The sequence below is a fragment of the Nicotiana sylvestris genome, chromosome 3, assembly GCF_000393655.2.
Source record: "Nicotiana sylvestris chromosome 3, ASM39365v2, whole genome shotgun sequence".
Taxonomy (NCBI): Eukaryota; Viridiplantae; Streptophyta; class Magnoliopsida; order Solanales; family Solanaceae; genus Nicotiana; species Nicotiana sylvestris.
Window position 1 is genome coordinate 157826748 of NC_091059.1, and position 72089 is coordinate 157898836.

Genomic DNA, 72089 nt, shown 5'->3' on the forward strand with positions numbered 1-72089 from the left:
GGACGAACATATGTTTAAGTGAGAGAGAATGTAACGACCCGACCGATTGTTTTGAGCTTTGGCCCGTTCTTCGGCGGTTTGAGGCCATGAACAGCTTCACTTCAAGTATTATGACTTGTAGGCATCGTCGGAATTGGACTTCGGGAAGTTCAGAGTTGATTTAAAAAAAATTCTCATTTTAGAAGCCTTAAATTGAAAGAATTAGCTAAGATCTGATTTGTGAGTAAACGACCTCAAAATCAGGATTCGAAGGTTCCAGTAGGTTCGTATGATGATTTCGGACTTGGGCGTATGTCCGGGTCGGGTTTTGGTTAACCCGAGAACGTTTTGGCGCCTATTGTGGAAGTTAGCATTTTGGAAGAAATTTCATAAGTTTGGGTCGAAGGGCATTTCAGTGTTATCGATGTCCGTTTCGGATTCCGAGTCTGGAAATAGCTCGGTATGGTGATTCTGGAGTTGGGAGCATGATCGGAAGTGAATTGGAGGTCCGTAGGTCATTTTGAAGTCATTTGGCTAAAGACAGAAATTTGAAGGATTTTGAGAAGTTTGACCGGAAGTGGACTTTTTTGATATCGGGGTCGGATTCCGATTCCGGAAGTTGGAGTAGGTCCGTAGTATCAAATATGTCTTGTGTGCAAAATTTGGGGTCTATCGGACGTGATTTGATAGGTTTAAACATCGAAAGTTGAAGTTTGAAATTCTAAAGTTCATAAAGCTTGGATTGGAGGTCGATTCACGATTTTAGCGTTGTTTGATATGATTTGAGGCCTCGAGCAAGTCCGTAATGTGTTTTGGGACTGGTTGGTATGATTGTTTGGGGTCTCGAGGGCCTCGGTCAGATTTCGGGTGGTTAACGGATCGAAAATGGAATTTTTGAAAGGCTGAACTTGCTGGTTGCTGTCATAACCGCACCTGCAAGAATTGGGCCGCAGAAGCGGCCAGAAGAGCCGCAAATGCAGTTTTGAACTAGAAGTGAAGGGACCGCAGATGCGGTCGTTTTTCTGCAGCTGCGGGACCGCACCTGCAGTGGAGAAGACGCAGAAGCAGAAAAGGGGCAGCCTGGGAAGGACCGCAGATGTGGTAGTGGGGCCGCACCTGCGGAACCGCAGAAGCGGTCGAGGGACCGCAGGTGCAGAAAGTGCTGGAGGCAGAGAGGTGTTTTAAAAATCGGGATTTAGCCAATTTCTCTCATATTTTCTTGGCTTAGGAGATTTTTGGGAGAGCTTCAAGCAGGATTTTTCATCATCAACGATAAGGTAAGCTAATCACATTCATCTTGAGTTAAATACATCGATTATGTATGGATTTTGGCATGTAAATTGGTAGAAATTTGGGGTTTTGGTAGAAAGACCTAAAAATTTATATTCTTGAAATTTTACGACGATTTTGGGTATGGAATTTAGAGTAAATTATATATTTGAGTTCGTGGAATTATGGGTAAGCTTAATCTTCGAAAATTTTCGGAATCCGAGCACGTGGGCCTGAGGGCAATTTTGTTAACTTGTCTATCGTGGTTAGGAATTGTTATAAATTGGATTGTAATGATTAATTGAGCGTATATTAATGAATTTGCATAATTATTGACTAGTTTTAGAGCATTGTGCATCAATTTGAGACTTCGGAAGAGTATGGAATGCCGGTTATGGATCTTCGGAGCGAGGTGAGTCTCCTTTCTAACCTTGTAAGAGGGAATTATCCCCATAGGTGACTTAATTGGTTTTGTGCTCCTATTTGTGGGGGCTACGTACACACGAGGTGACAAGAGTCCGTGCGTAGCTACTATTATACTATTGTCCGGGTAGTTTAGGACCCAAGAGCATGTTATACTTAGATTATTTGTGAACTTATTGACAGCTTGAATTGCTTAAATCGCATTGAATTAGTAAATGAATTTCTAAACTGATTAAACTTCATTTTTCTTAAATGGTTAAAAGAGGATTGACTTTCTTTGAAATATTTCTCCGTGTGGACTTCTTGGTTGTCAGTCTGTATGTGTTTATTTTGGAGCTGGTCGAACGCCTCGGTAGATTAAATAGATGCATCTATGGTTCGCGCCGTTCGACCCTCGGCAGTGCAATGTTTAAATATTGTTGGATCGGGCCGTTCGACCTCGGCATGATTTGTGCATGCTTATATTGCTTGCCTTGAAACTCATTGAAGTCGTTGTTGCCTTCTCCCGGCTTATGAAATTATGTTTAAATGATGAAGAGAAATTTGGAAATTTTCTATAAAAGAAAGAATTGCTTACTTGCTTCATTCCATTGAATTATAATCATGTTTATAAAATCCCAGATTTACTATATTATCTGTGAGCACGTGATTTTTTCCCTATATGAATTACTCCCATAAATTCAAAACAAAATAATTTTTCCATTTGTTTGCAATTTCATAAATTTTTGTTTGTTATTGTTTGCATTTGTCTGTGCATGTTTATTTTACTAAATAAAAAATACAAAAATATGTTGCATTTGCATTTGGGATTTAATTTTACATTTTAGGATTAATTGACAAATTAGTTATTTTATAAAAATGAGAAACAATCACAAAAAATAGTTTATTTGCACTTTTAATTTTAATTTTGAATTTTGGTAGTTTTTTCCCTATAATTTGGTTTTTAATTATTTGTAGTAACAATTATTAGGGTTAATTAATTTAATGTGATAGGATAATTGGGTTTAGGATTTAATTTAGGTTTTAATTTTAAATTTTGGGAAAAGAAAAAGAATTTTTAAAGAAAAATGTATTGCAAAAAAGGGAAGAAAGAGAAGGAAATAATGAAAAAGAAAATTTAGGCCAAATCGGGCCATGTCCCCAGGCCCAGACTAATTTCCCCTTAGACCGTCCAAATTACCCCTTTACCCGGCCCAAAACCCGTCCCTAATACCCGGTCCAGCCTTCATAATCAAAACGATGCCGTTTCGTCCTCTTTGATCTGGACCGTTGATCTCAGTTGATCAAATGGTCCGTAACTGACCCTATCTCAAATATAAGTGTCTGAATCTCGCACCCCCCTCATTTCCCCGACTTCATCGTCCCCAAACCAAACCCTGGAGAGTCACCCTAATTCCCACCACCTCAGGCCGGCGGTGCCACCTCCGACGACCACCATATTCACACCTTAAACTCCTCATCCCTTCCACAATACCAATCCATAACCAACTTCATTCGAACACACTCAGAATCCCATAAATCTGAGGTTGAAGTCACAAACTCTAGCGCCGCCCTCATTTCCTCCGGTGGCGGCACCGCCTATGTTTACCACCAAATTGACGCCATAGAACCGCCATGACCCCCTTGTACCAAATCCACGCTCCATTCCCCTCGAATATGTCTGGAATGTGTCGAATATTGAATCTAAGGTAGAGCCCTAGAAGCCCAAACTTGACCAGTGCATGCAAGGTTATTGAGGGCCGATTTTATCCCGAAATAACATCATTTGCTTGTTCTTAACCAAGCACAAGCGATTGGCGTTATTTGGAGATCTAATCGGAGGTTCAGTCAAGTTCAAGGCTTGAATCAGTGAGTCTCCTTAGCTTTTCCGTCCAATTTTTCTTATCTCGTCCCCGTCCCTCATCGTTTGTGTTGTAAATCCGTGATTGTCCCCCCTACTCTTTCTTCTAACTCATTTTCCTTTACCCCACAGTATTTCCTGTCACTGCTGTTCTAATTACATTTATTTTATTTTCTTTGTTTGATTGTTGATTTACAGTAGGAGTTCAATGCTGAGTTGGGTAATTAAAATAATTCAAGCTTAAAATCAGAAAGTAATTGTGTCTTCCCTGAATTTTTGATTTATTAGTTTCTTTGGTTCATTTGGTCACTTCTGAGTGTTTCGAGCCCTAACGAGTAACTATGATCATCTTTGACCTGGTTAAAGGGTCTGGTTAATTAGGCCATGGGTTAATTTGAATCAATGGGTAGTCTAAGGTAAATAACAGGGGCGTGGGGGTTAGTTTGGATAGTCTTGGTGAGGGAATCTATTTGTAACTATTTGGGAAGCTTCTAGGAAGCTGAGGGGACTACTTTGCAAAAACTAAATTTGAACTAGGGGTGTTTAAGCTAAAATAAAAATTGCAAAAGGGTATAGGTGCAAATCTGATCCTCATCTAGCTACCCTAATAACTTGCCTATAAAGGCAGCTTCTCTTTCCTTTCAAGGCAGACCCAAGACCTAAGGAGAAAGAACTAAAAATAGAGAAATAAGGACGGCTACATTGGGACTGCTCCATTGGTTCTAATTTTGGAATTTCAACTTGTTAAGGCAATCTGTGGTTCATTCAAGTGTAATAAATGGCCTGAGTCTGTCTCTTGTCGAAAAATATGGGGCAAATTTTGTGTTTTAACCACTGTTTCACTGAATTTGAGTCAATTGCATTGAAAGTTGGTTGAATCTGGGTTGTTGTTCAACTAAAACTGATTTCTGGGCTGCTGTATATCATTTCCTAAGTTTGAAATTGGGTTGTTGATCACCTCTCGTTGCTGAATTCTGCTTTACTACTTCTGCTGATCCCTCACTATTCCTTTTCCTGTTTCAATTTCCAGGTACATATTCTTGATTTCTAAAGCATGTAAGCCATGGTTCAAAGAGTGTGTTTTTTGAAGAAAAGTGAAGAGGGTGTTATCAGATGTTATGGCTTTTGTTTTCTTTTTCTCTTTCAATGTGTCTTGGGTTTATGTTAATACTATATTAGGACTCTTATGTAGTGTGTGTTGATTTTTCTTTTGTTTAACTCCTGGATTCTGCTGCTATTAGAACTGGCCATCAACTTTAAGATCCGTGAACATTGTTTTTTTTAGAATTGCATATATGTTAGAATGTTATGCTAATGTTATCGTAGTTAAGATTGAGCATGTGTTAAAAGTTGAAGTCATCTTTGTTCTCCGGATTTAAATGTGCTTTGTTTTGCTTTGTTTGTCTATGGATACTCGTTAGTAAGTTAGAACTTGGAAATTAAATGGGTGTATTTCTCCTTTCATATATTGTCGCAAGTCTGCAATAACTGCTGAATCTTAATTTAATTATGGGATTTTAGTTGGTAAGATTTTAAATTGGATTAAGGCATAGTTCCTTCTTTGCTTTCGAAATTAACAGGGTGTGCGAGTTTGAATCGTTTTGAATTGGTAAGGTTCTTATTTTAAATTGTTTAACGTGTGTAAATATATTTGGTTCAAAGCCAGAGTTGTATGGGAAGTGTAAGATGACCTCAAGTGCAGTAACACTGAGTCGGCTATCAACCTGGATCCTTTTTGCGCCCAGTTCCCTTTCGTATTAAGCTCTTGATTTGGGATTCATGTCTAGCCCAATCAGGTTTCCATGTTCGCCGTGGTTATTAGCTATTGGACCTCGGGTCAGGCTCATGCTTTGAAATGAAAATAAATTAGGCCTCATCCAGTACTAGCCCTTAAATCAACAATTCGAATTTAACCGTAGTTTAGGAGTAGTTGCAATTCGTTCCAGCCTTACTCAATTAGTGGATCATTGTAGTTAATTCGTAGCGTGTCTTGCTAGCCGGATGTATAATTTAGGGCCTTCACTTAATTAATTTCAATCCTTTAGAAATCGAGGTATGCCATTTAGCGAACTTTCCATGGCCCTCGCGAAGCTAAAAACACGTAGTTGCTCTAGGCGCGTTGTTTTAATAAAAGTACTTTTCCTGTATTCGGGTGCGCATTTATGTGACCCAAATTCAAATCTCGACAATGTTAAAATATGTCGAACGCTGCGGGTGCATTTATGTGACGTGGTTCAAGACATGTTTTAACAGCGTTGCAATGTTTCTAAAAATGAATAAAAAACGACTAAGATTGAAAATGCACATATGTTTGAACTTGTACAAAAATCAGATAATTAAGCTAAATATAGCAGTTGAGCGACCGTGCTAGAACCACAGAACCCTGGAATGCCTAACACCTTCTCCCGGGTTAACAAAATTCCTTACTCGGATTTCTAGTTCGCGGACTGTTAATTAGAGTCAAACTTTTCCTCGATTCGGGATTAAACCGGTGACTTGGGACACCATAAATCTCCCAAATGGCGACTCTGAATCTTTAAATAAATAAATCCCATTTCAATTGTCACTTAAAGTGAGAAAACTCCTTTATACCCTCTTTCCGGGGGTGTAGTAGGAAAAGGAGGTATGATAGCTCTGGCGACTCTGCTGGGGATCGAACCCAAAATCTCTGGTTCAGGGTTCAGAATTCGAGCTTAGATGAATTGTTATATTTTGCTTTATCTGATTTTGTTACATGTTTGGGCCTAATGTGCTAAATGTTGTTTTTTACCGCTTTAATATTATCTGAACTGTATATATAAACTGCTATGAAACCCCTCTCTTCTCTCTCCTGAGGAGGGCATGCTAGTTGTGACTTATTTCTGTTAGTGTCATATCCCAAATAGGACGAGGCTCGGACAAGTTGCAAAGCCGGATGATCCTTTGGTTACCGGTACGCAGCCCCCCCCTCGGCTCGAGTTGTCCGCTCGGGTAAGTTAGGTCTAGAACAAATAAACCCAGGGGTTTAAACATAGTATAACAATACCTCATGCTGGATCCCTAGTAGGAGCGTTGTTTGCATCATGTGCATATTTGACTTTGAAGACTCAACACAGGGGTTGAGTCTGTCTAGGACAGGTGCACCCGAAATAAAAAGACCATCCTGATGCATCTTACTTGCTACTTATGCATTTATTTGCTTCGGGTTTGCATGCTGACCGACTTTTGAATAAAAGGATAGAATTTGGAAAAGAAATGGCAGTATGAGGGCTAAAGAGAGTTAATCGCCTGTTTTGAAAAAACAAAACAATGTCCAAATAGTGTCGAAACTTTTGCCGATTTTTTGAGAAAATAGTTAGAAAAAAAGAAGGAAAAATAGTTTGTTTTATTTATGAAATGAAAAAAAAGAGAGAAAGAGTTTTTGTTTTCAAAATAAAAAAAAATAGTTCGTTTTGTTTGCCAATGAAAAAAAAAGAGTCTTATTTTAAAAAAAAAGTTTATTTTATCTGCACGAACTACGCCAGTTTGATTCTCACAGGGTGTGAGATACGTAGGCAACCCCCATCGGGTCAAACTTCCTTTTGCGAAAATAGCCAAAAGAAAAAAATTTACTTTTATTTGAAAATAATTAGGGTGATGCCATTCTTGTCAGAAATAGCCGAATGTCCCTAAAAGGGCGTCGGAAGGCTGCTTTTACAAGAACAACCGCCTGTGGTTATTTTTCGAGGTTTTCACCGGTTAGCCAACACAACCTTAAAATCTTCGTCTCCGAGGTGCTGAAAGGCCGTATTTGCAAAACCGGGTTCTATTTTTTGAAAAATGAATGAAAAGTGCCAGTTTTGTCTTTGAGTCAAATGAGTCTTGATTTTGCTTAATCACCCTAATATATGTGCAGAATGAGTACGAGTCCAAGTTTGTCGATAACAGTCATGAACAAAATCCCTTTGGAGTTGCATATGTAGTGGGAAGATCTGGGAAAATCGGAGCAAGATAAGGTCAATATACATTTGGGAGGTCTCACCGGGTTGTTAAAAATCAGGCCCAAAGGAGATGTCATAAAGGCTTTGGTTACGTTTTGGGACCCGGCCCATAACGTATTTCACTTTTCGGATTTTGAACTCACCCTAACCTTGGAAGAGATAGCAGGTTATATGGGAAGTACTAAAGGGCTGAGGCATAAGTATCTGATCGCTCCAAGAGCCGTTAACGCTCACAAGTTCATGGATGTGCTAAAGATAAGTAAGGGAGTCCCATATTCCGAGTTAGAGGATGGTTTTGCTACTCTACATTTTATATACCGAAGGTACGGGCATGTATGAGGGTTCAATGATCCGACAAGTGGGGTTTGTAGCAAAGGAAACCGAACAAAATGGGATGAGCATAGGCATTTTACCTTCATGGTAGCTTTTTTAGGTGTTTTGGTATTTCCCCGAAAAGACGGGAATATCGATTTGCGGGTGGCCGGAGTTGTCAAGGTCCTGATTACCAATGCCAAAAGCATTCTCGCCCCTATGATAGTGTCTGAGATATACCAAGCTCTCACAGCCTGTAAAGCTGGGGCAGATTTCTTCGAGGGGTGCAATTTGCTATTACAGATATGGATGATCGAGCACCTGTGCCATCGCCCTCAGTATATGAGTTACGGATCCACAGAGAAAATTTGTATTGAAGAGTTTGACACAAGAATTGCAGGGTTTAAGCTGCCAGAGGGGTTTGAAGAGTGGGTATCCTGCCTTTGCTCCATTACTGCAGGGCAAATAGAGTGGACATTGGGTTGGCTTCCTGTTGAAGAAATTGTGTACATGCCTGCCACTGGTCCTTACTTCCTCCTGATGGGTCTGCGAGGTATTCAGCCTTATGCTCCTTACCGGGCGATGAGAGAGTTGGGAAGGTGTCAGGTGATGCACCCAAATGAAGATCTTAGTGTGCATGCGGTCGAGGTTAGTGCTGACGGTCAATTTTATGAAGAGACAGTCCATTCTATTTGGAATGAATGCCAGTACTTGACAGTAAACACTCGAGTGCGTGATTTATCTAGAGGCGAAGTCTCACCCGCCTATCTTTTTTGGTATAGAAAGAATAACACTACAAGGGCTGAACCAGAAAAACCAGCCAAAAGCAAGTCAGAGAGCTTCAATTCGAGAGTTGCTTGCAGGTTGCGGTGGATGAAGGGGAAAAGAAAAGGCTAGCCAAAGAAAATGTAGCCCTTCGAGCTCAAATTCAGAAGATGAAAGTAGCGGCAGAAAATCCAGCCCAAAGCGACAGGGATGAAAGAATCATAGCTAACCTAAGGTAGAAAGTGAGTGACTATAGTTTCGATTTGAACAAAGCAGAAAGTGAACTAGCCAAGGCTCAAAAACAATTTGCTAAAAATGCAGATGAATGGGCACGCTTGGTTAAGCAGTTGAGAGAAAGGTACGACGATGAGGTCGCAGGGTTAAAGAAAAGAGTCATCGCCACGAAAAACAAAATGATCAAGCAGGCAAAAGACTTCAAAGTTGAAAGGGAACATTGTTATACGGCATTGGCGCGATTAGAAATAGATTTGTAACAACTTCAGAAGCAAAATCATGCGGCTGAGCAAACTTTGGAGGTCAGGGCCCAGCAGATTGGGCGTTTGTTAAAAGAAAAGGGCGTCATAATAGAGAGTATTAGAAACATCGCTAACTACATCGTTATGAAGTGCCACATCTGTGAGGACATGACTCGTGCTACATTCCTTGCAGCAGTGATGCCCTTTGTTAAACAAATAATGAATGACTTGGACCGACTTCAAAGGGATCTTGCACATAGGCCCACAGCGAGATCGAATGATGTCCCGCGGGCACCAGGAGCATTGATGTACTCGCGATTTTTCGTTTGAGTCTGTATTTTCTTTTTGTCAGAGTCGGAAAGTCATGTTGGGTTTGTATTTTCTTTTTGTTTTTGAGTTTGTATTTCTTGGGAGTATGATAGCCTATTTTCAGAGTCTGTATTTCGTCTTTGCATCAGAGTCTGTTAGTCTTTTGGAATTTGTTAGTATTGAGTCTTTGTAATCGAAGCATCTGTTTTTATAAAAACTGAAAATCCCAAAAAAAAATGTTTTATTTATTTTCACACTTATCTCCCAGAACTACACTCGGTCTGATTCATGCATGGTCATGATACGTAGGCAATCTCCATATGATTCGACCATAACCAGAAGAGAGAAAAAAGGAAAAAAAAGAAAAAGAGAGGAAAACAAAGAAAAAGAAAAGAAAAGAGAAGAAATAAATAGAAAGAAACGATGGTGACGAGAGGATAAAGGAAAGAAAAGAAAGACAAAGAAAAGCAAAGAAAAGAAAAAGAAAGAAAGTTGCAAAATGGCCAAGCCGGGATGACGCAAGCAGCCGAATAAATGCATGATAAAAACAGTTAACTTCTTAGGTGCATTCATTCCCCAAATGTGCGATTACCAAATTGTTAAAAACCTAACCACTAACAATGTTGTTGTTGATGAATTGAGTTCAAGCAGGTGGTTAGTTGGTTGGCATTCTGGCAACTCACTCATACAACACCTGATCGAAAGACAGGCTGAATATGGCCAATCAGGAAATGGAAACAAGTATTGTCGACCCATCGAAAGAAGTGGAAGAAATGGACGTTAATGCAATGAGGGAAGAAATGAATAAGCTGAAGCAACAGATGGCTGAAATGTATCAAGCCTGGCGAAGGGCCATCCACCACCAGTCTATCCCGCTAACCCCGCTTATATCCCACCATTGGCTCAACCTCAGGAACATCCAACTGTGAACTCATCTCCAGCTTTTTGCCTCTACCAACAATGTCAAGGCGCCACTTCTCATACATCGCAAGCTCCTCCACCCAAACAAGTCCCTTACCCTCCTCCGCCAGTCACTCATGTTTTTGTGGCACCTCCACCCCCTCTTACACCGATCTTCTAGTGAAGCTCTGTTCCAGACCCACGACAACCAATATTATCCCCCTGAACCTACCTTCAAAGTTCCAGAAATCTATCTTTACACCCCTCATATTGATCTCACGGCGGAAACTGAGAAGCCACCCAAAATTCCTGAGCATGAGGAGATGATCAGAAAGGTCAAAAGTTTAGAACAATCATTCCGAGACATGAGGGGATTAGGGGGCAAAGTAAGTGTGGCCTACAAAGATTTATGTCTGTTCCAAGATGTTCAGTTACCAGCTGGATTCAAGATGCCTAAGTTTGACCTGTACGACGGGCACGGTGACCCAGTAGCATATTTAAGGGGATTTTATTGCAAGATGAGAGGAGTAGGCGGAAGAGATGAATTGATGATGGCGTATTTCAGCCAAAGTTTGAGTGGTTTGGCGCTAGAATGGTACACCAGACAAGATCATAGCTAGTGGTACACATAGAACGATTTGGCCCAAGCCTTCGCCTGTCATTTTCAGTATAATCTCGAAATCATCCTAGACCGTCTATCATTGACGAAGATCGAGAAAAATCCTGGTGAAAGTTTTCGAGAATATGGGTTACGTTGGAGAGAGCAAGCAGCGAGGGTTGACCCCCCGATGAAAGAGAGTGAGATGGTTGATTATTTCTTGTAGGCTTTGGAGCCCACTTATTTTGGTCATTTGGTGTCAGCAGTAGGCAAGTCCTTTAATGAAGTTGTGAAAATGGGAGGCATGGTTGAGGAAGGACTCAAGTCCAATAAGATAATGAGTTATTCAGCAATCAAAGCAACCACCCAGGCCATTCAAAACGGTACTGGGGGTGTACTCGGAAAGAAGAAGAAAGAGGATGTTGCAACGATCGAGTCGACAGCTTGGGGTGGATCCAGGAACCTTCCACAGTTCTACAACCAGCCTCGACCCTATCCCCAAACCTACCCCCACACTCCATATAGCCCGCCACAACACTACTACCCACCGCCAGATCCCTATTTTTCTGTCCATCACACACAAACCTATACCCAACCTCCCGCTCACGCACAATGGCGTGCGCCAGCTCAACAAAATCCATACCAAGCTCTACAAAATAACTATCCACCCCCAAAAGCCTACAAAAATCCTCCTGGAATAGGTTTTCGACCCAATCAAGCCTTTAAGAATGAGAGGCTGCAGAAGCAGAAGACTTTTACTCCATTGGGAGAATCCTTTACTAGTCTATTCCACAGGCTGAGACAGTTGGGCATTTTGAATCCGATCGAAGCCAAACTGCCGAATCCCCTTTCCAGAAATCTTGATCGCTCGGTGAGTTGTGAGTATTGTTCAGGTGCCCCGGGCCATGACACAGAGAAATGCTGGAAACTGAAAATAGCTGTACAAGAGCTTATTGATACTCATCAGATCGAGGTTCAGGCCCCAGAAGCACCAAATATCAACCAGAATCCACTGTCAGCTCACCATGAGACCCATATGATTGAGTTGATACACAAGGGAGGGGAGGCTAAGAAACCCTCGTAGACGGTGATGATGATCCGCTCCAGTGAAACCAGTCCAAAGGAAAAGGTAACCAGTGGGAAATCAGTGGTCCAGTTGAAAGGGGTAGATAATAAGCCAGTTGTGGTAGCCAGGAAAGGGTCGTCAAGCGCTGTCACAGTGAAACCAGAGAAAGCTAAAGTGGTGGTACTAGGGGTTACAAGTAAACCTGTTGTGGTCGTGAAGGGTGCTCGCACAGAGCCTGTTAGTATAAAACCAGTAACTCAGCTTCCAGTGATCAACAACAAGGTGGTCCCGTGGAATTATGAACGAGTGACAGTAACTTACTAGGGGAAAGAGGTTAAAGAAGAAGTGTGTGAGACCCTTGGTTTAACTCGATCGGGGAGATGCTTTGCCCCCGAAGAGTTGAGGAAAGCTAAGACTTCAAAGATAACCCAGTGTTGGTGAAGAAAGCCGTGACCGAGGAAGAAGAAGAGGAGTTCTTGAGAAAGATGAAAGTGCCGGATTATTCCATTGTGGAGCAGTTGAGGAAAACACCGGCTCAGATTTCATTATTGTCATTATTGATCCATTGCGACGAGCACCGTCGGGCCTTGATGAAGATCTTGAACGAGGCTCATGTCCATGACAAAATCTCAGTAAACCACTTGGAAAAGATAGCTAACAAGATATTTGAGGTGAACAGAGTCACGTTTTCTGATGATGAGCTACCCACGGAGGGCACTGAGCACAATAGAGCCCTCTATCTGACGGTGAAATGCGAAGATTCCGTGGTTACTCGGGTACTGATTGACAATGGGTCTAGTGCGAACATTTGTCCTCTCTCCACGTTGAACAAGCTGAAAGTGGAAGATGAAAGAATTCACAAGAATAGTATTTGCGTTCGGGGATTCGATGGTGGAGGGAAAGATACAGTTGGGGACCTAGTGCTTGAGCTCACCATAGAGCCAGTTGAATTTACTATGGAGTTCCAAGTGCTCGATGTGGCTGTTTCATACAATCTGCTATTGGAACGACCTTGGATTCATGCTGCCAAGGTAGTCCCGTCTACTCTGCATCAAATGGTCAAATTTGAATGGGATCGACAGGAAATTGTTGTACATGACGAAGATAATTTGTGTGTGCCCAATGATGCCATTGTTCCATTCATAGAGGTCGACGACGACAAGGGACCCTGGGTTTATCAGGTTTGCGACATAGTATCGGTAGAGAAACTTCCAGAAGGAAAGAGCGTTCCAACTCCAAAGATGGTTGCGACATCAGTCATGGTAGCCGTTGAAATGTTAAAAAATGGTTTTGTACCGGGCAAGGGTTTGGGTGCATCTTTGCAAGGTATTATGCAACTAGTTTCTCTTCCAAAGAATATGGATAATTTTGGTCTGGGGTTCAAGCGTACAGTTGCCGACGTGAGACGAGCCAGGAAAATGAAACAGAAAGCATGGGCATTGCCAAAGCCAATCCCGTGTCTGTCCAGATCATTTGTCAGGCCGGGTATCAGAAAGTAATTATTTTCAAAGGATCCTGGATCATTGATTGGTGTTGATGGAGACTTGGAGAAGGGGTTAGAAAGGTTATTCACCGAGGTTAACATGGTTGAGGCTAGGGAAGGGTCAAGCAAGGCAGATGTGCAATTCGTGGGACCACGTGCAAAAGTCAACAACTTGGAAGCTACTCCTCTTCCTATCCGGAGGGAGTCTTGATAGTGGGTTTTGATTTTCTTTTAGTTGTCTGGATTATTCCAGGGTCTGTAATTCAGATATTATGTTCCGTCCAGTTGGATGTGTCAAAACCCTGTTATCTTTAAATTCAATGAGCAATTGTCCCTTTTCCTTCACTCCTTCTAATTCTATTTTGTTTTCTTCTTTTGTGTAGTTCTTTTTATGCTGATATCAATGACATGACATGCATGAGGAATCTTTGGCCCAGTTTTAAAAGTCAATCTAACTCTGAAATAATAATACAAGAAATTGAGTGTGATGACGAGTTGGAATTTGATGATGATGAGGCCTATGAAGAAATTAATACAGAATTAAGTCATTTTGAGGAAAAGCCCAAACCTAATTTGAATGATACAGAAGCAGTTAATATAGGGGAAAGATAATGTCCATGAAACTAAAGTAAGGGTCCATCTGGAACCACAACTCAGGGAGGAGATAGTCAAAGCACTGTTCGAATTCAAAGATATTTTTGCATGGTCCTATGACAAATGCCGGGTCTAAGCACTGATTTAGTGGTTCACAAGTTGCCCACTGACCCGACATTTCCTCCTGTCAAACAGAAGATGAGAAAGTTCAAAACGGATATGAGTGTAAAGATCAAAGAAAAAGTCACCAAGCAGTTCGATGCGAAAGTTATTCGGGTCACGCGGTATCCCTCCTGGTTAGCCAATGTTGTGCCTGTGCCAAAGAAGGATGGCAAGACCAGGGTGTGCGTTGATTATCGGGATCTCAACAAAGCAAGTCCGAAGGATAATTTTCCCCTGCCAAACATCCATATATTGATTGACAATTGTGCCAAACATGAGATTGGTTCTTTTGTGGATTGTTACGCGGGTTATCATCAGATCTTGATGGACAAGGAAGATGTAGAAAAGACAATATTCATCACGCCGTGGGGAACGTACTGCTATCGGGTCATTCCATTCGGTTTGAAAAATGCTGGGGCGACCTACATGAGGGCAATGTCAACAATATTCCATGATATGATACACCGGGAAATCGAGGTGTACATAGATGATGTGATCGTAAAGTCTAGAAAGCAGTCTGATCATGTCAAGGATCTGAGGAATTTCTTCCAAAGGCTTCACAGGTACAATCTTAAGCTCAACCCGGCAAAGTGCGCTTTTGGGGTGCCGTCTGGAAAGTTGTTGGGGTTCGTAGTCAGCCACCGGGGTATTGAATTGGACCCATCAAAAATCAAGGACATCCAGGAATTGCCACATCCGAAGAACAAGACCGAGGTGATGAGTTTGTTGGGGAGATTGAATTATATCAGCAGGTTCATCGCTAAGCTCACGACAACTTGTGAGCCTATCTTCAAGCTGTTAAAGAAAGACGATGTGGTCAAGTGGATAGATGAATGTCAGGAGGCGTTTGATAAGATAAAGGGGTATTTGTCAAATCCACCCATGTTGGTCCCGCCAGAACCAGAGCGACCTTTGATTCTATATTTGACGGTATTGGACAATTCATTCAGCTGTGTATTGGGTCAACATGATATCACTGGCAGGAAGGAGCAAGCCATCTATTATCTCAGCAAGAAATTCACGTCCTACGAGGTTAAGTATACTCACCTTGAAAGAACATGTTGCGCCCTAACTTGGGTGGCACAGAAGTTGAAACATTATTTGTCATCTTACACTACCTATCTCATATCTCGCTTGGATCCATTGAAGTATATCTTTAAGAAGCCTATGCCCACAGGGATGCTTGCAAAGTGGTAGATCCTGCTCACAGAGTTTGACATTGTCTACGTGACTCGAACTACAATGAAAGCGCAGGCTTTGGCGGACCATTTGGCCGGGAATTCGGTTGATGAAGATTATGAACCTTTGAAAACTTATTTCCCTGATGAAGAGGTGATGCACATTGATGAGTTGGAACAAGCCGAGAAGCCTGGATGGAAACTTTTCTTTGATGGGGCTGTAAACATGAAGGGCGTTGGGATAGGAGCAGTACTTATTTCTGAAAAAGGGCAACACTGCCTTGTTACGGCTCAGCTTCGTTTTTACTGTACCAACAACATAGCTGAGTATAAGGCATGCATTCTGGTTTGAGGTTAGCTGTGGATATGGGTGTCCAGGAAGTCTTGGTCTTGGGTGACTCAGACCTTCTGGTGCACCATATTCGAGGAGCATGGGAAACATGGGATTTGAAACTCATACCGTACAAACAATGTTTGCATGATCTTTGTCAGCGGTTTCAGTCGATAGAATTCAAGCATATCCCAAGGATCCATAATGAAGTCGCTGATGCTTTGGCTATTTTGGCGTCAATATTACATCATCCAGATAAGGCTTATGTGGACCCTTTGTAGATTCAGGTCCGTGATCAACATGTTTACTGTAATATGGTGGAAGAAGAATAGGATGGGGAGCCATGGTTCCATGATATTAAAGAATACATCAGGATGGGGGTATATCCGGTACAGGCCACAGGTGATCATAAAAGAACAACTCGATGATTGGCGAGTGGATTTTTCTTCAGTGGAGGGGTATTGTACAAAAGAACTCCCGACCTGGGATTGCTAAGATGCATACATTCTAGACAGGCCACAACTATCATGACCGAGGTACACTCCGGGGTCTGTGGACCGTATATGAGTGGGTACGTTCTAGTAAATAAGATTCTCTGAGCAGGTTATTATTGGCTCACTATGGAGCAGGATTGCATCAGTTTTGTGCGCAAGTGTCATCAGTGTCAGGTGCACGCGGATTTGATTCATTCCCCACCATCTGAATTGCATACAGTGTCGGCACCATGGCCCTTTGTCGCTTGGGGCATGGATGTCATTGGGCCAATCGAGCCAGCAGCATCAAACGGACACAGATTTATTCTGGTAGCCATTGGTTATTTCACCAAGTGGTTTGAAGCGAAAAATTTCAAATCTGTGACCAAGAAAGCAATGGTCGATTTTGTGCATTCAAAAATCATCTGTCGGTTTGGGATTCCAAAGGTAATCATCACGGACAATGGCGCTAATCTCAATAGTCATCTGATGACGGAGACATGTCAACAGTTTAAGATTATACATCGCAATTCCATCCCATATCACTCTAAGGCGAATGGAGTAGCCGAGGCAGCCAACAAGAATATAAAGAAAATACTTCGAGAAATGGTGGAAGGTTCTATGCAGTGGCATGAAAAGCTACCGTTTGCATTGCTGGGTTATCGCACTACTGTCCGTATTTCAGTAGGAGCCACTCCTTATTTGTTGGTGTATGGCACGGAGGCAGTAATACCCACAGAAATTGAAATCTCATCCCTTCGAATTGTTGATGAGGCAGAAATTGATGACATTGAATGGGTCAAAACTCGCTTGGATCAATTAATTCTGATTGATGAAAAGAGATTAGCAGCAGTGTGTCACGACCAATTGTACCAACAGAGAATGGTGAGAGCATATAACAAGAAGGTACGTCCACAGAAGTTCGAAGTGGGTCAGTTAGTGTTGAGATATATCTTGCCTCATCAGGTTGAAGCAAAAGGGAAGTTCGCCCCAAACTGGTAGTGGCCATTTGTTGTAACTAGAGTGTTGTCCAATGGCGCATTATATTTGACAGATGTAGAAGGGAAATGTGTAGAAATGCCTTTCAATTCCGATGCAGTCAAAAGATACTATGTATGATTTCTTCCTTTGATTGTACTTGTTTGTCTTTGGCATATTTTGAAGATTGAAATTGCGAAGGCGTTTTGTTCTGCTATCTAAACACTTTATCCTTTGTTACCCCCTTTTGAGCCTTATTTATTTTCTTTCATACCCCTCTTTCGGGATCAACGGCACTGCTTAAACCGTGAAAACGGGGTTGTGGGAGAGCAATACAAGCGTCGTGCAGCTAGGCGAAGTAGCCTGAATGCTGCACCCTAGATGGGTCAGAATCGCAAGTGCGGAGGATAAGTAAGTGAAAAGAAAAAGAAAGAATGAACAAGAAAGGAAAATGGAAAAGAAAAATGAAAAGAGAGAAGAAAGAGAAAGAAAAGAAAAGAGAAAAGCAAAAAGAAAAAAAAGGAAAAAAAAAGAAGAAAAAAGAGAGAGAAGAACAACAGAAGAAAAAGAGAGAAAGAAAAGAAAGAGAGAAAATAAATCACAACAACAAAGTGATTTCTAAGACATGAACTACGTTCGACCTGATTCCTTTTAAGGATACGTAGGCAGCCTCACGGTTCGGTCTCATCGAAACAAAAATCCAAAAGTCCCCAAGCAAGAAACTGGGGTAAAAATCGTGGTTGTTGTGGGAAACCTGATTCTGAAAGTTGTACTTCTAACCCATTTGAATTATTTTGAGCCTTTTAACCCTTTCTTCCTAGCCCTGTCCAAAAGACCACATTACGGTCCAAAGAAAGACCTTCTGATCAGTCTTTGAGAAATGCCAAGTTAAGCAAGTAAAAGGTAATTCATGTCGGGGGCAACACTCTGGTTCAAGCAAGGAGGGAAATAAAATGAGAGAGTCTTATTGGTGAAAACCCTCACGGGCACCGTAAGGCGATGGGAGTTGAGAGAAATTAAAATGAGAGAGTCTTATTGGTGAAAACCTTCACGGGCACCGTAAGGCGATGAGAGTTGAGAGAAATTAAAATGAGAGAGTCTTATTGGTGAAAACCCTCACGACCGTAAGGCGAAAGTGAGTTGAGAGATGAAAGAATGAAAGAGGTCTGCTGGTGAAAACCTTTCAAGGCGCCGCAGGATGAACAAGGTCAAGGTTTGGGTAAAGTAATCAGGTCATGGAAATTCTGGGGCAACGAAGTACGGCAACTGAAAGTTGATTGGCTGGACAGATAGGGCATATTAATCCGAAATACATGTCATGATCATTGGTACCAGCTGTTCCACTCAGATAAGTTTCTTTTTCTTTTTCCTTTTGTAGGAGTCACCTGGTTTTAGATTCTTCTTATCCTTAACTCACAAAGTCATTGCATTTCATTTTCTTTTGGGTATTTATCTAAAGATGTTTCAATGCCAGTCTTGTTCAAATCAAGTGAAAAGGATTTCAAAGCTCACTACCAACTTCCAAAATTGCAAAGCACGGAGTGGTCAAAGCATACTAAGGATAACATGATGTAAGAGAGGGGTACAAGGAATCACCGAAAGTTTTATCGGTGGAATGAATTGGTAATGTCATGGGAGATGCAAATGTTCAGATAAAAAGGTCAGAGGTAAAACAACATCATGGGTATAGAACACTCGGTTCGTCAAAGGTCATGGGGTGTGAAAGTCAATCAGAAAGTCAAAGCGGTTCAGGGCCAGTTCGGGAAGCCAGTCAGAACAAAACAATGCAGCGGAAAGATCTTCAGCAAGAATGCCATCAACTAACCACCATTTTTAAACTGAATTTTTTTTCTTTCAAAACAGGTTTGATTTTTGATTTTCAGGATCTTCCTGGAAAATGGGACCTAGTTTAAAGTTTAGAAATAGCATGATCTAGAATAAATGTATCCTAAAAGAATATAAGTTGGTGTAGAAGTTTGCATGCTCGAGATAGGATTCAATTAGGAGTTGCCAAGACCCTCTTGAATAACAGGACTTAGTTTAAGATTTCAATTAGATAACAACATTTAGCGTAAGTTCTGCTGTAGGGTAGTATAATTCAGCCATGAAAGTTGTCACCCTTAAGATAAAATTTGACCTTTGATTTTCAGGACCCTCCTGGATAATGGGGAGTAGTTTAAAGATCCTCTTAGATAGCAAGATTTAGCAGAAGTCACACCTGTAGAAGATATAACTTAGATCTAAAATTGTCGTTTAGTTAAGAGTTGTCAGGACCCCCTTGAATAGTGGGACCTAGCTTTCAAATTCTTAGTGATACTTGGTAATATGATTTAGTTTTACACTCACATCTGTGCCCAGCCACCAAACCGGGGCAGAAAATTTTCTTTGTTTTGTCTATCTTCAAGTCAGGATCCCGCCTGGAGAGCAGGGAATACATTTCAAGTCAGCAGTCAGGAGCCCGCCTGGAGAACAAGGGAGTACCATTTAAGTTTAGCTTTCAAATTCTTTGTTTCATCTAAGTTGAAATCAGGAGCCTGCCTGGAGAGCAGGGAATACTTCCAAATGTAGCAGTCAGGAGCCCGCCTGGAGAGCAGAGAATACTTTCAAATGCAGCAGTCAGGAGCCCGCCCAGAGAACAAGGGAGTACCATTTAAGTTTTGGATTTCAAATTCTTTGCTTTGTTTATTTTGAAGTCAGGAGCCCGCCTGTAGAGCAGGGAATACGTTTCAAGTCAGCAGTCAGGAGCCCGCCTGGAGAGCAGGGAATACTTTGAAATGCAGCAGTCAGGAGCCCGCCTGGAGAACAAGGGAGTACCATTTAAGTTTTAGCTTTCAAATTCTTTGCTTTGTTTATTTTGAAGTCAGAAGCTCGCCTGAAGAGCAGAGAATACGTTTCAAGTCAGCAGTCAGGAGCCCGCCTGGATAGCATGGGAATGCATTCACGTTTTGCAGTCAAGAGCCTGCCTGGATAGCATAGGAATACATATCAAGTTCAGCAGTCAGTCACCCACCTGAAAAAGGGGAAAACATCTCAGTTTACAATCCAAGGTGGCAACAAATGGATGTTTCCGAGAGAACGGAGGACAACAAGGCAACAAGAAACACAAGAGCAAGTTTGAAGATATAGATAGGACTTTTGTAATCCATAGATCATAGTCTAGTCTAGCTTTTTGTTTTATTTTGACATGGTGTAATAAGGGGGTTCAACAAGCAGCGGCAGCAGCAGCAACAGTGAAATCACAGCTCCATGGTAGTCCCAACTACCAGACATTCCTGAACTACATTGACCTGATTCCTTTTTAGCCAAGGATATGTAGGCAACCTCGGAAGCAGGGTACGATTAAATCTTTCAAAGATGCTTCCCACGGAGTATTCAGACGGGCAAAAATCACTCGTATCCGCTCACTTTATCTTTGCACGAAAACTCTTCATGTTTTCGCGCAAAGAGGGGCAGCTGTGAGCACGTGATTTTTGCCCTATATGAATTACTCCCATAAATTCAAAACAAAATAATTTTTCCATTTGTTTGCAATTTCGTAGATTTTTGTTTGTTATTGTTTGCATTTGTCTGTGCATGTTTAGTTTACTAAATGAAAAATACAAAAATATGTTACATTTGCATTTGGAATTTAATTTTACATTTTAGGATTAATTGACAAATTAGTTATTTTATAAAAATGGGAAAAAATCACAAAAAATAGCTTATTTGCACTTTTAATTTTAATTTTGAATTTTAGTAGTTTTTCCCTTTAATTTGGTTTTTAATTATTTGTAGTAACAATTATTAGGGTTAATTAATTTAATGTGGTAGGATAATTGGGTTTAGGATTTAATTTAGGTTTTAATTTTAAATTTTGGGAAAAGAAAAAGAATTTTTAAAGAAAAATGAATTGAAAAAAGGGAAGAAATAGAAGGAAATAATGAAAAAGGAAAATTTAGGCCAAATCGGGCCATGTCCCCAGGCCCAGACTAATTTCCCCTTAGACCCGTCCAAATTACCCCTTTACCTGGCCCAAAACCCATCCCTAATACCTGGTCCAGCTTTCATAATCAAAACGACGCCATTTCATCCTCTTTGATCTGGACCGTTGATCTCAGTTGATCAAACGGTCCGTAACTGACCCTGTCTCAAATATAAGTGTCCGAATCTCGCACCCCCCTCATTTCCTAGACTTCATCGTCCCCAAGCCAAACCCTGGAGAGCTGCCCTAATTCCCACCACCTCAGGCCGGCAGCGCCACCTACGATGACCACCATATTCACACCTTAAACTCCTCATCCCTTCCACAATCCCAATCCATAACCAACTTCGTTCGAACACACTCAGAATCCCTTGAATCTGAGGTTGAAGTCACAAACCCTAGCGCCGCCCTTATTTCCTACGGTGGCAGCGCCGCCTCTGTTCACCACCAAATTGATGCCATAGAACCGCCATGACACCCTTATACCAAATCCACGCTCTATTCCCCTCGAATATGTCTGGAATGTGTCGAATATTGAATCTAAGGTTGAGCCCTAGAAGCCCAAACTTGACCAGTGCATGCAAGGTTATTGAGGGCCGATGTTATCCCTAAATAACATCATTTGCTTGTTCTTAACCAAGCAAAAGCGATTGGCGTTATTTGGATATCTAATCGGAGGTTCAGTCAAGTTCAAGGCTTGAATCAGTGAGTCTCCTTAGCTTTTCCATCCAATTTTTCTTATCTCGTCCTCGTCCCTCATCGTTTGTGTTGTAAATCTGTGATTGTCCCCCCTTCTCTTTTTTATTACTCATTTTCCTTTACCCTATAAGATTTCCTGTCACTGCTGTTCTAATTACATTTATTTTGTTTTCTTTGTTTGATTGTTGATTTACAGTAGGAGTTCAATGCTGAGTTGGGTAATTAAAATAATTCAAGCCTAAAATCAGAAAGTAATTGTGTCTTCCCTGAATTTTTGATTTATTAGTTTCTTTGGTTCATTTGGTCACTTCTGAGTATTTCGAGCCCTAACGAGTAACTATGGTCATCTTTGGCCTGGTTAAAGGGTCTGGTTAATTAGACCATGGGTTAATTTGAATCAATGGGTAGGCTAAGGTAAATAACAGGGGTATGGGGTTAGTTTGGGTAGTCTTAGTGGGGGAATCTATTTGTAACTGTTTGGGAAGCTTCTAGGAAGCTGGGGGGACTATTTTGCAAAAACTAAATTTGAACTAGGGGTGTTTAAGCTAAAATAAAAATTGCAAAAGGGTATAGGTGCAAATCTGATCCTCATCTAGCTACCCTAATAACTTGCCTATAAAGGCAGCTTCTCTTTCCTTTCAAGGCAGACCCAAGACCTAAGGAGAAAGAACTAAAAATAGAGAAATAGGGAAGGCTACATTGGGACTGCTCCATTGGTTCCAATTTTGGAATTTCAACTTGTTAAGGCAATCTGTGGTTCATTCAAGTGTGATAAATGGCCTGAGTCTGTCTCTTGTCGAAAAGTCTGGGGCAGATTTTGTGTTTTAACCATTGTTTCACTGAATTTGAGTCAATTGCATTGAAAGTTGGTTGAATCTGGGTTGTTGTTCAACTAAAACTGATTTCTGGGCTGCTGTATATCATTTCCTAAGTTTGAAATTGGGTTGTTGATCACCTCTCGTTGCTGAATTCTGCTTTACTACTTCTGCTGATCCCTCACTATTCCTTTTCCTGTTTCAATTTCCAGGTACATATTCTTGATTTCTAAAGCATGTAAGCCATGGTTCAAAGAGTGTGTTTTTTGAAGAAAAGTGAAGAGGGTGTTATCAGATGTTATGGCTTTTGTTTTCTTTTTCTCTTTCAATGTGTCTTGGGTTTATGTTAATACTATAGTAGGACTCTTACGTAGTGTGTGTTGATTTTTCTTTTGTTTAACTCCTGGATTCTGCTGCTATTAGAACTGGCCATCAACTTTAAGATCCGTGAACATTGTTTTTTTTAGAATTGCATATATGTTAGAATGTTATGCTAATGTTATCGTAGTTAAGATTGAGCATGTGTTAAAAGTTGAAGTCATCGGTGTTCTCCGGATTTAAATGTGCTCTATTTTGCTTTGTTTGTCTATGGATACTCGTTAGTAAGTTAGAACTTGGAAATTAAATGGGTGTATTTCTCCTTTCATATATTGTCGCAAGTCTGCAATAACTGCTGAATCTTAATTTAATTATGGGATTTTAGTTGGTAAGATTTTAAATTGGATTAAGGCATAGTTCCTTCTTTGCTTTCGAAATTAACAGGGTGTGCGAGTTTGAATCGTTTTGAATTAGTAAGGTTCTTATTTTAAATTGTTTAACGTGTGTAAATATATTTGGTTCAAAGCCAGAGTTGTAGGGGCAGTGTAAGATGACCTCAAGTGCAGTAACACTGAGTCGGCTATCAACCTGGATCCTTTTTGCGCCCAGTTCCCTTTCGTATAAAGCTTTTGATTTGGGCTTCATGTCTAGCCCAATAAGGTTTCCATGTTCGCCGTGGTTATTAGCTATTGGACCTCGGGTCAGGCTCATGCTCTGAAATGAAAATAGATTAGGCCTCATCCAGTACTAGCCCTTAAATCAACAATTCGAATTTAACCGTAGTCTAGGAGTAGCTGCAATTCGTTCCAGCCTTACTCAATTAGTGGATCATTGTAGTTAATTCGAAGCGTGTCTTGCTAGCTGGATGTATAATTTAGGGCCTTCACTTAATTAATTTCAATCCTTTAGAAATCGAGGTATGCCATTTAGCGAACTTTCCATGGCCCTCGCGAAGCTAAAAACACGTAGTTGCTCTAGGCGCGTTGTTTTAATAAAAGTACTTTTCCTGAATTCGGGTGCGCATTTATGTGACCCAAATCCAAATCTCGACAATGTTAAAATATGTCGAACGCCACGGGTGCATTTATGTGACGTGGTTCAAGACATGTTTTAACAGCGTTGCAATGTTTCTAAAAATGAATAAAAAGCGGCTAAGATTGAAAATGGACATATGTTTGAACGTGTACTAAAATCAGATAATTAAGCTAAATATAGAAGTTGAGCGAACGTGCTAGAACCACGGAACCCGGGAATGCCTAACACCTTCTCCCGGGTTAACAGAATTCCTTACTCGAATTTCTGGTTCACGGACTGTTAAATAGAGTCAAACTTTTCCTCGATTCGGGATTAAACCAGTGACTTGGGACACTATAAATCTCCTAAGTGGCGACTCTGAATCTTTAAATAAATAAATCCCGTTTCAATTGTTACTTAAAGTGGGAAAACTCCTTTATACCCTCTTTCCGGGGGTGTAGTAGAAAAGGAGGTGTGACATTATCGATATAACATTATTGGACTACTAGTAAGTGTCGAAGTCGACCTCTCGTCTCTACTTCTTCGAGATTAGATGGGATACTCATTGGATACACGTTGTTTTCGTACTCATACTACACTTGCTGTGCATTTTTGTTGCACAGGTTCATATGTGGCTAGTGGCTTAGTGGCATAGCGGCTTTGGTTGATACAGAGACTTAGGAGAGATGCATTCCTCGAGGCGCCCCGCAGCAAGTACAGTCTCTTTCAGTGTATTGTAATTACTTTCTGTCCAATTTGCATTCCGGACAGTTGTTGTGCTTTATTCGATGCCTTAGTAATTGCTCATGCACTTGTGACACCGGGTTATGGGATGATCACGGGATTTTATTTCAGAATTTAAATTTTGTAAAGACATCCTCATTTATTCAGTGGAGATTATCAATTATTATTTTTTTGTTTAAAGGAAATTATTTCAAAATAATTAGATAAAATGAGAATTTATTAATACTTCCGCGATGGCTTGTCTGACAGTGGTGTCCGGCGCCATCACGACCCTTAGTGAATTTTGGGTCGTGACAGATATTTCTATGAAATAACATTTAGGTAGTGTGATTATCAATTTAGAATAGATCATCTGCCAATCCATTTATACATAACTTACCACAACACTCGCTGCTCCTATAAACAACAACTCTACCTACTACACTTGTCGTAACACCCGCTATACAAGAGCTGACTTAACAATGACAGAAAAAAGCAGAGTGAAATAACAGCTTCAAAACACCCAAAAATGACCTCAAACCACCCCCAAAACTAGCTCTCTTCCACCTTAAAACAATCCCAAACCATCAAAAAAAAGTAGGCTGAAACGACCCCAAAAACAGCCCCAGAAACTCGGCTAACAATCCAATGTCAACCATGAAAAACACATCTATAAAATCAGTTAGAGAGGTGGAAAAAAATAAAACTTACGGGAGATGGAAAGGAGCCTGAGTGCTGACGATGGCCGCTTGGATTGCCGACAATGACGACGCCACTTGGATTGAGTGCCAATGGCACTGGTGAAGCCTGGGATTCACCACAGAAGTAGCGAAGCGGAGAAAGAGAAGAGGAAAATGGCTAAGTTAGGGCTTTTGCCTGACATAACATTATTCAAGGAAACTTAATTTTTAAAATAATTGTGAAAACTTAATGATTAAATTCTAAAATAATTCTCTCACTTATAAATATTATATATTGTATAATAGAAATTATAATTCACAATTAATAAAATTCTAAATAACAAATTCCCATGAATCAATATCAAACTTATAATTATTTAGAATCTAACATGTAATTATATAAACCAAAACTAATGACCTATAATATTGATGTAATTATTAATTTATAAGTTAATTAATTATCACTGGTACACTTATACGTAATATAACTATCAATTTACAGTCTAATCGAACTTAACATTACTTAAGAATACTACTAATGCACTTATACTTAGTGTAATGTCAATCTATAAGCTAATTACAACTAATACATTTACTAACTACGAATAATACACTTCTACTTAGTGTAGTATCAATGTATAGGCTAATCAATTATTAATATTAGTTAAACATATCACTACTACACTTCTACTTACTGTTATCAACTTATAAGATAAACAATCACTAATATTTCTAGTCGATACCATTAATACACTTATATTAACGTGTAATTATTGAAGAATAGGCTAATCAATAACCAACATTATTTAAGAATACCACAAATCTACTTCTACTTAGAGTAATTATCAATTTACAAGGTAATTACCAGTTTATATTATTATTTAGTATAATTATTACAAATACAGTTCACTTAGTGTAATTATCAATAGTTATTATAATCTGCAAAATAATCTTAAGGATATTTCTATGAAATAGCATTTAGGTAGTGTGATTATCAATTTAGAATAGATCATCTGACAATTCATTTATACTAAGTGCAATTATCAATTTATAAGCTAATTGTCACTAATACACTTCTACTTTATATAATTATCAATTTATAAGCTAATCAATCGCCAACATTTCTTACTAATATTATTAATACACTTCTATTTAGTGTAATTCTCAATGCATAAGCTAATCAATTAGTGATAGTTCTTAAGACTATACTAATACACTTCTACTTAATTAGTATAATTATCAATGTATAGGCTAATAAATCACTAGAATTACTTCAGGATACCACTAATATTACTTAACGATACCACTAATAAACCTCTACTTACTTTAATTATCAAACTAAAGATAAACAATCACAAACATTTCTCACAAATAGCATTAATGCACTTTCATTTAGTGTATAATTATCAACGTATATGCTAATCAACCACTAATGTTACTTATATAAGGATGCCACTAGTTCACTAATACTTAGTGCTATTATCAGTGTATATGGGCTAATCAATCACAAACATTAATTACATATATATTATTAATATACTTATACTTCGTGTAATTATCAATCTACAAGCTAAATACAACTAATACACTTTTGCTTAGTTTATTATCAATGTGTATGATAATCAATTATTAATGTTACTTAAGGACACCATTAATACACTTCTACTTACAGTAATTATCAATTTATAAGATAAATCATCACTAATATTTCTTATGGAAACGACTAATACACTTCTTCTTAGTGTGTAATTATTAATGTATAGGTTAATCAATGTAGTTAAGGATACTACAAATTCACTTTTACTTTGTATAATTATAAATTACTAAGCTAATTACCACTAATATATTTTTAAGAAGTGTAATTACCTTCACTTAGTGCCTATTTTTGTCACGACCCTAACCCCGAACTCGGTCGTGATGGCGCCTCTCGTGAAGACAAGGCCAGCCAGTTCAACCCAAATCAACTTTTAAAGCAGTTAATCAACATAAAAATAGTCTAAACATGATTTAAACAATACTAAATAGTGGAAATATCGATAACAATGTGGAAAGTCCAACCCGACACAGCCCTAACCGGGGTGTCACAAGTCACGAGCATCTCTAAACCATAATACTAGTCTGCTAAAGTCATAAACTACTACAAGTGTTTGAAAGGAAACAGAAATGATAGAGAAGTAGAGACACGGGGCTGCGAAAGTCAACAACTACCTCGTAGTCTCCGAAAAACCGCCTGGAACTGGAGGAATTAGCACTCAGGAGCGGTACCAGCTACGCCTGAATCTGCACACAGGGTGCAGGGAGTAAAGTGAGTACTCCAACTCAGTGAGTAATAAAGATAAATGATGAATGGAAGTAAGAAAATACGCATACACAGGGTATTCTATAATGAAGCAATTAAATAGGTAATTTGCAAGTAGTAAACCAATGAAAAGAAAAATAAAGTACTGCTACAAAAAATAAACAGGTAATTGACAGACAGTTATGATAAAGTAAACACATAGAAGTTCGCCCCTCGGGCACAACATCAACAATTTCCGCCCCTCGGGCTCAATCTCACATCACAATGGGTACCCGCGCTCACTGGGGTGTGCAGACTCCGGGAGGAGCCCCTTACGGCCTATGCGCAATATCAAGCCATTTCGTGGCATCAAATCTAGGCTCTCGGCCGCATATCAATCAAGCCACCTCGTGGAATATTTATGTATCACAGGACCTCAGCCTTATATCAGTATCAATGTATCCTCACAACTAGGCCCTCGGTCTTACTCAGCCCAAAAATCATCACAAGTCCCTCGGGCAATAGTAAAACAGTATTTTCCAGCCCAAAATATCATTTCAAAATATCATTTAAGTCTCAAAACCGAGTAAAGATGGCTGAGTAGTAAAACAGTGAAAAATAACATGACTGAGTTCAAGTAACAAGTCAAAACAGTGAGGAAATAGTAATAAAAATCTCCGAAGGGTTCAAATAGTTGGCACAAAGCCCAAATATGGCAATCAACCCAAATCATGATGATAACAAATAAATTTCAGTCAAATACGCGTTAAAATCATCAACCGGGACGTACCAAGTCACGATACCTAATAGTGCACGACCCCACGCTCGTCATCAAGCGTGTGACTCACCTCAATATAGCACTACGATGTGCGATCTGAGGTTTCAAACCCTTAGAGCATCATTTACAATCATTACTCACCTCGAACCGGCTAAATCTCTAACTCGCGATGCCTTTGCCCCTCGAATCGGCCTCCACGTGTGTCGAATCTATCCAAAATCAGAATGAATATGTCACAATATGCTAAGGGAACAAATCCCAAGAGAAAACAATCGAATTACCACAAAATTCCAGAAATTGGTCAAACCCGACCCCCGAGCCCACATCTCGTAATTTGACAAAATTCACAAAACTAGAATCCTTATACTCTACCGAGTCTAACCATATGAAAATTATCCAATTCTGATACCATTTGGTCCTTCAAATCATCATTTTACATTTTTGAAAGATTTCACAATTTTCTTCCCAAATTCCATCCCAAATCACGAATTAAATGAGGAATTCAACGATTGATTCATGTACTCTAGCCAAATCTGAGTTAGAATTACTTACCCCGATGAATTTATTGAAAAACCTTCGAAAAATCGCTAAAATACGAGTTTTCTAGGTCAAAAATATCAAATAAAACCAAAAATCTCATATTTATAGAGTACCCCACAGATTTTCACCTCCGCAGACCGTACAACATCGACCGCGGTCCGCACAATAACGACCGCGGCCGCACATGCTTTCCTTTGCAGTGACAGATTTTAGTATTTTGGCCATAACTTTCGGTACAGATGTTCAAATTGCTATATCTTTACCTTTCTGTAAACTAGACACGAAGGGCTAAAACTTTTGTTTTTAAATCAACTCAAACTTCCTTGTCGATCAAAAGATATGAGCTTCCGAAGTAGGACCAGTGAAATGTTCCCCACTGCGACCGCACAACAGCTACCGCAGCCGCACTTCAATTTGTGTGGTCCGCACAGCACATACCGCGGCCGCACTTATTTTTATGCGGACCGCGTGGGTGGGTTACGAGGCCTGCAACCCTTCTGGATCTGCTACAGCTATGATTTTTGGCCAAAAACATCCCGGAACCTTCCCGGAACTCCCGGAACTTCAAACCAATTGTACCAACACATCCCATGACATCGTTCAAACTTGTTCAAAACTTTGGAATGCTCACAACAATATCAATCACCAATTTAACATAGGATTCAAGCCTAAGAACTCCAAGAACTCTTAAATTATGCATTCAATCAAAAAGTCTATCAAATCTCGTCCGAATGGCCTAAAATTTTGCACACACATCCCAAATGACACAACGAAGCTACTGTCACTCTCGGAATTCCATTCCGACCCCTATATCAAAATCTCTCCTATCAACCGGAACCGCCAAAATATCAACTTCGCCAATTTAAGCCTAAATCTTCTCTACAACTCCAAAACCCATTCTGATCGCGCTCCTAAGTCACAAATACCTTCCGAAGTTAACCGAACCATCAGAACTCACTTCTGAGCCTTCTAACACATAAGTCAACATCCGGTTAACTTTTCCAACTTAAGCTTTCTTAAAAGAGACTAAGTGTCTCAAACTTCACCAAACTCATTCCGGACTCGATCCACCCAACCCGATACCACAAAAATACGGATAACGAAGCATAAAGAAGCTAAAATGGGGGAAATGGAGCAGTAACTCATGAGACGACTGGCCGGGTCGTCACATTCTTCCCAACTTAAAAAAACGTTCGTCCTCGAACGAGTCAAGAAGCATACCTGAAGCCTCGAATAGGTGAGGATACCTGTTCCGAATCTCCTACTCAGTCTCCCATGTAGCCTCCTCCACGAGCCGACCTCTCTACTACACTTTTACTGAAGCTATATCCTTTGACCTCAACTTCCGAACCTGACGACCCAAAATAGCTAACGGCTCCAAATCATAGGTCAAATCATCATCTAACTGAATCGTGCTGAAGTCCAAAACATGAGACAGATCCCCGATATACTTCTGGAGCATAGTATGAAATACCGGATGCACACTCGATAAGCTGGGTGGCAAAGTAAGCTCATAAGCCACCTCCCCAATCCTCTGAAGCATCTCAAAAGGCCTAATAAACTGAGGACTCAATTTCCCTTTCTTCACAAATCTCATAACACCCTTCATGGGTGAAACCTTCAACAGAACCTTCTCGCCAACCATGTAGGACACATCTCGAACCTTCCTATCAGCATAACTCTTTTGCCTCGATTGCGCTGTACGATGCCTCTCCTGAATCACCTTCACCTTCTCCAAAGCATCCTGCACCAAATTAGTCCCCAATAGCTTGACCTCACCGGGCTCGAACCAACCAACTGGAGATCTGCACTGCCTCCCATAAAAAGCCTCATATGGAGCCATCTGAATACTCGACTGGTAACTGTTGTTATAAGCAAACTCTACAAGCAGTAGGAACTCATCCCATGACCCTCCAAAATCAATAACACAAGCACGCAACATCTCCTCCAATATCTGAATAGTATGCTCGGACTGCCTGTTCGTCTGAGGATGAAAAGTTGTGCTCAACTCAACTTGAGTACTCAACTCTCTCTGCACGGCTCTCCAAAACTACGATGTAAACTGATGGTACAATATAGTGATATCATAATCCTTAAGTAACTCCAACCATCTCCGTTGCCTCAAATTAAGATCCTTTTGCTTGAACAAATGCTGAAGACTGTGATGATCAGTGAACACCTCAAAAGATATGCCATATAGGTAATGCCTCCAAATCTTCATTGCGTGAACTATGGAAGCCAACTCCAAATCATGAACAGAGTAGTTCTTCTCATGGGGCTTCAACTGACGAGAAGCATAAGCTATAACTCTTCCCTCAAGCATCAACACACAACCAATCCCAACTCTCGAAGAATCACAATACACGATATATGAACCTGAAGCTGATGGTAAAACCAACATTGGAGTTGTGATCAAAGCTATCTTGAGCTTCCGAAAGCTCTCCTCACACTTGTCCGACCATGCAAATGTAGCACCCTTCTGAGTCAACTTGGTCAAGGACGATGCGATAGATGAGAATCCCTGAACAAACCGACGATAATAGCCTGCCAAACCAAGAAAACTGTGAATCTCTGTGGCTGAGGATGGTCTGGGACAACTCTAAACCGCCTCTATCTTTTTCGGATCAACCTGAATACCCTCGCTGGACACCACGTGCCCCAAAAAAGCCACTAAACTGAGCCAAAACTCACACTTGGAGAATTTTGCATAAAGCTTCTCCTACCTCAATCTATACAATACAACTCTCAAATGCTCTACGTGCTCCTCCTGACTACACGAATACACCAGAATATCATCAATGAAGACTATGACCAATGAATCAAGATACGGCCGGAACACGTTTTTTATCAAATGCATGAACACTGTTGGGGCATTGGTCAGCCCAAAAGACATCACCAAGAACTCATAATATGACCATATCGAGTCCTGAAAGCCGTCTTAAGAATATCCGAGTCCCTGATCTTCAACTGATGATAACCTGAATGGAGATCAATCTTAGAGAACACCCTTGCTCCCTGAAGCTGGTCAAATAAATCATCAATGTGAGGCAAAGGATATTTGTTCTTAATTGTTGCCTTGTTCAATTGCCTATAATCAATGCACATTCTCATTGTGCCATCCTTCTTCTTCACAAATAGAACCGGCACACCCCAAGGTGACACGCTAGGCCGAATGAACCCCTTATCTAGGAGCTCCTGAAGTTGCTCCTTCAATTCATTCAACTCCGCTAGTGTCATACGATACGGAGGAATAGAAATGGGCAGAGTGCCCGGCACCAAGTCAATACCAAAATCAATATCCTTGTTTGGTGGCATGCCCAGTAGGTCTACAGGAAACACATCGGGAAAATCCCTCACAACTGGAACAGAATCAATACTGGGAGTCTCAGCTCCAACATCCCTCACAAATGCTAGGTATGAAAGACAACCCTTCCCAACCATACGCTGAGCTCTCAAGAAAGAGATCACTCTACTAGGAACGTAATCAGTCATAGCTCGCTACTCAATCCGTGACACACCCGGCATAGCCAATGTGACTGTCTTAGCATGACAGTCCAGAATAGCACGGCATGGAGATAACCAATCCATGCCTAAAATGACATCAAAATCCACTATGCTCAATAGTAATAGATCCACTTGGGTCTCTAGATCCCCAATAGTCACCACACATGACCGGTACACACGGTCTACAAAAACAGTATCGCCCACCGGGGTAGATACATGAACAGGTAAAGCAAGAAACTCACGGGGTGTACCCAAATAATGAGCAAAATATGATGACACATAAGAAAAGATGCAACCGGGATCAAATAATATAGAGGCATCTTTGTGGTAGACTGAAACAATACCTGTGATAACAACATCTGAAGCAATAGCATCGGGTCTGCTTGGGAGTGCATAGAAATGGGCCTGACCGCCCCCTGATCGACCTTCCCCCTCTGGGGCGACCCTTGGCTGATTAACCTCCACCCCTAGCTGGTTGAGTGGGTGGTGGTGAAGAAACTGGCGCTGAAACCTAAGACTAACCCCTCTGCTGGGACGAACTAGCAACATGACGAGGACACTGCCTCCACATGTGGCCTATCTCACCACACTCATAACAACTCCCAGGTGCTGGAGAAGGGGACTGAAGGGAACCCCTCGCACCGGAGTGACTAGCAGATGCGCTCGGCATTGAAGAACCCTGAGCCGATGGGGCTCGAGATGAACTCTGAGTTGGGAGGGTGCTGAGTGATGACTGGCCCTACTGAGATCTATGATGACCATAACATGAAGATGCCCCACGATAACCTGGGTGGGCGGACTGAACAGGCCTGAATGAACGGCCTCTACCATGCTGAAACTGGCCCCTTGAAGAAGCACCACTATAACTGCCCAATCCTCGAGGCCTCTTGGCCTCCCTCTCCTCTCGCTCTTGACGGAGAACAACCTCAATCTTCCGGGCGATATCAACAACCTCCTCAAAGGTAGTACCCATCACTCTCTCTCTGGTCATAAGAATACGGAGCTGATAAGTAAGACCATCAACAAACCTCCTGATCCTCTCTCGATCTATCGGAACCATCCAGATGGCATGACGAGCCAACTCATAAAACCTCGACTCATATTGTGACACAGTCATATCCCCCAATCGCAGCCACTCAAACTGTCTATGCAGCTTCTCTCTGCGAGATTACGGTACATACTTCTCCAGGAAGAGAATAGAGAACTGCTGCCAAGTAAGGGGTGCTGCACCAACAGGCCTATGCCTCTCATACGCCTCCCACCAAGTGAAGGCAGCCCCCGAGAACTGAAAGGTGGTAAATGCTACACCACTAGACTCAAGAATCCCTGTTGTACAAAACATCCACTAGCACTAATCCAAGAAACCCTAGGCATCCCCGCCCTCTGCTCCGCTAAAAGTCGGAGGCTGGAGTCTACAAAACCTCTTAAGTCGACGATGCTCATCATCCGGCATAACTGGTACTACAAACTCCTGAACTGGTGCAACTGGCTGGGCTGGAGGTGCCCTCAGTGTCTGAAGTCCATGCACTACCTGCTCAGGTGTGCGAGCAGTGGGGGTCTAATTGCCTCCCCCGACCTGTGAAGTAGCTACTGCTGTAGTGGCTGAAACTGCCTGAGCCAGGCCAGTGCAAACTAATAAGATCTGTGCCAAGGCCTCCTGAAGACCCGAAATCACGATCGGCACAGCTGGTTCCTGAACTGGTACTGTTGGAGCATCCATAGCTGGAGCCTGATCCTGAGCTAGGGCGGCTGGTGGATCTACAGGTGCTGCCCTTGCTGCTCTGCCTCTACCACGACCACGACCGTGTCCACGGCCTCTGGTGGCCTATTCTAGTGGCACTGGTGGTCTTTCACCTCATCCGGTATATCGTGTCCTCACCATCTGTAAAAGAATAGAATAATGGAAGTTCAATATTCGGATCAACAAGTTCGCACGATAGGAATTTCAAGAATATGAAGTTTTTCCTAAAGGTTCTGCAGCCTCTCAAGGATAAATACAGATGTCTCCGTACCTATCTGCGAGACTCTACTAAACCGGCTCATGACTCGCGAGATCTTTGTAACCTAGGCTCTGATACCAACTTGTCATGACCCTAACCCCGAACCTGATCGTGATGACGCCTCTCATGAAGACAAGGCCAGCCAGTTCAACCCAACTCAACTTTTAAAGCAGTTAATCAACATAAAAATAGTCTAAACATGATTTAAACAATACTAAATAGCGTAAATATCGATTACAATGCGGAAAGTCCAACCCTATCCAACCCGACACAGCCTTAACCGGGGTGTCATAAGTCACACGCATCCTCTAAACCATAATACTAGTCTGCTAAAGTCATAAACTACTACACGTGTTTGAAAGGAAACAGAAATAATAGAGAAGTAGAGACACGGGGCTGCGGACGTCAACAACTACCTCGTAGTCTCCGAAAAACCGCCTGGAACTGGAGGAGTCAACACTCAGGAGCGGTACCAGCTACGCCTGAATCTGCACACAGGGTGCAGGGAGTAAAGTGAGTACTCCAACTCAGTGAGTAATAAAGATAAATAATGACTGAAAGTAAGAAAACACGTATACACAGGGTATTCTACAATGAAGCAATTAAATAGGTAATTTGTAAGCAGTAAACCAATGAAAAGCAAAATAAAGTACTTCTACAACAAATAAACAGGTAATTGACAGTCAATTATGATAAAGTAAACACGTAGAAGTTCGCCCCTCGGGCACAACATCAACAATTTCCGCCCCTCGGGCTCAATCTCACATCACAATAGGTACCCGCGCTCACTGGGGGTGTGCAGACTCCGGGAGGCCCCCCTTACGGTGCAAGCACAATATTGAGCCATCTTGTGGCATCAAATCTAGGCCCTCGGCCTCATATCAATCAAGAAACCTCGTGGCATATTTTTGTATCTCAGGCCCTCGGCCTCATAATAGTATCAATGTATCCTCACAACTAGGCCCTCGGCCTTACTCAGCCCAAAAATCATCACAAGCCTCTCGGGCAATAGTAAAACAATATTTCCCAGCCAAAAACATTATTTAAAAATATCATTTAAGTCTCAAAACTGAGTAAAGATGGCTGAGTAGTAAAATAGTGGAAAATAACATGACTGAGTTCATGTAATAAGTCAAAACAGTGAGAAAATAGTAATAAAAATCTCCAAAGGGTTCAAATAGTTGACACAAAGCCCAAATTTGGCAATCAACCCAAATCATGATGATAGCAAATAAGTTTCGATCAAATACGCGGTAAAATCATCAATCGGGACGGACCAAGTCACGATCCCTAATAGTGCACGACCCCACGCTCGTCATCAAGCGTGTGCCTCACCTCAATATAGCACTACGATGTGCGATACGGGGTTTCAAACCCTCAGAGCATCATTTACAATCATTACTCACCTCGAACAGGCTAAATCTCTAACTCATGACACCTTTGCCCCTCGAATCGGCCTCCACGCGCATCGAATCTATCCAAAATCAGAACGAATATGTCACAATATGCTAAGGATACAAAGCCCAAGCGAAAACAATCGAATTACCACAAAATTCCAGAAATTGGTCAAACCAGACCCCCGGGCCCACATCTCGAAATTTGACAAAATTCAAAAAACTAGAATCCTTATACTCTCACGAGTCTAACCATATGAAAATTATCCAATTCCGATACCATTTGGTCCTTTAAATCATCATTTTATATTTTTGAAAGATTTCACAATTTTTTTCCCCAAATTCCATCCCAAATTACGAATTAAATGATGAATTCAATGATAGATTCATGTACATGAATTTCTTGAAAAACCTTCGAAAAATCGCCAAAATCCGAGCTCTCTAGGTCAAAATATCAAATAAAACTCAAAACCTCGTATTTATAGAGTAACCCACAGATTTCCACCTCCGCGGACCGCACGAAGTCGACCGCGGTCCACACAAAGCCAGTGCGCTCCGCACAAAAATGACCGCGGCCGTACAGGCTTTATTATTTTGGCCATAACATTCGCTACAGATGTACAAATTTCAATATCCTTACTTTTCTGGAAACTAGACACGAAGGGCTACACCTTTTGTTTTTAGATCATCTCAAAATTTTTTGTAGATCAAAAGATATGAGCTTCCGAAATAGGACTAGTGAAATATTCCCCACCGAGACCGCACAGCATTTTGTGCGGTCCGCACAGCACCTACCGCGGCCGCACTTCATTTTGTGTGGTCCGCACAGCACAAACCGTGGCCGCACTTCTTTTTGTGCGGACAGCGCGGGTGGGTTTCGAGGCCTGCAACCCTTCTGGACCTACTACAGCTATGATTTTCTGCCTAAAACATCCCGGAACTCCCGGAACTTCAAACCAATTGTACCAACACACCCCATGACATCGTCCAAACTTGTTCAAAACTTCGGAATGCTCACAACAACATCAATCACCAATTTAACATAGGATTCAAGCCTAAGAACTTCAAGAACTCTTAAATTATGCTTTCGATCAAAAAGTCTATCAATTCTCGTCTGAATGACCTAAAATTTTGCACACACATCTCAAATGACACAATGAAGTTACTGTCACTCTTGGAATTCCATTCGGACCCTTATATCAAAATCTCGCCTATCAACCGGAACCGCCAAAAATATCAACTTCGCCAATTTAAGCCTAAATCTTCTCTACAACTCCAAAACCCATTCTGATCGCGCTCCTAAGTCACAAATCACCTCTCAAAGCTAACTGAACCATCAAAACTCACTTCCGAGCCTTCTAACACATAAGTCAACATTCAGTTGACTTTTCCAACGTAATCCTTCTTAAAAGAGGCTAAGTGTCTCAAACTTCACCAAACTCATTCTGGACTCGATCCGCCCAATCCGATACCACAAAAACACGGATAACGAAGCATAAAGAAACTGAAATGGGGGAAACAGAGCGGTAACTCATGAGACGACTGGCCGGGTCGTCACAACTTCATTAATAGGCTAATTAACCACTAAAATAATTAAGTAAATATTTACCGAGGGACTTACCGACGGCCTCCCTCGGTATTGTGTAATAAAAAATGAAAAATAATTTATGTATAACATTATATATTTAAATTACCGACGGAAGTCCATCGGTAATGTAAGAACAAAATTCAAAATATTATGTAAATGCAATAGCGATGAGTACATCGATAACTTTATTTTCTTTTTTTTTTTAAATTTTTTTTAAAAGCATCGAGAGACACCGTCGATACCTAAAAATATAAATACAAAATATTCCGAGGGAGTCCGTTGGTAAATTACCGATGCAGTACATCGGTATTACCAATTAAATTTTGACCGGTCAAAATATCATTATTTACCGAGAGTTATCCGTCGGTTATTTTTTTTTTTAAAAAAAATAGAAATTAAAAACTTCAAAAGTACCGAGGGACTCCGTCGGAAAGTCCTTCGGAATAGCGACGGAAAAAGTCTGTCGGTACTGCTGCGTCGGTAAATAGCTGTTTTTAGTAGTGTCATACAACTTACTTCCGTAATCTTTTTCTAATGGTGGAGTTCCACAGACATAGTTAAGTAATTAAAAGTTATGCTCTTTCAAAAAAGTTTAAATTTTTTAATGAGATGATCACACATATTAAACATTGTATGTTGTGAAAATGGGCCACAATAGACCTACCTTGTTAAGTAAAGTGAAAATAACCTCACAAAACCTATGGCTGAAGGTTAATTAGTCCGATCTTACTACCATGTTATGATAGAGCAGAAAAAAGATTTATATATACCATGTTAGTGCACAAAAAGAGTTGCTCTTAGTGAGAATTGAACTCTTATTTCGTGCATTACTCGTTACTTTCATTGTAATATTTTAACTTCATGATCAAAGTTTTTGTGGTAGAGAGTTGTATTTCCATTGCCTCAATAAAGGTGATGGAGGGAGAGGTCACTGGAACAGTTTGCAGCTTTTGAAAAATTATGTAATAAAAAAGGAAATTGAAACATTTAAAGGGGGCTTATGTCTCATAGATGGAAACTGGCTTATGCAATAAGAAGTTAATTAAGGACAAAATGTTGTTTGACTTCAAAAACTATAAGAATTGTTTGTCTTGAACGATAGAGTCCTTAACCTCATAGTTATCGCAAGCTGGCATTTCATTTTATGAAAACAAAGGATTCACGAAGAAATATTCATTAAACACAAGAAAAAAAAAATACATGGAGTACAAGACACAAGATTGTTTTAATTAAAGGGATGTGCATTTTAAGATATGTTATCCTTGTTTTTTTGAAATATTTACGGCACCTTAAAAAAAAATCTAGGTGGAGTGAGCTCATGAATATAAATTAAAGGACGAGAAAGCAGAAGAGGAAAACGTTTTTGCTACATTAGTTGGAACCTTGCACTGAAGTAATATAACATGGCAACAATATAATTAGTTAGCAACTAAAATCTTGTATGTATACTGTTATACAGTTGTTAGTTTCATAGATACGCCTAAAAATAAGCTAATTCTAATTATTATCTATTTTAATTGCCCTTATGCGGGTGACTAGTAATGGTCTTATCATTGTGTTAAACTTGATACTGGTCATTTATGTGTATCACTACACTAAACACAAAAAATGAAATAAAAGAAAACATAAGTATATATCGATGGTAACGACATGAAAACTTAGCTTGTCATAAGTGAACTAGAATATATACTAGATAAGTTTCATGTAAAAGAAGGAGAATAAATATATTGCAATATTTGTCAATGTCTAGACATCTTTCGTGAATTCCTATAGTTATTTGCTCTTTAAACCTTTGAAATCTACGTTGTGTATGTCTCTAGTGTTGGCTTAGAGGAGTTTGAACTCCTATAAATTTAATTTCTCATACACCAATTCATACAACTCAATAATCGATCCCTTCCTATTTGAGTGTTTTAATTTCTTGGTTAACCTCAAAATAATACTTATACAATGATTAGATATGTCGTATTCCTCGTTCTTCTCTCAATTTGGGCTAGTGTTGAAGGTCGAAGTATCAATCGATTCTTAACAGAAGAATCGACAGGGACCAAATGGGCTGTACTAGTTGCTGGCTCCAATGGATGGTGGAACTACAGGCACCAGGTTATTATCATCGATACCAACTATATTTCCTCTAAATTATCTAATTTTTGTTAATACAATTAATTTTCCAAAGCTTTGTAATGTTATAATTGTCATTATGGTGGTTAAATAACATTATCAGTTACTTTACAAATTGTTAAACATTCCTTCACAAGTTTGAACTAAAACATGCTTATTTTTAGACTTGAGTTAGAGTTGAGACCTTATACCGATAGAGTCCCTATCTTCCTCATTTATTTTTCTATAGCAAACGGCGAAATGACCATGTATAAAACCACGTAGAGTAGAAAGGATAAGAAACTTCTCACAAACAAAAAAAATTATGTTGGATGGACTTTTTTAAACCATTATTTATATTTTGATCCCATTAAATTTTTATTTTAGAAAATAGCCTTGCGTCAGAATTTTAAAATACGCTCGTTAGAATTGTGAAGTACTCGCCAAAATCTTAAAGCACAAAAAATTCTGATGATCACCAGAATTTTGAACCACAATAAATTATAACGATCACCTCATCACCTGAATTTTCAACCATAATACTGAAAAATTCTGGTTATTCGTCAGAATTTGTGGTAAAATCCTAACGATCACCATAACTGCTCCATGCTTTAAAATTCTTGCTACGAAAAAAATCCTGATGAGTGAACTTTAAAATTCAGGTAGGGTTTTTCTTTTCTCAACTTCAATTACGGGTTAAAAAATTAATAGTGACACCAAAGTGTCCCAACCAAAAAACTCCAAAGGTAGTCACTCTATGAGTAATTTATTTTTTTTGGAAAATCTTAATAGTTCAGTTGGTTAATTAACTCAACTTTTGCCTCACTTTGTAATCCTCTTTCCCAATTGCCTTCCCCTGCCCCTCCCCCATATGTATGAAAAACGTTTTAAAAAAAAATCTCATCTTTGATCTTTTATTTCGGACTAGTCATTCCAAAATAATTTCAAATAATCAGATATTCCTAAACCTTTTGCTTGTATCAACTTTAGGAGCTAAAATTTAGTATAGACTTTATAATTAATGTCACGTTAAAAGATAGTAAAACTGAACAAAAATAAGTTGATAACGCCCAACTATGCCTTTTAAAAGACAAAGCGGTCGCTGCAAATATAATCCGGTTTTTAAGTCCGGAATCGAATCCTCAGGGAACTAACCTATCTATTACCCTCTTCGGCAATGTTATTATCAATTCAATCAATCTCTAGAAGCAAGATTTTTTGATCAATAACGATTGAGTTTTTGTTTAACTACTTCGACTACTATTAAAAATAGCGGTAAGATAAAACAAAGATAATTCAATGGTAAAAAAGGTTTAGGGCAGTGATTTTCCCAATTGCTAGTTTAGGTCCTGACTCTTCCGCTATAATCTCGCCATAATACTCTATGAGGATTAAGAGCTATAGGTTATCGTAATTATCTCTCGATCAACTACAATAATTTACTAGAACATTCTCTCGAACTACTCTAGCTGACAATAGTTATGCAACTCTAAAGTATCCCACCAAAGTTTTGTTATCTCTAAACCCACTTTTAAGTTCAAGTAATGAATCTCTTCAATTACCCAAAAGTAGTGTTGTTCAACCGTTGTCTAACCTAATACTCTTTCTCAAGCAATATAAGGTAATTATACACGATTAATCAAGGACCCATTCAATTAATCACCATACAAAACGTAGTTGAACAATCATATCATAAATCCGACTCGATTATAACAACTTGAGTCAAAACATCAACCAACAATTGGTTCCATCAACCCTAGATAAGTAGTTAGCTACTCATAACAAAACAAGATAAAACTACTAAATTGTTCATAATGTAAAATTGCAAGATTTAAAAGGAAATAGAAAAACTCTAATGTTTTGTTGATCTTCTCACACTTGTTCTTCCTCCAAAATTAGTCTAAAATTAGCTTTCCCCTTCAGTTGGGCGAGTTTCTAAAACATATAAGGGTTTTACAAAAGGTTCCCCGAAATTACACTTTGGTCCTCAAACTTCCAGCTGTGTGAACAATGCACCACGGTCGCGGCCAACCGCGGTCGACCGCGGTGAAAACTGACCTTTCTGCCTCACTTTAGTAACCAACCGCGGTTCACCGCGGTCGCGGTGGCCTTCTTGCCCAGGCCATTTATGCTCCTTTGTGTTCGGGTACTTCTCGATAGGGTGTTTTTCTTCACATTATCGCCTCCAAAACACTCCATGTTGCTTCCTCTCATATAATATTCCCTGCTAAACAAAAGAACACTATTTAGAGCTATTTGTTGGCAATTTATCTATAAAACAATAATAAATTATGGTCATATTAAGGTGTAAATATCAACTATATCGCCTACTATCAACACCCCACACTTAAATCATTGCTAGTCCTCGAGCAATCCACCACACTCCATCAAAATTTCTTCCCTAAGCTTTTCCTTTAACGACTAACACCATGAATATTTTACAACAATTTGCACCTAGTAGTGAACAACCTTTACCTCAAGAGTCAAACTTTTTGTACCATGCAACATTTGTACTTACTCAAACTACTCTATACAAGAGTCAAGACTTACCTTTCCTTTGTGGATCACATGCCCTCACATCACACAAGAGAGTAGTTCCACATATAACAACGATAATTAGAACAAGTAGGAACTAAGATAGACAAAATTCGCTCACTCTCAGAAAGAACGTTCACATGCCACAAAGATGCGACATAGGCTTGCCCGTAGTGTAAAACTTTACTGATTGAGCCCATTCAGTCTAAGATCAACAGGACTTTACTTGGTTGTAATGTAATCTAAGAGACGGGTAGGATATATTTAGATATAGTGACTAACCTCCCTAAGCACTTTTAATACAATTACATTAAACTTAAAGATCATAGTTGTGCCAACCAAACACTCCACCTCATTTGTTTAAAACATCCCCATCCATTAGGTGCAATTTGTACAAGCCACCACTTATCAACCATTATAATTGTTTATGACCCATATTTTTTTTTCATGGTGCTTTTTCTTTTATGCTTCAAATTCCACACCTTTTCTCTATCTCAATGGTTCCACTCAAAGACCAAACAACCACCCCACACTTTTACTTTTGCATATTTTCATTACCTTTCAAGTGCTTATTGGGAGGTAAAAGGGTTCACACGACAAGCTATTCAAACAATTGGGTAAGGTTCGCAATGTGGTTGCCAAAAAATAGGCTTATAGGCTCAACGGGGTTAACTACGATGTATTTCATTCAGGTGAGTTTACTTTATATATCTGGCTCAATAAAGAAATGCCTATATCACTTCTAAAACTGAAAGAAACTACTATTTCGCTTTGCAAACACACAGGGCAAGTTCTAGGCATCAAATATGAAACATGGAACATAGTAAAACTCACACACACATGGCACGTGACTCACTCCGGATTGGTTTATCAAGACATTCTCTTTTAAGTGTTCAAGTTAGATACAAACGTACAATTTTAAGGCACTCTAACAGGATTTAACCAATGAAGCTAGGCGTTAGACTCTAGTGTCTATTGTGTTCAAGTGTAAAAAATCGATTTTCGCTCGTAGCCCATTAATCCTAACCTAAAACTAAAAAGAACAAACACAAAAATTACCTATATCCGGTTCAAGCTAAACCTTTGGAAAAGAACCGTGGCCCAAAGAAAAACCAAGGGGGAGTTAATACACTACCTAAAAATAAAATAAAAAATCTTTTTAGTCTTTTCTCTAGACTACTTCCCTCAAGAAAATTGTTTAAAGGATCCTCATCAGGAAGAGTCTCCATATTTTAATTTTTTTTTCCGACTTAGTCCCTCAAGAACCCCGCCGAAAGAGATCCATCGTCGTGACAAGTCACTTACTACTTTAGCTTTCCAATAAACTATTACTCTACATCAAAACAATCAAGGCAAGACAAAACAAGAAAAATTAAACAGTCAATTATTACAATTACAAACATACAATGAAATATCCCCACCCCACACTTAAAATGAAGACATGTCCCCATGGCTTAAAATTTAAAGAACAGTGAGGTGAAGGAACTTCCCTGAAGGCTCACTCCTGATCGGAGACAATGTCTGGGTTCACGTTGCACGCACGTCCCAGCGCTCTCAACCAGCCCAAGAATTTCTTCTCCGATTTCACTTGTCTCTCAGCCACCACATCAACACGGACACCCAAATCAGTGACTAAGGTACGCAACCCAGCCATATCCTGCTCCAAAGTAGTCATACGGGTGCTCTGGCGGTGCTGTGATGGTCTTGCCACATCAGCTCTCGGAGGAAGGGGAACCTCAGCTACCTCAGCATCATCATCATCATCATCAGATGAATCATCATCAGAGTCATCAACATTCACCACCAGCTCTCGTCCAATTCCAGTTTTTCTCGCCCGAAACGGGACTTTTAGTGGCAATCTCCCATAAACCCGAGGGTCTTCAGGGACTCGAGCAATACGGCACAGCCGGGTGATCAGCAAAGGGAAGTAGTGGCCCTTGGTTAGCTCAGGGGATCTAATGAACATCTCTTCATGGATGAGCCAGGACACATCAAAATCACTGTGGGACATGAAACAGGGGATTGTGGACGCCCGTGGTAGATTAACATCTATCGTGTTGCTAGATGGCAACAATCGACTGTTGACAATGGTGAGCCAATACTTAGCCTCCCAATTCAGAAAGTGGAAGTTGAGAGTAATCCTGTGCTTGATCCATAGGTGTTCTCCATCCGGCACACAGATAGTATCAAGAAGAATGCCCCACAAGCCCAGTGTTCCACTAAAAGTACGATAAGGATCAAATTTACCCTGAAACACAGGCAGCCTGTATACCCTGCGGATGGTGTCAAAGGATGCATTTACCGGGGTATTGCGCACCAGCACAACCCCACTCTCATGTTCCGGCAAGTTCGCATAGAACTCCCTTACTAGTTGAACATTAGCCTCCTCCGGTACCTCGAAGAAGATGTCCATCTGACACCGCCTCAGCTCATTAAACATGTTGGGGCATTCCACCTCCAAAGCCGTTCGATCAATGTGCACCTCAGGTTGTAACTTCTTAGCTGCTTTCTGGTTGTACCTATCCTCCGCTGCTCTGGATACAAACCGAGTGCTATCGAACTGAGGTGCACTGGCTTGGCTCCTAGCTTGTGAGGAGCCCCCCGGTCCACTAGTGGAGGGTCCGGTGTTTCGTCGCTTCCTGGAGAACTCATTGTACTTGTCATACAACGAAACGCCTATTAGTGAGTGCGCAAAATATGTGACTATGAATGGTTACTTAGACTTCACCATAAACATGTCACAATAGCTCTTTATATCTCCAATGGGGCAATTTCCCAAACTCCTTGTGAGTAGGGCACTATCCAGACACATATAGCCCTCATGGGTACATCAAAGCTCCTCCCCAATAAAGTATATTACCACACCAACACACCCCACACTTACTTCACTCAATCACCCACCAATAACACCATTCAAATATGCAATGCACAGCCCCTTCACCAATCAAACTCAGAAACGAAATTTAAAAGCAAAAACAAGAAGAAAAAGAGTATGACAACAATTAGATCCCAACACAATATAAATTACATAAACTACAACACAATACTCACAATACTAAAGAAAAGAGAAAGAAGAGGTGAGGAACATACCGTAGTTGAAGAATGAGGAGAGGAATGGAGTTGGGGGATGTTAGTATGAGGGAAGAAGAAGAAGAAGAGAGTATTTGAGGGGTTAGGATTTAGAGAGAGAGAGAGAAATTGGAAATATGGGGGAGGGGATCGGGTATGTTGGGTTTAAGAGGGGGGAGTTTGGGTTGTAGAATTAAAAGAGGAGGAAAAGATATAAGAAAAACGGAAAAAATAAAAAAAATTAAAATTACCTGGGACCCACCGCGGTCCACCGCGACTGCGGTGGGTTTAAAAATTAGAGGCAGAAAGTTCACGCTTCACCGCGGTTTACCGCGATCCACCGCGGTCGCGGTGAGGTGAAAAATCTGAGGCAGAATGTTTGCCTTCCACCGCGGTTCACCACGGTTGCGGTGCTAGCGCTGTTTATATATATATATATGAAGTTACATGAACACACTAACAACACACTCATGGGTTGCCTCCCACGCAACGCCTAATTTAACGTCGCGGCACGACGTAAGCATTTGATCATCATTCCTCATCCGCGTACTGGGGATCTTCCAAAGTGATTACTACTCTATCCCTTTTTTCTTCAGCCATTCCAACGTAATGTTTCAACCTTTGCCCATTTACTGTGAACTTGTTTGTCCCATCTTCTGATTCAATCTCTACAACTCCACTTAAGAACAATTGCACCACTCTGAAGGGTCCTGACCATCGGGACTTTAACTTACCTGGGAATAATCTCAATCTCGAGTTGTATAACAACACTAGATCTCCGGGTTTGAAGTTTCGATCCAAGATGTGCTTATCATGCATTAATTTCAGCCTTTCTTTGTATAATCTAGCACTCTCAAAGGCCTGGAACCTGAATTCCTCTAGCTCATGTAATCCAGTGATCCTGTTAGTACCTACTGTCTCCATGTCTAAGTTTAACTGCCACAATGCCCAAAGTGCTTTATGCTCTAGCTCAACTAGGAGGTGGCATGCCTTGCCAAACACCAACTTGTACGGTGACATACCAATTGGGGTTTTGAAGGCTGTGTGGTACACCCACAATGCATCATCTAATTTCTTTGCCCAGTCAGACCTTATTGCATTCACTGTTTTTGTGAGGACACTTTTAATCTCCCTGTTGGACACTTCAACTTGCCCGCTCGATTGTGGGTGGTACGGGGTGGTCACTTTATGACGAACTCCATATTTTTCCAACAGCCGTGCGAATGCTCTATTGAAGAAATGGGTTCCGCCGTCACTGAGTATAGCTCTTGAGGTACCAAAACGCGTGAAAATGTTCTTCTTCAGAAAATCTAGTACCCCTTTAGCATCATTGGTCAGGAGAGCCACCGCTTTGACCCGCTTGGAGACATAGTCAACCGCTACCAATATGTACGTGTTACCATATGAGCTGATGAATGGCCCCATGAAGTCAATCCCACACATGTCTAAAATCTCCACCTCTTGAATTGTGGTCATTGGCATCTCGTGTCTACGAGATATGTTGCCAGTCATTTGGCAATCATCGCAGCTTTTGACCCAAGCATGGGCATCATTGAACAGAGTAGGCCAGTACAAGCCTGACTCCAACACCTTAGCTGTTGTCCGAATTCCTCCAAAGTGTCAACCATATGGTAAAGCATGGCAAGCCTGCAAAACAAAATGTTGATCTTTCTCGGGGATACACCGCCAGATCATGTTATCTACACATATTTTAAACAATAGGGGTTCATCCCAATAATAATATCGACAATCACAAAAGAACTTTTTCTTTTGAATTGAGGAGAGTTCATAAGGTACAATACCACTTGCTAAATAATTAGCAATATCAGCAAACCAAGGTGCCTTCTCCATTGTCATTGCCAGTAATTGTTCATCCGGGAATGTCTCTGTTATATCCTCAACCTCTACCTTCTTTTCAGCTCCTTACAACCTTGAGAGGTGGTCAGCTACTTGGTTCTCTATCCCTTTTCGGTCACTTATTTCCAGATCGAATTCTTGTAACAGAAGAACTCAGCGAATCAAGCGTGTATTTGACTCCTTCTTTTCTATCAGGTGCCTAATTGCTGCATGGTCAGTATAAACAATAACTTTCGAACCAATCAAGTATGACCTGAATTTGTCGAATGCAAAAATAACAGCCAACGTCTCCTTTTCCGTCACTGTGTAATTGAGTTGTGCACCGCTCAGTGTTCTGCTTGCATAATAAATCGGGTGCATCAGTTTACCCTGTCGCTACCCCAAGACTACTCCTATGGTGTAGTCACTTGCGTCGCATATGAGCTCAAATGGTTGCTCCCAGTTGGGTGCAACAATGATAGGTGCAGTCACCAATCTCTTCTTCAGCTCCTCAAATGCCAACCTGCAATCATTAGAAAACACAAAGGGGTGATCCTTTTCAAGGAGTTTGCATAATAGGTTAGCAATTTTGGAGAAATCTTTTATGAATCGCCTGTAGAACCCGGTGTTCCCAAGGAAACTTCTCACGGCCTTGACCAAAGTGGGCGGTGGTAGTTTTTCAATCACGTCAACCTTAGCATGGTCGACCTCAATTCCTTTACTGGACACTCGATGTACCAGGACTATCCCTTCCTGTACCATAAAATGGCACTTCTCCCAATTCAACACTAAATTTGTCTCCACACATCTTTTGAGCACTCTTCTTAAGTTGTGAAGACAGACCTCGAATGAATCTCCCACCACAGAGAAATCATCCATAAAGACCTCCATAATATCCTCCACCATGTCTATGAAAATAGCTAACATGCACCGTTGAAATGTCGCCAGTGCATTACAAAGCCCAAAAGGCATTCTCCGAAAGGTGAAGATGCCATACGGACAAGTGAATGATGTTTTCTCTCTATCTTCGGGGGATATTGATATCTGATTGTACCCCGAATAACCATCCAAGAAATAAATGTGCGAGCGCCCGGCCAGCCTGTCCAACATTTCGTCAATGAAGGGCAAGAGGAAGTGGTCCTTCTGGGTGGATGTATTCAATTTTCGGTAATCTATGCAAATCCTCCATCCCGTGACTGTGCGAGTTGAGATCAACTCATTATTCTCATTTTGCACAACAGTCATTGCCCACTTTTTCGGCACACATTGGACAGGGCTGACCCAATTGCTATCAGAGATGGGGAAGATGATTCCCGCATCTAACCATTTGATCACTTCCTTCTTTACTACCTCTTTCATGTTCGGGTTCAGCCTTCGTTGATGTTCTCTAGAAGGTTTTTGCCCTTCTTCCAAGAGAATCTTGTGCATATAGAAGGCTGGCCTAATACCCTTTATGTCTGCCATGGTCCAGCCAATGGCAGTCTTACTTTCCTGCAGTACCTGTAAGAGCTGTTCTACCTGCACATCTAGCAAACCGCATGATATAAATAACAGGCAAAGTAGAATTAGGGCCTAAGAAAACGTACCTGAGGTGAGCTGGGAGCTGTGGTTCCTCTACTGATGGCTTTGCTGGAGGTGTAGCCCTTTTTTCTAACTCCAGGGACTCGAACTGAGGGTCCCTTTTCCATAATCCTTGGCCTTCAAGTGCCATGACCCACTCAGCTAACCCTTCACCATCCATCTCTTCTAAATTTGTCAGACATGCCTCCAATGGATCTTTAGCAGTCAGGGTCACATCATCTTCTTGCTGAATCATATCCACTGCCTCCACTAGAGAGCAATTAGCATATTCACTGGGTCTCCTCGATTGCTAAACATTGAATATGACTTCTTCATCGTTCAGTCTCATTTTTAATTCCCCAGTCTCATAATCGATCATTGCTCTCCCAGTGGCCAAAAATGGCCTACTAAAATGATAGATATCTCCTCATCTACCTGACAGTCTAGAATAACAAAGTCTGCAGGGAACACGAACTTCCCCACTTGCACCAACACATCATCAAGAATCCTAGTAGGCCTTTTTACCAGGTGGTCAGCCAGCTGCAACAGCATCAAAGTCAGTCTAGCTCTGCCAATGCCCAGTTTGGTGTATACAGCCAGAGGCATCAAATTTATGCTGGCTCCCAAATCACATAATGCCTTTGCAAAGGCATAACTCCTAATTGTGCATGGAATAGTGAAGCTACCTGGGTCTGACATCTTTGAGCCATCGGTTTGGTCACTACTGCGCTGCAGGTCTGCATCAGAGTCACTGTGGATAGGTCCTGAAAATTAAACTTCCATGACATTAGGTCTTTCATCATCTTCGCATAACCTGACATCTCCCTCAAGGCATCTATCAAAGGAATATTCAACTGAATTTGACACAGCATCTCCATGAATTTCTTGTATTGATCTTCCTTCTTTTGTTTTACCAGTGTCTAAGGGAATAGTGCTGGTATCACCCTTTGTGCACTGTTTGTTGGCTTCTCTCTGTTGGGGTTCTATGGCACAAAAGGCACCACCTGCTCTGTAGCTTGTTCATTTACCTTAGCCTTACCCTTTTCATCTTGACCTTGTTCAACCACCACTTCAGTCAGATTAGATGGTTCATCTACCTCTAGTAGAATTGGAGTGGCTGGCGTAGTCTCTTTGCTGGCTTGTGCAACCTCTTGATCTTTGTCTAAATCTCTCCCATTCCGAAGACTTACTTTCATCAACTGATTCGGGTTTGGCTCCTTGGGGTTAATATTTGTGTCCGCTGGCAATGTTCCCTTGGGGCGGTTGTTTAAAGCCATAGACAACTGCCCCAACTGAGTTTCAATGTTCTTTATAGCTGAATCATGTACTGCCAACTTTTCTTGCATCTTACCATTTATCCCAATGAGTTGCTAGAGCATCCCCCTGATCTCTACCATGTTGTTATCTTGCTGCTGAGGAGGTGGCTGATATGTCAACTGTTGCTGGTTCTGCTGTGGGTAGCCCTGTTGTCTCTGGTGGTATGGCAACATTTGGCCTTAAACTTGCATGCCCCCAGGCTGAGGCATGTTAGGTCTGTATTGCTGATTTGATGTCGGTCTCCGCTGATGTCCTCCTTGTCTCTAACCCCCGAAGTTGTTAACATAATTCATATCTTCCCTTGCCCTTTGATTTTCACCTTCTCTGCTCCATGAACACACATAAGACTGATTAACACAAGGTGTACACAGTCCTTCATTTGTCGTGTCAACAATATGCACCTGTTTGGTACCCATCCCATCTATCTTCTTTGACAAAATACTCATCTGAGTCATGAGTGTGGCCATGTTTTTTGCATGCGAATTATTTGGGTCAAGAGGAACTGAATGCACTATGGGTGCCAGTGTTGTCCCTCTAGTCATCCACCCCGAATTCTAAGACATCTTGTCAAGAAGGACTTTGCACTTGGTGAATGTCTTACTCAAAAATGCACCTCCAGCTGAAGCATCCACATTGGCCTTTAGATTGTCAGCTAACCCCATGTAGAATCTCTGGCCAAGCATCTGGTCAGGAATGCCATGGTGAGGACACTTCACCAGCATCCCTTTAAATCTTTCTCATGTTTCTTGCAAGGTCTCAGTCGGCTGCTGCTTATACTGCATTATTTCATCAATCTGCCTTGCAGTCTTGTTGGGCGGGTAGAACTTATTTAGGAACTGCTTTACTAATTCCTCCCAGGTGACAATGGAATTGATTGGTAGCGAATTCAACCAAGTCTGAGCTTCCCCAGTCACAAAGAACGGGAACAGTAATAGCTTGATAGCTTCTGGGTCACATTTGGCTGCCTTTGAGTCACACATATTGACAGAAAATTTTTCAAATGTTGCTGAGGGTCTTCAATGTGTGACCCGGAGAACAATCCCTTATTCTGCAGCAGATGCAGCATGTTTTTGGTGATCTGGAATATCTCCGCTTGAATTGCGGGCACAACTATGGCAGTTGCCAGGTTGTCAGCTGTGGGTTGAGCCCAATCATAAAGTGCAGCTTCTGGCACAAGAGGTGTCACCACTCTGACGTTTGGGTCAGCTGGCTTATCCCTGATTCCGTTGAAGTTCTCTACGTCACCCATGTCAAATTCAAGCTGGTGTGGTTGTTGTATTTGTTGGATCCTCCTGTTGGCATGGTTCAATGCCCTAAATGTTTTCTCGGGGTCTGAAAGTCCTTCAAGAAGTTCTCCAGTCCTCGAAGAATTTCTATGTATACACCTGAATTCCACAAGAGTTCAAACGTTAGAATTTCAATGAAAATTTGTTTAACACCTTTGAAATTTGATTTGAACTAATAATTTTAACACTACTTTTAAGTTGTAATAAATAACACCGTTAGTTCCCCGGCAACAGCGCCAAAATTTGATAACACCCAACTATGCATTTTAAAGGACAAAGCGGTCGCTGCAAATATAATCCGGTTTTTAAGTCCGGAATCGAATCCTCAAGGAACTAACCTATCTATTACCCTCTTCGGCAATGTTATTATAAACTCAATCAATCTTTAGATGCAAGATTTTTTGATCAATAATGATTGAGTTTTTGTTTAACTACTTCGACTACTATTAAAAACAACGGTAAGCTAAAACAAAGATAATTCAATGGTAAAAAGGTCTAGGTCAGTGATTTCTCCAATTGCTAGTTTAGGTCCTGACCCTTCCGCTATAATCTCGCCATAATACTCTATGAGGATTAAGAGCTATGGGTTATCACAATTATCTCTCGATCAACTACAACAATTTACTTGAGCATTCTCTCGAACTACTCTAGCTGACAATAGTTATGCAACTCTAAAGTATCCCACCAAAGTTTTGTTATCTCTAAACCCACTTTTAAGTTCAAGTAATGAATCTCTTCAATTACCCAAAAGTGGTATTGTTCAACTGCTGTCTAAGCTAATACTCTTTCTCAAGCAATATAAGGTAGTTAGACACGATTAATCAAGGACCCATTCAATTAATCACCATACAAAACATAGTTGAACAATCATATCATAAATCCGGCTCGATTATAACAACTTGAGTCAAAACTTCAACCAATAATTGGTTCCATCAACCCTAGATAAGTATTTAGCTACTCATAACAAAACAAGATAAAACTACTAAATTGTTCATAAAGTAAAATTGCAAGACTTAAAAGGAGATAGAAAAACTCTAATGTTTTGTTGATCTTCTCACACTTGTTCTTCCTCTAAAAGTAGTCTAAAATTAGCTTCCCCCTTCAGTTGGGCGAGTTTCTAAAGCTTAAAAGGGTTTTACAAAAGTTTCCCCGAAATTACACTTTGGTCCTCAAACTTCCAGCTGCGTGAACAGTGCACCGCGGTCGCGGCCAACCGCGGTCGACCGCAGTGAAAGCTGACCTTTCTGCCTCACTTCAGTAACCTGTCGCGGTTCACCGCGGTGCCAACGCGGTCGCGGTGGCCTTCTTGCCCAGGCCATTTATGCTTCTTTGTGTTCGGGTACTTCTCGAGTGGGTGTTTCTTCACATTATCGCCTCCAAAACACTCCATGTTGCTTCCTCTCCTATAATATTCCCGGCTAAACAAAAGAACACTATTTAGAGCATTTTGTTGGCAATTTATCTATAAAACAACAATAAAGTATGGTCATATTAAGGTGTAAATATCAACTATATCGCCTACTATCACAAGTATACGTAAATCATAGGAAAGATTAAAAACAAAAACTATAATTTTACGCTAGAGAAATATGAATGTTATTTTTTATTTTTCAGGCTGATGTATGTCACGCATACCAATTACTGAAGAAAGGAGGTCTGAAAGATGAAAACATCATCGTATTCATGTACGATGATATTGCTAACAATAGCGAGAACCCCAGACCTGGAGTCCTCATCAATAACCCACACGGTCAAGATGTTTATCAAGGTATTCCTAAGGTTTGTTTTTTTCTCTTTCGAGCTAAAATTCCTTAAATTTTATCCCCAAGATTATAACGTGTAATTGCTTATGAGTTTTTTTTTTTGTTGAGGCAGGATTATGTGGGTGAAGATGTTAATGCTGACAATTTTTTCAATGTTATACTTGCCAACAAAAGTGGTATCACTAGGGGTAGTGGGAAAATTTTGGACAGTGGCCCAAATGACAATATTTTCATCTATTATACTGATCATGGTGGCCCTGGAATTGTCTGTAAGTAGCTTCCTCGCATAATTTCTCTTTGTATTCCGCATAACTTTTGCCTAGTTTAATATGTTTGTTGTCACAATGGATTCACATACTAAATTGAAGTTTTACTTGTGGGAATTCCAAATTTTTTATTATCATTCACTAATTTTGTTATCTTCAATATCACCTGGTGTTTATCATACTGGAAACTAATCAAAGTATTTGTTTCATGCTTTTGTTACAACTACCAGCAATGCCAACTGGAATTGTCTATGCGAACGATCTGATTAACGTGTTGGAAAAGAAGCATGCTTCTGGGACATATAGTAAAATGGTAACTATCTTATGCCGGTCTTTACTATTTAAGTCCATCGTTTCGTTGGCACGAATTTTTTTATTCCAGTGAAACGTGTAGTCTAATTTTATGTTGGATGATGTTTCTAAATTTTTAGGTATTTTACTTGGAAGCTTGTGAGTCGGGAAGCATGTTTGATGGTCTTCTTCCCGAAGGTCTAAATATCTATGTCACGACTGCATCAAAACCAGATGAAAACAGTTGGGGAACGTATTGTGGTTTGGGTCGTGGTGCTTGTTTAGTTGAGTGTCCTCCTCCCGAGTTTGACGGTGTTTGCTTGGGAGACTTGTACAGTGTTGCTTGGATGGAAGACAGGTATGCACAACTTTATTCTTGTCCCCTCGAGAGTCTGATTCAAGATTTAAACTTACAAGATGACATTTAAAATCATCTTTCGTTAATTATGCCCAAACTGATTGCTGTTTGCAACTCTGAACAGTGATGTCCAAGATCGACAAACTTCAACGTTGGATAACCAGTATGACAGGGTAAGAGAGCTAGTAATACTTTCAACTAATGTATATTTGTAAGCAACTTGTTCAAAAACTTGAAGATCATAATATTGTCACAGGTTCAAATACTTTATGCTATATTGATTCATGCTTTCTTGTATTGCCTGTTCTAAAGGAAAACTAATGATTTCATCATATGGACATGCTCAGATTGCAAGCAGAACTGCAGCCAACCTAACATATGGTTCCCATGTCATGCAATATGGTGATATGGAGTTAAGTGTTGATGCTCTTTTCCAGTATATGGGTTCTGTTTCCACAAGCCATAGTCAAGCTCCCAGTCCCATGGCAGCTGCTCCCGGTCCCATGGATGCCGCGTCATTCTTGACATCCTCAGAAAATGTGAACCAACGTGACACTGAACTTTTCTACTTGACATCCAAAGTATGTTGTTTTTTCTTCCTTGCCCACATGATTGATTCCGATTCATTTTAACTGGTCACTTGGTATGTGTGTTGCACGTATTATAAGATAGGAAAAAAACTGATTCGATTTTTCTTAATGTTGACAGTACCAAGGTGCTCCTGAAGGCACTAACGAGGAATTTGAAGCTGATCGGAAGCTTAATGAGGTTGTAGCACAAAGAAGTCAAGTGGATAACAACGTAAAACGTCTTGGAGAGCTTCTGTTTGGAGTCGAAAAAGGTAATGAGGTGCTGCAGAGTGTTCGACCTGCTGGACAACCACTTGTTGACGATTGGGATTGCCTTAAATCCTATGTAAGTAGTCAACCTAATTATTAATATTTTGTGGTACTTTCTCTGTTACTTAGTTCGTTTGTTGAGAATGTGACTAGTCTTTACTCATGAATAGGTCAAGACATTCGAGGCACACTGTGGAAAATTAACCGCGTACGGGAAGAAACATGTACGTGGTATCGCCAACATATGCAATGCTGGAATTGAGAGTGAGGAGATGGTTGATGCAACTGCACAAGCATGTTCAGGTTAATTAGTAGAGGGTACTCCCGGTGAAAAGATCAATAAGTATATGTTTGGCCAGTTTCTGTCATGGCTGCAACATTTCACTTTGAATAGATAGCAACAATGAAATAAAAGCACATCTTGAGAATAAGTCAAATAGGAACTTCTGAAGTGTTCGGATATGTGATTCTTGTCCTTTTTATCTGAACGAATTTGAATCGAAATCATGAATGAAGAAATAAGCCAAACACACAAAAAGTTTTGAATTTTGAGAAAGTATGAATGTTTTGTCTTTTTCACATTTGACAAACCGTCATAATTATCCCAAATTGTAAGAGAAAAGGTAGGAACATAAGCAGAAACAATTGGCGTAATTTAAAAATTTGTGTAGAAATAGCTTTGACACGTAACTTTGGTGCCCAAGTCTTGCCAAAATTAACAAAACTTGTCTTATTCACAAGTAATACCGAACAAAGCATAATTTTGAGACAAATTATCCGCAAAGTTCCGCCGGATGGATAACTTGTACAAATTGTTGACCTCAAGTTATGTCGGATTGGCAAAATTATATATATTATTCAATTGTTTACAAGTTTTTCTGGACTTACAAGACTTTTTACTATCATTATTCTATCAATCTTTTTAACTTTTTACGAGCTTTGATGGATAATATATTGACAAAACTTGCATCTGTTATTCAACTATAACAACGGCCAACGAACTCTGGGAATTGCAACTGCCATAACTTCATCTTAATTATGCCCAACTTGGCATTGCAAATGCCATATTTTCATACGAAAATGCCTTCGATCCCACCAAAACTTTAGACTTCGCTGAAGCCGCAAAAGAAGAATTCAGTATAAGCAGAAATGCGTATACCAACCACAATTATGAAGTTTCTTAGCCTTCAATACGTCTACTTAATCCAAACTTATTGATTGGATATGCATTAATTGTAAAGGAACCAATCATATAATGCATGCCTTTATCAAGATAAAAGTCGCAAAGTAAATTTCTAAATGATATACAACAACGTGTCCTTCAAGTAACTATCTATTAGTTGTGTCTCGTCGCCCTATATTTGAGCTAAATTGGAGGAGGAGGAGGAGATATATGCCGCTGGGTCTATATTTGCTCAACTTTTAAAAATAAAACAAAAATTAAACACCAGTTCTTGAAAATGACAGCAGATGGAATTTTCCATTCAAACAAACTTTGCACAAGTACTTGAATCCAATATTCCAGTGCACCAACACAATTTTATAACAAATTAATTTCATTTTGTTTTGCATCTTACCAATTGTTGGTGGTGTATCCTCTAAAAATGCAACGAAAAACTAAGTACATGTTGGACTTACATTGGGATGTACATTTGGACTTTGTAATTAATAGTTTAGTCAGATATACATTTGAGCCTGTATATATACATTTGAGAATCCGGATTTGAGACCTATGGGTCATTATGTAAAAATATCAGAAAGTCTTTTTCTCTCTGGAACCTTCTTCCTCTCGTTTAGATTTCCAATTTGTTCACCATTTTTGCTTGATCTCATACAATCTAACATGGTATCAGAGCATTATCATCAAAGATCCAATGTATTTTTCGATTTATAGTACCTTAATTCCCCTGTTTCTTCCTATTTCCAGAAAATTCGAAAACCTAGTTTCTTCCTTTCCAATTTTTTCGAAGATTCTAGCCAAATTTTATGATGAATCCAGTGTTTTTCGAAGCTTATTGTGACTGAAATTCGTGATTTAGCGGCTGTTTTCTTCAAATTTTGGATTGAAATTGTGGTTGCTCGGTGGTACTCAACAGCGACGAGTTCGGTTTTGCCGATTTATTGGTTCTGTTGTTCGAAGAATTCTTTCGTTGTTTTGGTAATTTTTCTTACTTCAACTCATTCATTTCACAGGTTTCTTTGAGATTTTATCGTCTATGCCCTAGTTTTTCTCTTTACTCGTGGAAAAAAATGAAAATGTTGCAGCCGCCTCTGAAATCGGCCCTAACTCTCCTACTTTTACTCAAACTGATTTTATTTTACCTCCTTCTCACCCACTCTATCTTCATCCTTCTGACAATCCTGGTACTGTTCTCGGGACAAAATAATTCAATGGGGACTGTTATGGAGCCTAGAGAAGAGGCATTATCATAGCTTTGGGGGCAAAGAAGAAATTAGGATTCATTAATGGGAGCTATGTCCAACCCTCCCTCGATTCTCCTTTGTTTGAACACTGGGAATAGTGTAATAAATAACATGATAATCAGTTGGATTCTTAATTCCTTAGACCCCGATATTTCACAAAGTGTTATATACTCTAAGTCTGCTAAGAGACTATGGGATAAATTGAACCAAAGGTATGGGCAAGCAAATGGTGCTAAGATGTATGAAGTTCAAAAAGACCTAAGCACTATATTTCAAGGTTCTTCTGATGTAGGAAGTTATTTCACTAGGGTTAAAAGACTCTAGGATGAAATGGAGTCACTTGATGCTGATTCCTTTTGTGTTTGCGAATGCAAATGTGGAGGTAAACACAAAATGATCAAAAGGATGGAAAATCAGAAATTGATGCAGTTTTTGATGGGTTTGAATGAGGTATTCAACAATGCTAGAGGAAATATTCTGATGATGCAGCCACTTCCTGAAGTTGGCAAGGCTCATTCTCTGGTTGTTCAAGACTAGAAGCAGCGAGGGATTCACAATGTATTTGGTTTTTAATCTGACTCTGAAGCTTTTTCTGCTAGGTCTAACGGTCCTACATATACTCCAAAACCACCACAAACCACAAATTTCACACAGATATATATATTTTTAACAATCTAAATCCAAGTTTCAACAATCAGGAGAGAGGATATGATCCAAAAATGCCATATTGTAGATATTGTAAAAAGCCAAGACATGTAATTGAGAAGTGCTATAAGTTACATGGATTTCCACGACCTTCAAAATCAGGGAACAAGAATATCCGAGTTGCTGCACATGTCCATTCATCTTCTGATGCTAAGCCTAACAGGTCTTATGACAATAACATCAATATTGCCAACACCATCATACCTGATCAATACAAGCAGCACATGACTATCCTTCAACATATTCAAGTTGGTTCTAATGATTCTCAAAGCCAATTTGCCACAGCTAATTTTGCAGGTATTTTTGCTTCATCTGCCCATCTGATGAGTTGTGGTAATTGTACTTGTTTAAGTAGTGTTCTAACTTCTGAAACCTGGATACTAGATTCTGGAACATCAGTTCACATGACATTTAACAAATATTCGCTTACAAATATAACAACTTTATATGTTCCCTACCTAATCACATTACCCAATGGGTATAAAGTCAAAGTGACCACAATTGGTTCTGTCAAATTAAACTCTTCAGTCATTTTGTCCAAGGTGCTATATGTGCCTACTTTTAAATACAATCTCATTTCAGTCCATAAGTTATTAGTTGATACTTTATCATTGCTATGTTTTTCTCAACATGCATGTTTTCTACTACATGGCCCTTCTCTGAGGATGCCATTGATACTTGGTAAGTGTCACAACCCAAAATCTCACCCATCGTGATGGCGCCTATCGTGGTACAAGGAAAGCCTCAACTCAACATCTCAACACAGAACTTTTAAATAAAGGTGGAAGTAGTTAATATTAAATAAAATCTTTTAGAGCAGAATATAACTCCAAAAATACTAGACAATCCATCCCCAAAACTCAGTGTCACTGAGTGCATGAGCATTTAAATGATAACAACATCCGATTGATAAAACACTGTCTGAAAATATAGAACAGTAGAATATGAAAGGAAAGGATAGTCAAGGTCAGCGAACGCCATGCAGGTACCTTAATAGTCTCCTGAGTCTGACTCCTCAATTAGAAACCGCCATGACTAGAAGTGTCTCCATCTATACACGAGGTACAGGGGATAACGTGAGTACACCAACTCAGTAAGTAACAGAAATAAATAAGGAAGTGATAAGTAGTGACGAGCTATGCAAATACAATTATCTAAATAACTTTCAAATAAGAGTAGTCATACTTTTAATTTAACAGTTTAAGTCACATCCGTACGTACTCAATAAACCAGATATCAAATTTGACTGAGCAGTAAATAATATCTTCCAATAATTTTCAAAACAGTGATATGACATCTGCGATGCAACAGTAATGAAGTAAATGTATTTTCTCAGAATAACAGTCACTTTGTCCTCCCATTCACTCCAACCTCGCAATCACTCATTTCTCATATTCAATCATTCCTTCCAGTCTCGCAGTACTCGGCACTCACACTCAGCAATCGCACTCAGCAGGTACCCGCGCTCACTAGGAGTGTGTACAGACTCCGGAGGGGCTCTTTCACCCCAAGCGCTATAAACTGCACGGACAACTCACGTGCTGCACAGACAACTCACGTGCTACAATAATATAGTATCTGGATCCGCACGGATAACTCACGTGTTGCATAGACAACTCACATGCTACAATATAATATCTGGATCCGCAGGGACAACTCACATGCTACACAGACAACTCACGTGCTATAATATCAATAACCTCACAACTAGGCCCTCGACCTCACTCAGTTATCAATCTCTCCAGTCTCTCGGGCTCTCAAAAATCATATAAACAACCCAAACAGAGGGAATGTCATGTATCAACAATGAACAGTAAGAGACGGAGGTGTAATAAGCAAAAAAAGCTATGACTGAGTACAAAACAATAATTAGCAGCTAATTCAGCAAGTACACGACCTCACAGGTCTCAGCAGTGATCACATAAGGCCTAAACATGTTTTCTAACATGAAGTACAATCAATTTCTATAAAAATAGAGGAAACATGTATTAAACAGTAGGCCAATTAATTTCACAGTCTCGCGGGACGGACCAAGTCACAATCCCTACGGTACACGCTCACACGCCCGTCACCTAGCATGTGTGTCACCTCCAAAATAGTCATACAACACAATGTCCGGGGTTTCATACCCTCAGGACCAGATTTATAACCGTTACTTACCTCAATCCAAGAAAAAATCCTACTATGTAATGCCTTTGCCTCTCAAATCAACCTCCGAGTTCCTCGAATCTAGCCACAATAATTCGATTCAGTCAATAAAAAATATAGGAATTAATTCCACATGGAATTCTACATTTTCCATTAAAAATTCGAAATTGCACTAAAAATTCGCCCGTGGGGCCCACGTATCGGAATTCGACGAAAGTTGTGAAATATGAAACCTCATCCAACCCCGAGTCTAACCATACCAAAATTATTAAATTTCGATGATATTTCGACCCTCAAATCCTCGAATCTATCCAAGAGGGTTTTCAAACTCTTCCAACTAAATTCACAGATTTAATATCAAACTAGTAATAGATTCGGGTAATCTAACCAAAATTAAGTTAAGAACACTTACCCCGTTGTTTTCTCTGAAAATCTTCCGAAAATCGCCTCTCCCCGAGCTCCAATTTGGTAAAAATGGAAAATGGGACAATTTTCAGAACTTAACATTCTGTCCAGAAAATTTTGGGTACTGTTCACGGAGTACTGTTCAAGGATACTGTTCACGGGGTACTATTCACGGGTACTGTTTATGGGTACTGCTTATATGCTATAAAAAAATCAGCAGCTATCCAAAGAGAAAATTCAGCAGCCTTCCGTTAACCTTCCGAAATCCACCCGAGGCCCTCGGGACTTCAACAAAAATACATCAACAAGTCCTAAAACATGATACGGACTTAGTCAAAACCTCAAATCACATCAAATAATGCTAAAATCGTGAATCACACTCCAATTCAAGCCTAATGAAACTAAGAACGTCCAACTTCTATATTCGATGCAAAAACCTATCAAATCAAGTCCGATTGACTTCAAATTTTGCACACAAGTCATAAATGAAATAACGAAGCTATGAAAAAATTCAGAACTGGATTTCGACCCCGATATCAAAAATTCAACTCTCGGTCAAACTTTTCCAAAAATCTTCTATTTTCCAACTTTCGCCAAAATGCGCTGAATTGTCCTACGGACTTCCAAATCCATATCCGAACATGCTCCTAAGTCCAAAATCACCATACAAAACTATTGGAATCATCAAAATTCCATTCCGAGGTCTTTTTCTCAAAAGTCAAATCTCCGGTCAAACTTAAGAAATCTTTAGCCTTAGATTTCTAGATTCCGTTAAATGGCGATAATTTGATCTAGGGACCTCCAAATTCGATTTCGGGCATATGACCAAGTCCCAAATCACGATACGGAACTACCGGAATGGCAAAACTTTTATCTGGATTCGTTTGCTCAAAATGTTGACCGAAGTCAACTTAGTTGAGTTTTTAAAGTTCTAGTTCACAATTTAATCTAGTTTTCACATAAAAACCTTCCGAAAAATTATATGTATTGTACACGCAAGTCGAAAAATTATTGATAGTACTTTTCAATATCTTAAAATACCAAGATGATTATTTAATTTATAGATGATATTTTTGTGTCATCACAATAAGATGACTGAAGGGCTCTATCTCTATAATTCCATAACACAATCTTCAGTGACACCTTCTCGATCCTCATCAACCTCTCATTGTCCTGCTTTAATTTTCTTTTCTGTTCATGCAAACACATTAAGTGTAAATAAGTCCCAACTTCTGTGGCATAATAGGTACCTCCCATTTTCGAAATTACAGAAAAAAAACTCTTTGAGTATACCGTTTTCTAATAAACAACCTTTCATTTGTGATATATGTCCACTTTCTAGACAACAAAGAAATTCTTTTCCTGATAGTAATTCTCATTCTTCACATATATTTGATCTTGTGGATGTTTGGGGTCCTTATCACACTGCCACACATAGATCTTATAGATATTTTCTCACATTGTGGATGATTGTAGTAGGAACACCTGGACACATCTCTTAAGTCACAAGGGCAAGGCTCTGTCCATTCTAAAGTCTTTCTTCTCCATTGTTTGAAACTCAATTCAACACCTGTAAACACGTGATTTTTGCCCTATGTGAGAATTACTCCCAAAATTCAAAATAAAACAATTTTTCTTTGTGTGTAATTTTGAGAATTTTTGTGACATTTTTGGATAATTATTTGTATTTGTCTGTGCATGTTTATTTGTTAAACTGATAAAAAAATATATAAAATATGTCGCATTTGCATTTAATATTTAATTCTACAGTTAGGAGTAGTTAAGTTTGTTTTACAAAATAAAAAAATCATAAAAATATGTATTTTTTTGCATTTTTAGCATTTAATGTCCAATTGTACAATTTTATGCTTAAATTATGTATGATAGTTGTCTCTAGGAATTAATTAGTATTTTTGATAAGTTAATTTAGTTTATAACTTAATTTAGAATTTTAGTTTTATTAATTAGAAAATAGAAGAAAAATAGAGCAAAAAATATAAAGAAAATCGGAATTGGGCCTCTTCTTCAATTTCAAACCACAGGCCCAAAAAAATACCCAACCTTCCCCATGACCCGGTCCATTTCAACACGGGTCGACCCGGTCCGCCCCATAACCCCAAATGACCTAACCCCTCCTAATCTTCATTTTTCATTTCCTAAACCTAAAACCAAACCCATCCGCCCCCCTCTCTCTTTCTCTCTTCACCCTCACCATGAACAACTCCTCCAAGCTCCCAACCATGACTGCCTCTTCTCCTTCACCATCACCAAAAATCCAAAACACACATCCATGGCTGCCTTCAAACCCACGACGTCGACCACTGCTGCTGCTTCATCTTCGTCGCCGAGCTCGAGCTCGAGCTCCCAAGGCTGCCTCCCTAGACGACCATGCACCCTAGCACCTCGCTTCTGCTGCTTCTGCTACGTCCAAACAGAACCCATGGCTGCTACTTCTTCATCGTCTCCTTCAGTCAAACAACCCGTCGTCAACGACCAGCCACGAACGACCCTGCTGCCACTGCTTCATCTTCTTCGTCGTCAAGCTCGAGCTCGAGCTCCCATGGCTGCCTCCAGTGGCGATGACCAGCACCCCAGCTTCACCTACTGCTTCTTTTGCTTCGTCTTCAACAGACTAGCTGACCCCATTCTCGTCGAAAACTAACGAGCAACAACATCTCCAAGACTGCTGCTCCAGCTCCACCTTCGTCGACGTCCAGCTCCGCCAACAAATCTTCTGTTGCGTTGCTGCTGCCTTAGCCCCATCCAGCATCTGCTTTAGCTGTGTTGCTACTGCCTCGTTTTCCCTCCCCAATGTGAAAAGAGAAGCAGCTTGCAAATACGATGCGATATGCCAAACAAGAGATATTACATGTGCTTGTACTGCATCGTTGAGGGCTTCTTGTGGCATATCACTCATGAGATAAGAAAGACTCCGATGAGCGTACACAGTTGGTGAAACCATGGTTCCAACATCAATAAACTTCGTATAGCATTCAATGGCAGCTCTAAAATCTTTGTTCTTGAAAGCAGCATCACCCTTTTTCTTTGAGTTCAATGTTTCCAGCACCTGATCTATCCACATCTGAAATGAAAGCTCAGTAGCTGCTCCCTCATCATCTTTGTACCCAAGAGTGTCTAAAATCTCATGGATGGCAGTCAAGTCAGTTTTCAAACAAGCTTCACCAAGTGGAGATAGAGACATAGTTTCGCCATCACGTAACCTCACCATCTCGTTTGTTCGAGCTTTGGTCGGGGTTTGTCGAAACAGTTCATACACAGTCAAGGTCATCGAGTTGCAGTGCGTCGAGGTTGTCATTCGAACCCAATCCCTTTAATATGGTAGGATTCCGATCTATTTTGTGTTGTTGTTAGTTTTCGTTCATCTTCTGCTCAATTCTCGTTCTGGGTAAAATTAAATGTTTGGTTTATTTTGATGTTCTTCTTCTTTGTATCATTGCATATTTCAAGTTAGGAAGTTCAATCAGTCTTGTATAAAACTGTGGCTATTCCCATAAGTGTTTATTATTGTATTGGTTCAAATGGTTTCGTTTTGTGAATTGTTTGGTTTCCTGCTCTTTGTTGTTCATCATATGATTTCAGTTTGCATTTTGTTTCCGTTAATTGTGATTCATGTTGTTTCGGTTTACTTTTGTTGTCTCCTTGCTCGTTCATTTATGTCTAAGTTAACCAGGATTGGTTCCCAATATGGTTAACTTATTCCCATTAATTTGATGTTGTATGATTCAATCCGTGTTCATGGGATTTGTTGTTTGAATTTGTTTAGAAATTGGTTATATCTGTTGTATTTTGTTGGAATTGATTAGGTGAATTGGTTATAGTTGATGGGGGTAGATTGGTAAATTGCAGTATGTTCAGGGGTAAAATGGTAATTTCAGTAAGGTCGGAGGGGTATTTTTGGAATTGAATATTTGAACAATTATTTAATCTGAGTGCTCTGTCCACTAGGCGTTAACAATATTAAAATAATACATTGTGGGAGACAAGACATAAGTTAGTGGGGAGGTGATATAATTGTTTAATATAGTGGGGGACAAGACATAACGTAGTGGGGAAATAATGTAATTATTTAAGTTAAGCATGAGAGACAAGATATAATGGAGTGGGGTTGATATATTTATTTAATGTAGTGGGGGACAAAACATGTAGGCATGGGGGACAAGGGAATTAAATAAGAAAAACATTAAGTAGTGGGAACAAAGCATGCAATTAAAAGAATATTTCGGGTTAGTGGTTCAAGACAAGGGTCTTGCTATAAATAAGAGTCATTTTGACATAGAAGGGGGGGGGGATTTTTTTAGGAGAACATCTTAGGAAGACATTTTTACAAAGATAGTTTTTTGGAGAGGATTATTTTTGGAGAGAAAAAAAGGAAGAGACTTTAGAAGAAGAAATAAAAAAGAAAGTTAAGATTGTTGACTGAATTTTGAGAAATAAGAATTTGAGAGCAAAAGAGAAAAACAAGTTGAACTTTTACTTGAATAATTTCCGTTTGCCTTTCCTTGAGTGTTATTTAAAATTAGTAAACTACTGCATCTTGTATTCGTCTCTCTTCTGCTTTGACTGCGATTGCATTCCGGTACTGCTGGTTTTTCAATCTGTTACTGGGTTATTCTACTGGTCGTTACTTGTTTTGCTGTGTTGTTGAACCTGTTGTTGCTGTGTATTTACACTACTGCTGCTTCTACTGATCTTCATCTTCTTTCCTTGCTTTCCAAATACCAGGTACACAAACTGATACACTGGTTCATCTTGTAAGCTACTCGAAGCATGAATGCAAAAATGAGAAAGATTTGAAGTTGTAGTTTAATGTAGTCTTTTCTTTCTTTTACTGTCTGTATGTAGAACATTCTATGCGCTGCCCATGTAAACTCTTTAAACGACTCACTTTCGAAACTTAACTATAATAACTCGAAAGTATGTAAATAAAGTAGGACATTTTCTTCATTTATTTTAGAGAAAAACGAAAAATAAAAAAATGTAGTCATTCTAAGATTATCCTTTTAAAAAAAATAATGAGACGAGTCTCGCCAAATAAAAATGCAAATTGCGGGGCCCTCAATAATTGGTCATAATAAATACTTAGAATTTGGGATGGACTGTTTAGTGAATTTCACTGCCTTCCCCAAAGATAATAACGCGTTAGACTCTTTAGGCGCGATTTAATTAAATTACATTCTTAAATTCGGGTGCGCATTTATGTGACCCAAATCCAAATCTCAACGACGTCAGAATGTATTAACAACCACGGGCGCATCGATTGTGACATGGTTCAAAATGCATTTTCATGACGTTGCAATTCCATAAAAAATAAATAATAATAAAAGCGGTTTAAACCTAATAAAAGCACACAAGTTATAACATGTATAAAAATCAGATATTTAGCCATTATAACAATTTAACGATCGTGTTAGAACCACGGGATTCGGGAGTGCCTAACACCTTCCCTAGGGTCAACAGAATTCCTTACTTAGAATTTCTGGTTCGCAGACTTCATTTGGAAAGTCGAAAATTTCCTCGATTTGGGATTCAAGATAAAACCGGTGACTTGGGACACCAAAAGTCAAACCTTTCCCAAGTGGCGACTCTGAAATAAACAAACAAATCCCGTTTCGATTGTCCTTTAATTGGAAAAAATCCTTTACCCCTCGCGTGGGTCGGAAAAAGGAGGTGTGACAGCTCTGGCGACTCTATTGGGGACTTGGAAACCCAGAACCACTGGTTCAGGGTTAGAAATTCGAGCTTAGATAAATTGTTATATTTGGTTTTATCTGATTTTATTACATGTTTGGGCTCAATGTGCTAAATGATGCTTTTATCGCTTTGATATTATCTGAACTGTATATAAACTGTGCCGAAAGCCTTCTCTTCTTACCTCCGGGGAGGAGCTCGCTGGTCGAGACTCCCTATTCTATTAGTGTCAATACCTGAAATAAGAAAGAGATCGGACAAGTTACAAAGTCGGACGATCCCGCGGGTCCCCGGTACGTAGCTCCCTCCTCGACTCTAGTTGTCCGCTCGGGTACACAGTCTAGAACAAATACCCAGGTTATGAACCTAGAATAACTCAGCTTCATGCCAGATCCCTAGTAAGAACGTTTGTTTGCATCACATGCATTTGACTTTGGAGGCTCAACACAAGGGTTGGGTCTGTCTAGGACAGGTGTACCAAAAAATGAAAATGACCATCATGATGCATCTTACTTGCTGCTACTTGTGCATTTGTTTGATTCGGACTTGTGTGTTGACCGACTTTTGAATATCAGGAATATTGTGAAATTGAGGAAAAGAAAAAAAAAATAGCGGTTAGGGAGTTGATTGTTTATTTTTGGAAAAACCCAATGCCCAAATACTGTCAAAACTCGGCCGAAATTTTGAGAAAATGAAAAAAAAAATTATTAGTTTGTTTTACTAAAAGCAAAGGAAAAATAGAAAAAAAAAGTTGTTGTTCTGTCTTGTTTTCAAAAATAGAAAAGGAAAATAGTTTGTCTTCCCATGAAAAATGAAAATGAAAAAGAGTCTTGTTTTTTTTTAAAAAAAAATATACTTTGTTTTATTCCCGAACTACGCGGGTCTGATTCTCACCGGATGTGAGATACGTAGGCAAACCTCTTCGGTTCCGGCCCACCATATTCCAAAAAATCCAAAAAATATTTTCCATTACTCAGTCTTTTAGACCTCGATTAAAAAAATAATACAAAAATATTTCCTTTTAATCTCTCTCAAAATCCAAAATATTTGTTTAAAAATTCAAAAGAAAATTCAAAATTCAAAAATATTTTTTCTTTTTTGTTGTAGTATTTCTTTCAAAAATTCAGAGTAATAGTCCAAAAATATTTTCTTTTTCTTTAGAAGATTTTTCGAACTTTCCAAAAAAAAAAAGAAGTTAAAATCCAAAAAAAAAATATATTTCTTTAGTCGTCGTTTCTTTTCAAAAAAAAACAAAAATCGAAATTCAAAAATATTTTCTCTCTTATTTGTAAGTATTTTTATTCGAAAAAAAAAAGAGTTAGTTTATTTCCTTTATTTCTGATGGGCGAACTACGCCGGTGTGATTCTCACCGGATGTGAGATACGTAGGCAACCCTCATCGGGTCCAACCTCCCCTTTTGCTAAAATAGCCAAAAACAAATAAATAAATAAAAAACATGTCAAAATTTTAATTTTGTCGTAAATAAGTCGGGTGGGTCCAACCTCCCCTTTTGCAAAAAATAGCAAATATATATATATATGTCAAGTTTTAATTTCATGATAAAGAAGTCGGGTGACGCTATTTTGTCAGACATAGCCGAATGTTCCCGAAAGGGACGACGGAAGGCTGACTTTGCATAAACAGCCACCTTTGGGTCATTTTTTAGATTTGTTCCAGTTGACCCACACAGCCTTAAAAATCTTCGTCCCCGAGGCACTGAAAGGCCGTGTTTGCAATATTGAGTTTTCTATTTTGAAAAACAAGAAAAGGTCATAAATATGTCGGTTGACGTTGTTTTGTCAAACAATAGCCGAATGTTCCCGAAAGGGACGCCGGAAGGCTGACTTTGCATAAACAGCCACTTTTGGGGTCATTTTTTAGATTTCGACCGATTGACCCTCACATCCTTAAACATTTACGTCCCCGAGGCGTTGAAAGGCCGTGTTTGCAATATCGGGTCTTCTATTTTTGAAAAACAATAAAAAGAGTCATAAATAATTCGGGTGATGCTGTTTTGTCAAAAATAGCCGAATGTTCCCGAAAGGGACGCCGGAAGGCTGACTTTGTATAAATAGCCACCTTGGGTCATTTTTTAGGATTTTGGCCGGTTAGCTAACGCGGCCTTAAAATCTTTGTCCCGAGACGCTGAAAGGTTGTGTTTGCAACACTAGGTCTTTTATTTTAATTTTTTTTTTAAAAAAACAAAGAGTCAGCGGCCAAGTGAATACTGTTTGGATTTTTAGTCAAAATAAGTCGAGCCAGCTTCGGCAGTGTCTTAAACCGTTCTTGCCGAAATAGCCTTAGAGTATCTTTCAGTTGTCGAAAGGCTATTTTCGTAAAAGAACGGACAAGTTTGTAAAGTGTCATAAAATAATCCTCCCCGGCCTCAAAATTCATGTGAAATTTGGAAGGGGCCACATTTGCAAAAATAACTCTTTGGTTGCATTTGTCAAACGGAGAAAGGAAGCTGGCCGTTTGTCTTGGAGTTTGTAAATCTTTTGAGTAGAATATGTGAGTTGTTTGATTTTCGAGTTTGTAGGTCATCTTTAAACCTTTGAAACCCAGTTTGTTTTATTATGAAAATTGATAATTCCAAAAAAAGGGTTTCATTGTTGTTAACTTTCATTTTGGCCGAACTACGCAAGGTCTGATTCATGCGGGGTCATGATACGTAGGCAATCTCCATAAGATTCGACCACCACTAAAAAAAGGAATAATAATAGAAAAAAAAAGAAAATAAAGGAAAGCGCGGGTGCATTGTATCTCTGACAGAACGGTTTAACTGCTTAGGTGCATTGCATCACTGATATATGATTATCTGTCAAATGCCCTAACACTAACGTGATGGCTTCACTTTGTTGTATTCATATATAGAAAAGTGGTTGGTTGTGGTAACTCCTCCCTGCAAAGCAAAAAGGACAATGACACAGAACCTCAGAACCGAGTGGGTCGGTACCGATGACCGACAATAACTGGACGAACGGAACAACGGGTTGGTAGAAGAAGTGAAAATGCTGAGACAACATGTGGCAGACATGTATCGGGCGTGGATGGCTCGGAAAGCACCACCCCCGCCACCACCTAGCTTAATGGAATATGTCCTTACCCAAGCACCCAATACCATAACGGATGATCCCCCGTACTCTCCATCCCAACCTACCTATGATAGCTTTCCCAGCCACCCGAGTAGCTCCATCACTCGTCAACGCTACTTCTCTCCACGAGACTCCCAAAGACATGCTTCGCTTTCCCAATACCCAGCTCCACAAAATGCCTATCCACCCTCTCAAGCCTACCGAAAGCCATCTGGATCAGGTTTCCGGCCCAATCAAGCATGCAAGAATGAGAGGTTGCTGAAAAAAGAAAGGCTTTCACCCCTATTGGAGGATCATATGCCGGTTTGTTCCAAAAGTTGAAGCAATTGGACATGTTGAAGCCGATTCATATAAACATGCCAAATCCTCTGTCAAAGAAGCTTGATTTTTCTAGAAGGTGCGCATATTGCTCAGATGCACCGGGGCATGACACAGAGAAGTGTTGGAGGCTGAAAGAAGCAATTCAGAAGCTTATTGATGCAGGTGACATTGTCGTGCAAAATCCGGATGCAACAGACACTAGCCAAAGTCCATCGCCTATTCGAAGTGAGATGCATAGGTCGAACATGATTTGTTTTGAAAAGGAGTATGAGAATTCTTCTGAGATCCTTGGAGGTCCGCGCATGGCAAAGTTTTCAGTGCTATCAGAGGTTGTTCTTAAGAACGAGCCCGCAAAGGGAACCCAAAAGCAATTTGTTAAGAACAGTGAGACGAAAGTTGGTGGAGATCCCAGTAAGGTTGATGCCGAATTCAGTGGCTAAGATGCCGAGCTTGGCAATTGGAAAGACGCTCCATTCCTTGGTCCGCCGGAGTAGAGCTTTTGGTGGTTCATTTTGTTATCATTTCTGTTGTCCGGGTTATTTGTAGGGTTGTAGTCCAGACATTGTCTTGTGTCAAATCCTCTTATCTTTCCATTTTTGTCATAGCGGTTTGTGTAGTTTTGTCCAGGTTTGTTTTAGGATTTTATTCTAGTTTGTTTTTGTTTGTTTTGTTATTCAAACCATTTCACTGTTAGTCTAATGCAAAATCCGGTCTTTTTATTATTTTCAGTCATCTTTTTGTTTAGTTCTTTTCTCATTTTGTTCAGCGCCAATTCTAGTGACATGTCATGCGCACACAGTTTGGGCCTAATCTTAAAAGTTAATCATAAAACCATTGAGAGGTGATCAGAACATTTAAAAGAAATAAGGACGGTTTGAGATTATTCGGAGCTCGAGTCATGCGGAACTGGGGCAAGTAAAACATAAAGAAAACCGTTAAAGGCAAGATTCACCAAATTGACATGAGGGTCGCTCATGATAATGAGAGTGAGAGTGTTGTCCAACAGTGCTTTAGAGATGACAAATGAAAAAGTAAATGTGTGAATATAATTGTCAAGTCCAGCACCATCAGAAGAGGCTACAAATCTTTGTTTCATTGTGTTGTTTGCACTTGGCATGTTTTGAACACTGGAATGACGAAGGCATTTTGTTCTGCTACCTAAACACTTTATCCTTTGTTACCCCTTTTGAGCCTTATTTATTTTTCTTTTCATACCCCTCATTCGGAATCGGTAACAACAAGATAGAAAACACAAGCATGGAAGGTAAAGAAAAAGAAAAGAAAGAAAAGAAAACAACAAAACGACAAAAGAAAAGGGGAAATAAGAAAAAGAAAGAAAAGAAAAAGAAAATAATAGGTAAATGAAAAAAGAGGAATTGGGAACTACGTTTGACCTGATTCCTCAAAGAGGATACGTAGGCGCCTCACGGCTCTGTCATATTGTGCATAGCGTGCACAGTGTGCATAGTGTAACATAGTGTAACAAAAAAAAATAAGAAACTAGGGCAAGGGTTGCGCTTGTTGTAAACAAATATGGTTCCGAAGGTTGTAATTTTGAACCCCAAATTGATTTGTTTTTTAGCCTTTAATATCCTTTCTTTCTAGCCCTATCCAAAACCCACGTTACGGTCCAAAGAAAGACCTTTTGACCAGTCTTCGAAAGATGCCAAGTCATACAAATGGAAGTCGGGGATAGCACCCCGATTCCCAACAGAGAAAGGATCATGGATTGAAAATGAATTGATAGCCGGAAAGAATCCCCAGTAGAGAGAGTCATATCGGCAACACTCCGAATCCCCAACTGGAAAGTGACAAATGAGAGAGTCTTATCGGTGAAAATCTTCACGGGCACCATAAGGCATTGAAAACTGAGAGAAAAACCAAAATAAGAGAAGCCTGATAGTGAAAACACTTCGGGCACTACAAGTCGAATAAGATTAAGAATCAGATGGGGAATCGCCCAAATGAAGATCTTGAAAGACGATTGACGGCAGAGGATAGGCCACATGTGCATGTCATGACCATTAGAGTCGGTATCTGCGTTTGATAGGTTTTATTTATAGTTTCTCTTGTTAAAGAGTCGTCTTTTTCCTTTGTCTTTTATTCGTTTCCCTTTTTTGTTTATCTTTCTCCTTTCATAGAAAAATTCCCCAATAGAGTCTGTTTGGTCAGAACAAGTGAGAAATGACTTCAAAATCTACCATCAGCTTTCTAATTATGCAAGACCATGTCTGATTAGAACATCCAAATGGTCTAAGTCAGGAAGGAACAAGCACGAGGCTAGTGTCAAAGATATCCCCTAGCAAGAGGGAATTGACAAAAGGATGGACGAGTGTCAAGAGGGATATCCTCGCCGAAATCAAAGGTTGTAGACCTCAAGGCCAAGGCCCATGGATAAACAAAGAAAGAACAACGTGGAGAGCAATGGGCATGATTTGGGAAAACTCATATGAGACTAAAAGGTCGTGGAAATGCCAATTTCCGAGCTATGCCACAAAAGAAAAGGGATAAATGGAAAAACCATCCCCAGCAGAAAAAGTTGTTTCAGTGACACGAATAGGCAGAGAAAATGGTTAATCAACGAACATGCACAATCTTCAAGTTACATCAGTTGTCATGAAAATGCATGAGGTCAGACAAGGAGACCGGGAAAATGGTTAAGAGGTTTGGGAAT

General features: G+C 39.9%; 1 protein-coding gene across 1 annotated transcript; it reads left to right on the forward strand.

The window, feature by feature from the left end:
* The first annotated feature begins 39337 nt into the window (after positions 1-39337).
* On the forward strand, positions 39338-55043 carry LOC104231916 (vacuolar-processing enzyme-like). Its single transcript, XM_009784979.2, has 9 exons — positions 39338-39490; positions 52705-52869; positions 52966-53122; positions 53350-53432; positions 53551-53768; positions 53893-53941; positions 54116-54349; positions 54477-54683; positions 54778-55043. The coding sequence occupies exons 1-9, from the start codon at positions 39338-39340 to the stop codon at positions 54913-54915; spliced, it is 1404 nt and encodes a 467-aa protein (XP_009783281.1). The 3' UTR covers positions 54916-55043.
* Positions 55044-72089: the final 17046 nt, after the last annotated feature.

Coding starts and splice junctions, on each gene's coding strand:
- LOC104231916 (XM_009784979.2), top strand. CDS start 39,338: ATGATTAGATATGTCGTATTCCTCGTTCTTCTCTCAATTTGGGCTAGT. Junction 53,123..53,349: donor TGGTGGCCCTGGAATTGTCT/GTAAGTAGCTTC, acceptor TACAACTACCAG/CAATGCCAACTGGAATTGTC. Junction 54,684..54,777: donor GGGATTGCCTTAAATCCTAT/GTAAGTAGTCAA, acceptor ACTCATGAATAG/GTCAAGACATTCGAGGCACA.